At 40.4% G+C, this 62493-nt stretch overlaps 3 protein-coding genes across 3 annotated transcripts; all 3 read left to right on the top strand.

Moving 5' to 3' along the window:
• Positions 1–7069: 7069 nt before the first annotated feature.
• Positions 7070–18517, top strand: LOC113033566 (ectonucleoside triphosphate diphosphohydrolase 2-like). Its single transcript, XM_026187513.1, has 9 exons — positions 7070–7254; positions 9804–9921; positions 12029–12179; positions 12293–12452; positions 14268–14495; positions 14991–15263; positions 17460–17579; positions 17879–18013; positions 18110–18517. The coding sequence occupies exons 1-9, from the start codon at positions 7138–7140 to the stop codon at positions 18314–18316; spliced, it is 1509 nt and encodes a 502-aa protein (XP_026043298.1). The 5' UTR covers positions 7070–7137; the 3' UTR covers positions 18317–18517.
• A 1625-nt stretch (positions 18518–20142) lies between these two features.
• Positions 20143–41410, top strand: nelfb (negative elongation factor complex member B). The gene is made up of 13 exons (XM_026187875.1): positions 20143–20425; positions 23660–23820; positions 23928–24027; positions 25234–25464; positions 28980–29165; positions 29274–29386; positions 29473–29575; positions 30383–30478; positions 34722–34864; positions 36279–36385; positions 37891–38032; positions 38760–38868; positions 40993–41410. The coding sequence occupies exons 1-13, from the start codon at positions 20324–20326 to the stop codon at positions 41149–41151; spliced, it is 1752 nt and encodes a 583-aa protein (XP_026043660.1). The 5' UTR covers positions 20143–20323; the 3' UTR covers positions 41152–41410.
• A 6463-nt stretch (positions 41411–47873) lies between these two features.
• Positions 47874–52376, top strand: LOC113033983 (P2Y purinoceptor 2). The gene is made up of 2 exons (XM_026188232.1): positions 47874–47902; positions 50713–52376. The coding sequence occupies exon 2, from the start codon at positions 50730–50732 to the stop codon at positions 51723–51725; it is 996 nt and encodes a 331-aa protein (XP_026044017.1). The 5' UTR covers positions 47874–47902; positions 50713–50729; the 3' UTR covers positions 51726–52376.
• Positions 52377–62493: the final 10117 nt, after the last annotated feature.

Consider the following 62493-nt stretch of genomic DNA (forward strand, 5'->3'; position numbering starts at 1 on the left):
GGTGGCTGAGTCGACCACCGACCTTCTAACTGGTCCATCTCTACCTCACTGTGTTGGTTTCAGTTTTCAGCCTGCTGACTGCTGCTAGACACTAGCAGACAAATATTTGCAAGCATTTTTATCCTAAAACAAAGCGACAGTGTTATATGCGTGTGTTGGCTGCTGCCCCCAAGTGGCTAAAATTCTCATTAGAAATCTGAATGTATTTCCAGTTCCAATAAATACCTTTTATGGTGCTTAACATTACATGCCATAGCAGCGGCTTTTGAGTGTAGAAAACCCCAACACCTGTAAGAACAAAGCCAAAGTGAATGAAGCTGCTCTACGATTAGATCTAACAGCTACACTTTCAAAAGTAATGCATTTCATGTCCTGATAGTCGTTTTAGCCCTCACTCTCAAAAAAATTGCAGAATAGAAGAAAAATGCTGGACCCTCACACATGCTCTCTTTTAAAGACATTCCAGAAGCTACCAATAATTGATGTCCTGCAGGGTACTGTATCCATCAGACTAACCCACCCACTGCAAATTCTGACCATCTCAATGCTCAAGTGCACCTGAACCGTGAAAGGAGGGTAAAAATTAAGTCTATTTTGGGGCATTAAAAAAAGCCTGCGGCTTATCTCCCGGCTGGAGCATTGCCCTCCCCTATCTGACACACAAGGAGGCAGGGAAGCTGTCTTGAATGGGAAACAACATGACACTTTACAAAGGCATGTTAGAAACAATTAGCCCTGAGTGCCAGGGTTTTGATTTGACCGTCTAATTGCCGGTTCAGTATGTGAGGTGAGGCTGGGAAGGATGGGGAGCTGTGAGAGCCCTGGGGGAGAGCCAGTGTCACACAATAGCTGCCTTTATTTCACATCCAGCTTCTGCAAAGTGGGTATGCTCAAAAGATTTAATCCCACATTCAGTCCTGACAAGAGAAGTCATTCATATTGAAAAGGTGGGTACAACACTGTTTCAGGTGCCTCCAGTCTACCTCTTATCCCTACCCACCCTCAAAAGTCTGAGAACATGAAAAAAATCAGTATTATAGTAGGTTTTTTCATCTTTGACTTTTTTCTTCTTCAGGTGAACAAGGTAGAGATCCTGATCCTCAACAGACTCGCCTCTGAATCCTTCACTGCAGCTCTTCTCAACGCACTTGCTTTTTCACAGAGGCCAGATTGTCCAGGATACTCTTCCTGACTGTAGTATTTGTGAGTGATGACTAACACAAATAACAGTAGGCCGTGCATGTGAAAGGATGGAACTAAGCTATAGAATTACAGTGGTTTGAGCCTCATACTTTCACCTCCTAACATGGCTGAGATTTCACCCCTCCACCCCTCTTTTCCCTCTGTTTCAAGAAGTCCATCCTCACATACCACATCCCCTCCCAAACCCCCACTCTTAAATATCACCTGCTTTCTGCTCTTTAATCACCTCAATAGGCATTCCTTCATGCAGTTTACAGCAGTCTGTCATGCACAGGTAAGAAGCGAAAAAATTCTCAAAGCAAGAGTGAAGCAATCCATGCAAGCTACAACGACAACAAAGTCCTTGGAGCGCTGCACAAGAAGAAAACACACGAGGAACACGCCTGTAAAAACCACGAATATCTAAATGTGACAAAGAATTCCTACACACACAAACACAAATTCAGGGTTCATACAATTTGTGCCCAATGTTTAATAATAATAACCAGTTAGTTGAACTGGGATTAGAGGATTGTTCTGTAATTTTAGCAGCAGTTACTGTAGTTGAGAACAGATCGCAGTAGGAATATCTAAGAGAGCATCATTTTGCTTCTATCACAGCACACACTTTAACGGGTAGACCAGGATTTCTGTGGGGTTTGGTCATTTAATGTGCAATGTTAAGATTGTATTCATTGCTTTTTCACAAAATGTTGTGACACTGTAAAAACAAACAAATGTAAGAAAGTAACGGATTTAAAGAAACAGAAAGCAAGCACTATGTTTACATTTATATCGAAAAGGGTCTGAGACATCTGTCTTCTCATCTCATCTGAGAACAACACGGATCTTCACTGTTTTCAAAAGGTGATAAGCAGCAATACAGCAGCAATGGAATATGTGCTGCAGGTAACTTGGCTTTATCTTGGTGAATGTTTTTTTTGTCCATACTGTGTGCCTTGAGGTCCTGGAAATCACAACCATTTATCATATTATTTGATATGAGCTGATTTTAAAAAAAAAAATTTTATCAGTTAAATGAAGATAATTGTGTCCTATTTTTATTTTCATTTTTACTTCTGACATTTTGCCAATCGAGGTTATGCATTTCGATGTACAAGAATGTTTTGAACTCATGATAGACTGGCTTGTCTCGAAGGACAGTCTCACTAAGCCTAGTTTGTAGAGTGTTTTCCAACAAGCCATATAAACCCAAAGGTGTGTTCACACTGATTAGAGAAGACCCTAAATTTCTCCATCACCTAGGTTGACATAGAAGGTCACTTCAGGCAGACACCAAGTCATAGGGGCAATAGATCCTGGGACCAACAAATGCACAAGTTGTAAAACTTAACAAGGTGTGAATGCCCTTTGTGTGCCCTGGCCCTGCAGTATGCAGGACAGCCTACGATAGTTCTCAGGACCTTTGATACACTGCAAAAGATGTTGAGTCTGAAGCTATGTAGTCTTTAGAGCTCAGCTGAATTACTTTTGACAAGATGCACAGAAAGCGTGTTCGCCTATCTAACATAGTAATACCATAGATGCAGTCCATTTTCATCTTTAGAGTCACTTCCATCGAGCCGAGCTTCTGAAATGTATTCAATTTAAGCTTGGACGGTAAATGATCAGTTGTCAGGAACTGTCAGTGGCTTGCATTAAATGATCAATTCACAGGAATTAAACACTAGTTAAATATATTCTGAAGTGTTCTGTTGGGTTACAGGAGGGATTTGGGAAAGCTGCTAATGTAGATAATGAAAGGAAGTTGATTAAAGCTATTAAAAGCAACTCTTCATTGATAGATACTGTCAGTGTTGTCATAGTTACAGTGCTGTGAAAACATATTTCACAATAACAGGAGTAAATACAAAATGCAGATTTTACCAGACCTGTTGAATCAAGAAAGCATTTAAAGAAAACTTGTCTGAGTGAAGTATGCTAAATGATGAATAAGCAACACTTCATGCTACGATCTGAAGAAATTCACGACTAGATGAGAAACTAAGTCAGTGACATCTGGCATGATGCTGTTTCTAAGACTCCAGTGAACCATGATGAAAGACATTATCCACAAATGGAGAAAACCTACTTCAAATGTGTGTCAATAACTCCTCCAGGAGGCCACAAAAGAACAAAATTTAAAGAACTGCAGGCCACACTTACCTCAGTTAAGGTCAGTGTTCAACAGTAAGAAAAAGAGTGGGCAAAAGTAGCATCCATGGGAGGGTTCCAAGGTGAAAACCGCTGCGGACCAAAAAAAAAAAGAAAACCCACAAAGGAGGCAATTACTTTTCCACATCGGAGGACGGAGGTATAAGTAAGTATGACAAATATGCAAAAAAACATAAATCGGGAAGGGGAAAAATACTTCTTATTGGCACTGTAGACAATAAGAGTAGTCTCTGTATCAGAGAAACAAAGAAGTCAAAGGTCATCATCTGTTTGTCTAGCTTCACTTCTGTTTATTTAGTCATTTATTTAAGTTACTGTTCACAGTGTGGATGAACCAAACTGCTCATGTGGAACTTGTCAGCCTATTTCATGTGTCCTGTTTGCCTCAGGACCAAAGCAACAGAACGTATACAAACTTTGATGACTTTTAATTTACACACAGATGATGCAAACTGAACATAATGTAACATCACAGTTCTAGTGGGGTGATAAGAAAAACAGAAGAATTGCTCTTTGTAATAAATGTTTTTAAATTACATATAGATGTTAATAATTGCTGTATGTGTCGTGATGTCTGTGCAAAGATTTGATCTGGTTGACTCGCCCATTACAGAGGACATAGGGTACATATTTGTTTATGTATGCTTAAATATACTTTTAGTTACTATAGTGAACAAAAATAGTCTTTTCATTTATGTCACTAAATGGTTTAACACAGTTTAAATGACACAAAAACTGTAATTAAATTTTCTCTGAGACAGCTAAAATGTCCCTCGTAAGAACCGGCGACTTCATTCTTGAGAAGTTTGATGGATGTTTGCAATCACCACCTCTCACCTGCAGCAGTAGCGCAACAGCTGCAGCTGTAGTTACAAGTAAGAGCTGCAGGTGAGCACTACTGAAACAAAAACCATATGATTAGCACAGGTCAGGAAATATACAATTAAACCACCAATAACAACAAAAGATAACAGAGGAAGAAGCTTGCAGCAAAATTAAGGCTTGTTTGTGTGTGTGTGTGTGGGGGGGGGGGGTTATTCCTGAATACTAGAAGAATTTCTTCTTCCGCTGCTCTTGCATGTGGCAGTCATGTGTGCAGCCTTGAAGCAGTACGTTTTTTACAGTGTAGCAGCTCTGTTGGGGGAGGAGTGGGTGTTTGGAAAGGAAACATCAGGTGGCTGGTTGGACGCCGTGCCTGGACACTTCTGATTTATCTGTGCATTTCAGAATTATGTTGCTGACCTCTTCACCTCATGGCCATTTGTGTCACCCCTTGAAGTTCTGTTCATGTAATCATCCCCACCACTACCACACACACCCCTACCAACCACAGAGACAAAACAAACTGCCGTGTCATCTACAGTTCAGTACAGACACATTTGGTAGATGTGACAGTCCAGCTTTAATTTGCTTAAATCTACTTCTTGAGCAGCTGAGGAAAGGCTCCTTAAAGATGTCTTAAATTAATTCTGAAAAACATTTTACAATTATAAATGATGCCAAGGTGTTGCCAAGATATTTTCCCGGAAATGTTGACATATTATCAAGTGTATTGTATGTTGTGTGATGGTATTTTAAATGTTTATTGTTGTTGTTACTGTCAGTGAAACTAAATGTTGTCAGGTGACTCATGAAAAGGTCACCAACTATCAATAAACGCACTATTGCATATCATGCAACTACAACTCGTACTTAAGTATACATGTATGGTTTTTCTCATATTACCATGAGCCCTTGAAACTGATTAACTAACGGAAGAGTTGTAATATTCTGGAATCTGTATCTAAAGAAATTCCTGCACATAAGTCGAATCACACTAAATGCTATAAGAAGTCTCATCAAAGGTGCCTTTCAGGTATTAGACTGTGCCTCCCTCTGGTGGATGTCAAGAGTTAAGTTCTCCCTATTTATCTTCCAATGGGCCTGATCAAATCAGTTACACTTTTACATTACCTGACATTTAAGCCCATCATGATCTTGGGTCTTTGATGAAATGTTTTTGCGCTGCTTTTCCACAGAATGAACCTTTTGGGATTTCCTTACCTGCATAACTGAGCATGCATCAAGACTGTTTGAGCTTAGTTTTTCCCTCAGTTTAACTTTTCTCATGCTTTTGTGTCAATTCCTCTGTTTATGTCATTCTTTCCCCATTTAGTTATTGCTTTTCTATTTCATGAAGCTGTTGCAGAAGGAGGAACCATCAACCTGACCTGTATATATGATGGTCTTATCAACAACATCCAGTGGTACCGACAATACCAGAGATCCAGACCTGCGTTCCTGCTCTACATCATGGAGGGAGGATCAGTTCATCAAACTGTGTCGGGTTTCTCGGCTCACATTGACCAAACTAAGAAAGGTGTAGATCTGGAGAGCTCTGGTTTTAATGACTCTGCTGTGTACTGCTGTGCTGTCAAGCCCACAGTGACAGGGAACACCAGAACTGTATAAAAACCTTTGGAGCAAAGACAACACAATACTCCACAACATCCACCAGAGGGAGCTACACACCTTTGTTAGGATACAAACTAGAGTCATAACACACAGCTCTGATGAAAAAAAAGAAATCAAAAGATTAGATTCTTTAAGTTTCAAAGAGATTTAGTTTATATATTTTATATTATACAGTAAATGTATACGAGTGACCGGCAATAGTTCAGTCAAATTATCCTTGAAACTAGCTACTCTTTTGTAGTTGCTGGCTCTCTGAAGTTTCTCCAAGGGACGGGAATTTCACATCCCAGTTCATGCATCCATAAGTGTCTTGGATAGCTGCTCCCTGTTCTGTGTTTTTCTCATTTATTTATTATAGTTTAAGCCTGAAGACTCGTGCTGACAGATTTCCACCAGCTCCTTTGTTTTGGCCACATTTAGCTGCAGGTGGTTCACCTCAAACCACCTCACAAAGCAACCAATCCACACTTCCAATAATGGCTGTGTCATCAGAGAATTTCTGAAGGAGACAAATTTCTGTGATGTAAACTGAAAACAGGCTGCAGTTGCACATGGGCAGGTGACATAAGTTGACCTGCTGTCACCCGGATCTGGAGCTGTACTGTAAACAAACACTGAATATAATTAACAAACTAAAATAATTAAGTACATCAGTTCCATGGCTGGAAACTCTCGATATCCGAGCAGAGTATGGATCAGTAGGTTAAAGTTAGCTAATAATCTCTGGTGATTTAAGCTACGCTGCCTAATGTTTCTGACGACATATAGAGAACAAATAAAATAAGCACACACTATAAGTCACAGCAACATTATCAGAATAGTTTGAACATGTGCTTTATTCAAGTTAAAGTGTGTTTGAAACTGCATCACATCTCTGCATCTGTTCTCTGCTGCAGCAACAAAGTCTAATTATTAATGAGAAACCAGCCTGTGTGTGTGAGACCGTAACCTGAGGACATCAACAACACTGGACATAACACCTGTTTTCATTCTATCAACAGAAAAGTTACAGAAATATTAAATTTGAAGACAAATTCAGAAAATAATACTAAAATGGGCTATATGTAAAATTTGGGGGTGCTCGAGCGCCCGGGATAAGTCTGTAAACTCCCCTATGAAGCATTTGTCTTGTGCTTCCCATGAATGAAGCTCATATTCTATACACAGTGTTTCAACCACGTCTGAGTGCCCGTGTGGGCACAAGTTAGAGGAAGCGGGACTCCGTAACATGCGCGTAACACGCCAGGAGCTCACGCGAAAGCCATGGTTATTTAATGCGCCTTTACGCGGAACTATTGGCGGCAAACATAAGCAGCAGCGTTCAGCATGGGTCTCCGGTGCTCCCAAACCGTACCGACGGTTGTGCTAATCGTCGTGGCAGTTGTGGGGATTCTGTTGCTGGTCCTTCCAGCTAAAGAGATGGCGCTGCCTCCAGAAAACATGGTAAATATTATTGTAGACGCATATATTCATAGAGGCGCAGAACACCGTTTCAAATCTAGGTCAGGATTTTGGTAATGTGTGCATCAGAAATGCACATTAGAAGTTAAATTTGGGTACACAGCTAAGCCAGATTTTAATATTAGTTTGAAAAATGTCAGATTTTCATTTTAGAAGGCTCTGCGCAAAGGTGTGACTGAAAGTACAAGAAATCTAAACATGCACAGTTCATCCCATACTACGTTTTCTGCCATCATCATGTATCAGTCCAAGTAAGGAAATACAGAAGATCTTTATTTTAATACTTTATGTAAATTATACCACGGAGTTTACACTATGTGTAGAAAAAATTAGGATCCTAAAAGCCTGTCTCTGCTTTTGATACCTTTCAAAAATTTACTTTAGCTTGTATGTGTTGTCAACTGTAGTTCTTAGAGCAACAGCTTTGTATGATAGGCCAAACTAGGCCAAAAGGTATTGAAACTGCTAGATGTTTGTGGGATGTGTGTTGGTATACTGACAGGGAGCGAGTCTTTGCACAGTGAAAAATGAGCTCATTTAAAACTGCTCAGTGCTTGTCTACATCTGAGCTAAATGCTCTAATTTCACATCCAGCTCTGAATGCATTTCCTGACAATGGTTTGCAAGAGGAAGTGACACAGAATACCCTGAACGAGTCAAGACAAAGAGTGTGACATAAAATAAGTAGTTTGTTTTATTTGATAGTTATTCTGTGCTAATTGCTTGTGGGCTTTTCATTTTGTTCATCTCACAGACAATTTGAAATCTTTTAAAGGGCACCACAGAATAGGTATTTAGAAATAAGTCTCATGAAACAAGTCTGCTTTGATTTGGTCACTTCAAAGAGTACACATACATGAGAAGAAACCTAAGATGTATCGTTAAAAAAGAAGCAGTAAATCTGCACAAAAATAGCGACTGTTGCAAACTTGCTATGTTATAGGTTTTAACCACATCCTGTCAAGACCTCACTTAAAGTTCAGTAAGTGGAAAATAATACCACCTTCACACATTGGAGTGGTTGCAACTATCAAAATGAGTAGGTTAGTGTACAAAAAAGTTGCAATTTGCAGCAGTATCAGCTCAATATCATGCAAAGCATGCAACAGACACACCGGTCCACTGTGTAAATAAGAAATGGACTGGGTCTTACAGTGCTTTTCTACTCTGAGCTTTCAAAACACTTAACACAACTTGCCTCATTTACCCATTCACACAAGCACCTGCTCCACCTCATGAGCTACCACAATTCATGCTTTGCCTCTCCAAAGTGTGAAATGGCTATGCTTGCAGACGTTGAGAATACAGACCATACACGCATTAGGCCACTAATTCTTAAGCTACTGCACAACTGAAAAATTAGATACCTCAAGGAGAATTGCTCTTCATGAGACAACAATGTATCGTTTCAATTAGAAATGACCACAATTTTAAATGACATGTAATAAGTCATATTTATGCTGTTATATATCTACAAATAATGCTAATGAAAAATTACACACTAAAGATAAAGAAATATTTAAGAAAAGGTCAACAAAAAATCCATCCATCCATCCGACGGGCAATTTAGTGTTTCCAATTGACCCAACTCTATAAACAAAACAAAAAACAACAACAACAAAATGTTTGTAAAAAAACAAAAACAAAGATAGATATAAACTGTCTTGATGCTCGATCAATCATCCAGGTAAGTAAATGCCAAAGGTTGATTCTGTTCATCTAGGTGAAGCATCTTCAATGGGAGAAACGTTTTGTTACTCATCCCAGTGACATTGAAAACGCTACGTTTTTAAATAATAATTAAAAATATATTTAATTGTACTAATCGAGTGTAACATTAAAATGTTACATTGTTTTGTGCTTGTACTGTAATTGTTTTGTTCCTTTTTTCCTTTTCTGTTTATATTTTTCCTTGTATTTCCGTTTTTTTCCCTTAATTGATTATTTCTGAAAAAAACATTTCTTGACTGTGTAATCCACTCACTGCACCACGGTTATTGACCAATAACAAACCAAAGTTGGGCGATATGAGAGGAGACACTTGTCTTCAGGGAAGAGTGTCTGTAGTTCAATACAAATTTATTCTGGGTGATCATGTTTATTGTTTGATCAAATATTTTATCCTAATGAGATTCGTCTATTCCCAGGACACAAGGGCTTACTGAGTGATTTCATGAGGATATAAATAATGTGAATTATGCTGTTACCCACAGTCACCAGCTCTCAGCCTCGCTTAACACACATTAAGATTTAGGACGTATGCATTATGCAGTTTTCTGTGCAATATGTTCTATCCCATCAGAAGCTGTTATTGACAAACGTCATGGTCTAAAACTTTAGAGCATTATATATATATTTATGATATATGTATAATTGTGATATATCTGTGGTTCATGTGTATATTGGAAGAGCAGATGGATGATTGTTAAGTCATTAGAGGGTCACAGAGATAGCTTACAAATACCTGATGAAGTTGGGAGGCTTACCTCTGCCTGTGGTCACCTACTATACTGTATATCTGTCTCTTTTAGTATGGAATCGTTCTGGATGCAGGCTCATCCCACACCTCCATGTATATCTACAAATGGCCGGCTGACAAGCAAAACAATACCGGCATCGTTACCCAGCACGATGAGTGTAATGTAAAAGGTGAGTTCATTTGTATTGTTCAAGACAAAGTTGATCAAAAGAGAACTCAATCATTACTTTATCTCGTGGTTTGAGTGGTAAATGTGGGCAACAGCATATACTCAGAATCAGAAGCGGTTTTTGATACGGGCGGTTGCCCGGGGCAGCATCGTGGTGGGGAGCGGCATCACGGGCATCGGCAAAAAATAAAAATAAAAATAGTTGCTCGTACTCATGCTGCCCCGGCGTCATGCCAGCGCATACTGGGAATGGTACAGGCACCGATCGGTTTTCTATCGCCCATTTGCTGGGAGTAAGGGCGCCCTCCGTTTGCGAGGTGCGCCTGCTGCTTGCTGCACAGGGAGGAGAGGGCGGGGCGGCGGGGGATTCTCTGGCTGGCTGGAGCAGCGTCTAATAACCAACTCGCAAAATAAAACAAAATAAAAACAAACCAAAAAACACAAAACACCAGACATCATGATACAGACTTAAAATTTGCACCGACGTTTTTCTCAAATCTATACGCGAAAAGTGAGCGCGAGAGCCCTCGGTGCTCACTGCTGAAGTCAAAGTAAACTTTATTGTCATCTCCGCAACATGCAGTCCAGCATATATAGAGACGAGACGACGAGGCTCCAGTTACAGCAGTGCAAGTAAACAAACAATAAATATAAGAAGAGTAAGAAAATAAATATACACTTTAGGACCAGGAGTAAAGGGATCAATAACAATTTATAATTTACAGTTTGATGATTTAAAGTCTCACACACAACCCGTTGAAAGGGGAGGGGGCCGGCTGCTTCCAAATAGAGCACATGCTAGCACTAGAGGGAGTGTTCGCCCAGGGCGCCAAACAGGCTAGGACCGCCACTGCTCAGAATGAAATCTAACTTTTAGTTTCTAAAAGTATAATGTCAGCAGAGCCTTCAGCTATCAGGCCTCTCTCATACGTACGGTTACATTGTAACCTTGGTTCACTGAGTGAGAAACTATCTCTCCGTAACTCCGTTACACATTCCATATGTATGGGGTAACTCTTAAAGACAAGACAAGGAGACAGCGCAGCCGAAAACCCAGAAAGTGTACCAAAAGAACAATTTTCAAATGTACATATATACATGCCACCCCAGTCAAGGCCACGCCAGACGCAAAGGCCGAGCCATGGGCCAGAGGCTTCAGTCTGCCAGATGCAAGACTTACCTGAGCGAGTCCTGCAAGACGCAAGGATCGCAGCATGGTCAGCCCTCAAGTTGCTAGGCTAACCAAGGACCTAGGCTACTGCTGATGGGCACCCAGCACCCAAAAGACAGGCTGGCTGCCACGTTCAAGCGATAAAACTGCATAAAGGTGGTAGCTGAGGACCATGCTGCTGCCGCACATGACCTAAGAGGTGGCCACCCCATGGGCCAAGTGGGCCCACACAACCGAGGGAAGGGGAGCTTCCACCCCCTTCCCATCCGGGAATCACCTGCAACACTCACTGTGGACCGATAGTGCCTGGAGTTCACTAACTCTTTTGGCAGATTTTATGGAGGGAGGTTTTTAAGTGATAGCCAATTGATCTCAGTGTTCTCCAGAGGCTCAAAGGGAGGGCACTCAAAACTCAATCACCAGTTTCACATCTGCACACCTGTTTTATACTTAAGCTGTGGGGCATTGGCGGGTTAGCCAGAGTGTCGCCACAACATAGGGGGGGTCATACCCTTACATATGGAATATGTAACGGATCACAAATATTTCTCAAATTATTGCTAAGAAATACCAAAACTATTTATAGAAATGTTGCTGGTGTTAAGTGGAAAATGTTTGCAAGCCTCCAGAACTGACCATTTAACCCCAGAAGGTTCCACTGGTGAGGACACTCTCACTTTCACTTCCACAATTTCACCCTATAGAAAAATATCCAGTGCCGTTAAGGATATTCAAATTGTATGTGTTGTGTAAGACTTAAGTGGTCCACTTCCTCGCCAGACATTCTTTGCTAACTTAGTAAGTACCAGCTGTTCCCCTTTTATTGGCCTTGTTATCAATGTTTCCTTAGAAACACCAGTGGATGACTCCAAGACAAGAAAGTGCAGCCTTAGATCAGGTTCTTAAACAATTAGAGTTACTTTTTCTTCTTGTCCAGGTGGTGGGATATCAAGCTATGCCGACAACCCTAGTGGAGCAGCAAAGAGTCTCGAGAAGTGCTTGGAACAAGCTTTGACGCATATCCCCAAATTCAGACACCATCAAACTCCACTCTGTTTGGGAGCGACTGCAGGCATGAGGCTGCTGAGGTTAGTAGTAGTGGTTAATAATTCACCACAAACTCCATCAGTGATTAATATCTGTATTGAAATGAATTCAGAAAGTCTTTTAACCAAGCTTCATTTAACCAATGTATTGATAGCATCACCAATGCCTCAAAGTCGCAGCGTGTAATGAAGGAAGTGGAAAACAAACTCCAGTCCTACCCTTTCAAATTCAAAGAGTCAATAATTCTGAGCGGGCAGGCAGAAGGGGTATTTGGCTGGGTCACTGTTAACTACTTACTGGAAAACTTTGTCAAGGTAAGTGTTGTCTCTTTGATGAATTTCTGCTTTTTCTGTTAACATGCAAGGCAGCTGGATAGCAGAGTGCACTGCCTCACAACCTCATGAAACATGAAAGGTTTTGTTTTTTTAGGATATGACTAGAACTGAAAGGGTCAGTGTCTTTAAACATAAACTTAAATAGTAGCTTCTGATTAAAATATTAATTTATAATCACATAGATGTTTTTATTGTTACTGTTATTATTTGTTTTGGACATAGCCCATATCTGTACATACACTGAACAAAAATATAAATGCAACACTTTTGATTTTTCTCCCATTTTCCATGAGCTGAACTTAAAGATCTGAAACGTTTTCTACATACACAAATGACCCATGACTGTCAAATATTGTTCACAAATCTGTCTAAATCTGTGTTAGTGAGAACTTCTCCATCCCACCTCACAGGTGTGGCATGTCAAGGTGCTGATTAGATAGCATGAATAAATAAATGTTGGAGACTGTGTGGAGAAACAGAAGCTGATTACCCACATATATTTTGGAAGTGCATAAAAATCAAAAAGTATTGGGAAGACCTTAAAATGACCATGGATAATATTCTGGGTTATGCACTGCCAAACACCAGTCAAGTGATGTACCGTGGAAACATAAAGGAACTGGTATAAAAGGAGGACATGTATCTAGTAAAAATAATCCTAGCCGCAACAAAGAAAGCAATCACAAAGAACTGGTTACACCCAGACCCTCCCACTCAACAAGATTGGATTAGGATTGTAGAAGGTATCTCAGAAATTACTTTCAATATTAGACTGATGGGGTGTAAGTATGACAGACAATGGAGGAAGTGGAAAACATTTTTAAGTGGCACCAAAAACACGACATAAAAAGAGATTTGCATGTGATAGAAGGTGGAAAAAGAAATGTAAACTCCAGACTGGTTGTAATTTTCTTTACTGTATAACTAAAGCTAATAAAAATTAAAGTTGCAAAAAAGAAATACAAAGCCATTACAAGCCATTCTTAAAGAAGGGTAACGGGGAAAAAAGATGAGGTGTGTCACATTGCACAAGATCTGCAATGAAAAATAGGGGCAACAGGTCTGATGGAGTACGCAATCAAAATTGAAATTTCTAGAAAGGGACTAATAACAGCGATCACCTAAAGAAGAGTTTTTATATTGTCCTTTTGTCCTTTTATTGTTTTATTGTCTATTGTCCTATTCCTGAAGACTACTTACAGAAATTACAAAAAAGCTCTCCTAAGAGATTTCAGGCTGATGATTAAAGACAGTCATCCTGAGTATTCATGATCAAGCCTGTTAGAATTGTTTGTTTTAACCTGAATATGTTTCAGTAAATCGCTTCACCTATTTTCCAAGTTAGATATTTATTAGTTAAACTGACTTATTAACTAATAATTTTACTTGTACTTAGCTGAGTATCTTGTTTGTGGTTGTTAACTTACTTACAGTGAGTATTATTAACAACATAATGAAAACTGAGTTCAGGATCTAGTTAACATTTTTAATTAAGCACTGTGTTAGAAATGTGATGGACTGACTGGTGTACATGAAGATGCCAAGTGCTGGAAGCATCCCAGTTGAAAATTACATGGAGGTATTTTATGATGCATGAGTTGCATGTTTAGGTGGGGGTGTGGCCTCTTTTCCATTTACAAGTGAAGCCAAACAGCTATTTTAGATCTAAATTTCTCTTACAGTTTTAGAGCGTTCGAGTGCTTTGGTCATTTTTCCCTAAACGTTTTCATTGAATGTTATTGGTTGATTCTAAGAGATTCTAATTCCACTGTGGTGTCCTTTGTTATTACCCAGTATGGTTTTGTAGGTCACTGGATGAATCCAGGCAGAGACACAATTGGAGCTTTGGATTTAGGAGGAGCATCTACTCAGATTACTTTTGAGACCTCTGAAAAGGTGGAGAATAAAAGTAACACAATGGAGTTGAAGCTTTTTGGAAAAACCTACAGACTATACACCCAGAGCTTCCTGTGTTACGGCCAAGACCAGTATTTAAGGAAACTGCTGGCTCATCTCATTAAGGTACTGTTCAACAAGTTAAAAGACTCTAACTGTTAATGGCGACCAAATCCCTGTTTGTTATAATGATTCTGTATCTTCTCAACAACTGAGAAGTTCCGATAGCAAGACCATATAAAACAGCATGTGTAAACATTTTATTGTCTTGCTGCAGTCCTGCTAAGCTATAAGGATGTTTGAAACACATCTCCATTAAGCTTACTAAATGGATTAAGTTCACATTTGTCACATTTTGGGATCATATTGTTACATTCTTGCTAAGAGAGAGATGAAAGCTTGCCATACAGATTGGACAGGAGAACTGCTAGCTCGTTAACCAAATTAAATAACCAGTCTTTACCAGTTTTAGGAAAATCAGAGTTGTTGCTACAAGGAACCTTAGAACAATGCAGTGTCTGTGTTATGGATGGCTTTTATTGCTTCAACAGTGAAATGGTCTTTGTAAAGAAAAATAAAAAAAAATGTTTTCTAATAAAATTTTAATCTTCTAACTTTAAGGATAACTATCCAAACAGCACAGTGTTCCACCCCTGCTATCCAAAGCAGTTCAACGAATATGTCATCCTGGGGAAGGACGTCTTTGATTCTCCGTGTACTGTGGACTCCAAGCCAGACAAGATTGACCTGGAAATGAATGTAAACGTTGTGGGCACAGGGGACTACCAAAACTGCTTAAAGAATGTAAAGAAGATATTCTCCTTTGAGAATTGCAAATACTCCAAGTGCTCCTTTAATGGAGTCTTTCAGCCCAGCTTGAGAGGAAGATTCATGGTGAGAGGCTTTTAGATGTTGTCTAAAATATCCTATATTGAGGCAAAAAAGCATAGAAGCATAACGTAGACTCAATTTTGGGTATCATTTTTAATTCTTTGTTCTTGGATTGCTCATTGTAGTGATTACAGTGAGTTTTTTTAGTTCTTACGTTCTAATTCTACTGTAATTATTAGCATTCGTAATTCATAGAAAAGCTCTAGGTCAGCTGGGTTTTTGTGTGCATGTTTTCTGAGTGATCAGTTAAAACCCATGCATGGTAGGTTAATCGAGATATCTTAACCTGCTGTTAGTATGAATGTGATGCTGAATAGCTTCCTCCCTGCTCTCTGACGGAGTGGCAACCTATCCAGCATGTACCCTGCCTCTTTTCTTTTTTCATCTAGGATAAGCTCAATGATCCCCTGGAACCCTCCATCCAAACACCTTCACAAAGCACTGTTAAAACATTCAACAGGTTTATTTACAGATTGTTAAAGTAAAATTGCTATCTTTGAATCGGAGGTTAAGAGACAGAGATAATACACGCTGTTCAATGGTGAACACACTGTCAACAGAAAACATGCCCACAGACAGACACAGACAGAAAAGAAGGAGAGAGTCAGTGGTAGTGTGGTAGTAATTGCATCAAACAGCTATGCAACCAGACCCTGGAATGTTCATTAGCGAACAGCCACCAACTTTAAGGATATGGAACGAGTGAATTGCTTCCTATGTGGACACAGTTTGGACAGGTGTTTGAACAGTTTTCCAGATGTTCTACACCGAAATCGTCACGTGTATGGGAGCTCTCTGGTAGATATTTTGAATCCCTTATGCACACTTTCTGCAATTTTTGCCTAAGAGACTTACTCGCACATAAACAGTTATACAGACAAGCATACAAGACTTAAAGAGCTGGAAAGTTTCAAGAAAACATTTGGATAAAATCACAGGAATCCGGCATTCACTTTATTACATATCAGTCACTCTGTCTCTGCTATTGACTATGTTGCCTCTGTTCCATGTGCAATATTTTGGTCTTCCCCTTTTTCTGTGCAATATTTTGTTCTCTGTGCAATATCCTGGCAGATGTGCAATTACCATCCCCATCCTAAATGACCAGTGACCTCCCTTCCACCCTTATCTATATATTATATTGCTGCCCTTGTACACACACCCACAATGCTTCTGTGACTCATACCCGTGTATATATATAGAGTGAGAATATTATATACTAGTTAGATATATATTCTTATTTGTATATTGCTTTCTTTACTTTTTTAAAAATAGACTTTTGCACTTTGTGGTCTTGCTACCTAATTTCGATGTGCAAGAAACTGTACAGTGACAATAAAAAAAGTTCAGACACAACACCTCTTTTACCAGTGACATGTGGGCCCACTGGTGGACGATGAAGGTACTGCAGGTGATAACAGAAGATAAATCTGAAATTACTCACAAGCATATACAATTAAATATTTAAATAAACGTATTTATCTATATGAAATTAATTAAACTGGTAATATGAGGTGATTAGTTTGCAATATGGCTTATTACTCTGACCTAAATATGTGGCTCTTGTTTTGAAGTTTGTGCCCTGGTGGTTGGCTCGGTCCCACGTTGGCCTTAATACTGATTTATGCATATGACTGGATAGCATTAACAATTAATAGCCAACAGCCTGTATTCCTTATGTTTTTTAATGCATTTTATTCAAGAAAATACATCACTTTCTCCTGGATTAGGGGGAAGACTTGAGATTTAGTGTGCCTAGGAGATTTTTGTGGGGGTTTTTAAGTGGGCCGCAGCAATCTTGACTTTGGGAATGGCCAGGTTTTTAATCTTGACAAAGCAGTAGAAACCAGTGTTCTAGTCAGTATTTCCTCAGTTCCAGGTCAATAATAGTGCAGTATGCTCTTCACTGAATGAGCACTAATTTTTGCTTTCTGATATCCTTTCTTCTTTACACACACACACACACACACACACACACACACACACATATACATCGATTGATTGATGATTGAAAATACTCCTAAACACTAAAGATGGATGCATTACAGGCATTTGTATCAGGACCTAATGGATTGTACTGACGCTTCCTTTGTGGTTACAGGTCACATTTTTAATTCTGTCTTCAAAAACAGAAATTCAGTCAAAGCAGCAGGGGGATACTTAACCTTCATCCATTGCACTATTCTTTCTTCTCCACAGGCATTCTCTGCTTTCTACTTCACTCACAAATACATCTCTACCCTCACCAACATGGATATGACGTCTCCTAATCAAACCGCAAAGGCTGTCCGGCACGTCTGCAACATGAGCATCTCTGAGGTACTGTCCATAAAGACTTTGAGACGTGTTGATTTGTAAATCCAGCAAACAAGCCACCAATTCTTCACCATGTTACTTGAAGGTTCTAAAGTCACTGTCGACATATATCTACATATATTATCTATTATATATCTATCAATATCTCTGTTTCTACACTCGTTTTTTTATGAGTGCTTGATGTTTGTTGTATATTTCCGGCTTTGACAACTCAATTTCTCTCTGGGATTGATAAAATCTCTCTGATTATGAGCTTGAAATAACATAATACAAAACCTCACACATTGTATTTTCACTTATAGATGACGACTAAGACAAAGCAGGATGAGAAATACATGAAGAATGTCTGCGCCGTCTCCAATTTCGTCCAGGTGCTCTTAACACAGGGCTACCATTTTAACGAGGTTTCCCTTCCTTCTATTTCTTTTGAAAAAAAGGTGAGAGGTGAAACGAAATGATTTGCTGGAATTTAGAAACTGATAGAATCCACAATATGATGTGATATCACTGCACCTCTTCTTGTGTTTCTGTAGGCCGGAGGAGCATCTGTAGGCTGGGCTTTGGGTTACATGCTAAACCTGACCAATCTAGTTCCAGCCGAAAATCCTGTAGTGATGAAGGCCCTGCCCATAGGGCCCTGGAAAGGCATCCTCTTCCTCTCCATCATCCTCATCTTCTTTGCACTGGGATACCTTCTCTTTGTCTACAGAAAAGCAAAAGCTAATGAAGGAATGGTTTGAGAGCAAGGGTAGCCAAGTTGAAGTAAATTTCTCTCAGGCAAAAAGCCTTCAGTAAACACCTTTTTAATTTTGGCTTTTTATATTATGTAGCGAAAATCATTCTTAAAGTAAAGCTCGCCCTATACAAGTTTTGCTTTAGATTCACAAATTTCAGTAAATGTTCAGCTTACTCATGTCAGTGTGCACAAAATCCAAAATAAATGGGATCCTTTTTTAAATATTCCAGACTCAGTGTGCAATACAATACCACTTGTGATTAACTTGTCATTATTTAGCACTTTTCTAGTTTGAATGAGCACTGAAAGTAGCTTTTGCTACAAGCTATAGTACATAAACCCATTCACACACACATTCAGGCAGTCTATGAACGCATTTTCTATCACACACTACCTCTGAACAAATCAGGGACAACTTAAGGTTCAATATAGAACTGTGGCATACATACTCTAAGACACCACTAACAGCTAATGTGTCGTTCAAAATAGCCATGTGCCTAACAGAAGGCTTTTGAAGTAGTGATGGGATTTCCGGTTCTTTCGGCTCCGAACCGGCTCTTCAGGTTGTTTTGTTGCTTTAATTAACTTATTATTAACAATAATATAAAATTATGCACAAAAGGAATTAATTACTAATGTAAAAAAACGTGGTTTTATTTATATATGTTTATATATAAATATATGCGGTGGCCCCTACAGACAAAGCACGAACAAACTCAAAAACACATTCCTAGAGTTAACTGAACTTCCAAAACAGCTACCTAGATCACTTAAATTACACAATTGAAAGCATGTGTGTATTGTTTGTGTATTTATACACAGGCATTCATATATATTCAAATAATTAAAAAAAAAAAGTTCATTTACCTGTTACTACCACACACCAAATCTGGTCGTTGGTACTTGCTGGCTTGTGTAGCCACTAGGTAACAAAAGCTCAACACTGCGCCCAGCATCCTGGAGCACTTCTGTTGTGTTTTGTACCTGCGTCGGAGTTTGTACGTGTTTTGAAGTTTGTACATGCTTTGTCTGTAGGGGCCACCGTAAATATACTTTTATTTATTCACGCCACATAAAATGTAATAAATAAATCATATAATACAAAAAACGGCTATTTACATTTCAACTTTTAACTATTTAAATTTTCAGCTTTTTCCTTTTAAACAATTTTAAAGTGAAACAACACAAAACACTGCAAACCACAACACAATTAAATATAAATTCAAATATGAAAACAAAAAGATGCACATTCTCTCTCATATGGGCCTGCATGAATAAACTTTCTGAATCCAATAAGGAGCCGGCTCGCGTCGTTCACTTCAAAGAGCCGGCTCTAAGATCTGTTTAGTTTGCGACCGACACATCACTATTTTGAAGACTGATGTGTTATGTTTAAATTTTTAAAAAGTTGTTAGTTGTTTTGATGGAGTAAAACTTTTCAAATATGCTCAAACTTTTTTGTATGAGTCTGCAAATATGCTTTTTGATCTCTTTAGTTAAGCATTTAAAAATGATTTTATATGAGACTTTAAATAAAACTTTAAACGTATTTTCCCGAGGTAATTATACTTCTACCACGATCTTTGCCACAATAGAATCCTCCCATGTTTGTGAGTACGGCCAATTTACGGTGGAGCAAAGGGAGTTTGAAATAGAGCAGACAGCTTCAGCTGAGTTCACCGCGAACAAAAACACAGCATGAAAGGCACAGACAGTAAATGCAGCGGACACTTTTAACACTCGGTTTTACATCAGCTCTCTGTACGTTCGCGCTTCTCCGCAGCTTGCAATCGAACCCTTGATGCTCGCCCTTTTACCGCAGAGCACGCTGGAACTTTTCATCGCGGATGTTTCTGGCGGAGTGTTTACAAAGTTGCAACACAGGAAGCTCTCACTGAAAAGGCGAATGTGTTGTTTTCTGCAGAAGGAATTTACTTTTGTTGACTAAACTCCCGCCAGAAGACATCGATTTGACTCAGATAATTTAATTGATGCTTAAACTGAAAGCACGATGTTCGCGGGGCTGCCTGAGCTTGGTATATCCAACGGAGAGGATCTTAAAGAAACTCTCACTAACTGCACAGAGCCGCTGAAAGCCATCGATCAGTTTCAGGTAACACCCAACAGCTTAATGCTTCGAGTGATAGAGTGTACATTTCGACTAACGGTAAATAAGCGTTCCCGGATTGATAAACAAACGATAACGTATGTTCTTAACCACCCAAAGCTAGTCACCGTTCTTCGTTGTTTCCTACCAAGCTATTTTCATCACTGTTGTAGCGATAAACAACAACAAAACAACACAGATTGCAAAAAGAGAAAGTGGGAGAAATGGTCAATGAAAATTGCTCTCCACTTCAAGTTCATATTTTTGAGCTAATATCCTGCATTAAAAAAAAAATCAAAATGCAGGATTTTCATCGCCTTCTCGCCCTTTATTCGGATCTCTCCCGCCAGATCTGTAAAAGCAGGAGAGAGGATTGGAGATGGCAGACAATCTCACAATGCACAGAACGTATGCCGTTCTGTTGTGTTTGTTTGTGGTGTGTTTGGAGTGTTTTTACCTCCATGAGGTGAGAGTAGGTGATATAAGTCGACGACAACTTAGAGCTTTAGAGAGTTTGAACAGCTATTTATTGTCTTAAATAGGTAATACAGTTTGAGCACAAACGATAGACTGTATATGAAAAATGGGCATACTTTTGTCATGTGAAAAGTGAAACCAGTAATCGTGCTATTTGGCCTTTCGGTTTTATATCGGTGCTCAGGAGATAACCCAGACTGGGCCCCATGGAGATACAGCAAAAAACAGATTCCTGCCCCTGTCGTGATTTGTGCATTTTTAATTTTTATTTATTTATTTATTTTATTTTTTTTGCGTAGAAGAGGTTGAGAAGATTTAGTCCCATTTTTAAAAAAAAAAAGATATTTAAAAAGATTTGTACTCAAGTCAATCTTCCCTAAGTATTAGGAATGTCACAGACACTCTTTATGGCAACAGTAGGAAGGAAAAACTTGTTTTTAACAGGAAGGAACATTGTATAGTGGGATTAAGAGTAATGGCTCTACCATATCTAAACCTGCATTCTTTTACATAGACACCTTGGGGCAATACCTTTGGTTGTAGACATTTATGGGAAAGCAACCATTAAACTTCTTTGATTTGTGTCCTCAATAGACACTTTACTGGGTGATTCATAGGCTCAGTATCTAGTTTCAGTTTTATTTAATACAGCCTGATATTCATGTCCCATAACCGACTAAGATATGAGCATGCAGTGTCTCTCCATGGCACTGAACAGCGTGGTTCAGAACGTCGGATTGATAACTAGCAGGTGATGTGGCTAACTCCATCTTTTGCACATTTCTGCCCCTGCTGATTTGTAAATTCCAGCTATGTCGCTTGTCCTTAAAATTGCACAGATGTAATAGTCTTGTGCAGTCAAAAAGATGAGCACTATCCACGCAGTGTCCACGAGAGTATATAATCACTGTCTTATAAGGCCCGTTGCATGTGTAGTTTGTTTCATAGAAGAGTCTCTGTAGGTTCTCAGTCACCCAGGTCATGGTAATCTAGGAGCTTGGAAATAAAAGTTTCTTGAAGATCACCTTTCATCCAAGAAGCTTCTTCAGTTCAGGGAACTATTTCAGAAAACTGAAGAAGCTTCTTGGATGAGAGAAACATGAACAAAACATCTTCAAGAAACTTAAAGAAGTCCAGTGACTGTGAAACTCACTGAACCAGTGATTGCCTGCAGTTTAAAGCTGCAGATCTCACTGATGTCCAGGTCATGAAGAGACTGGCTGTAGTAAAATAAGAAATACATTTTAATAAATGATTGTAAAAGTAGAAAAGTTAAAGTTTATCATCTTGTCCACATCTGCGGTGAATCTTTGAAATAAGATGCGCCAACATTTTTCCCTCCTGGGTCTCTTTTTTTTTGTCCTCAGTTTTTTTTAGGAGTAAACACATTTGTCCCTCAAGTTTTTCCACTTCTTTGTACATCCCCTCATGTTCCTTCCAATAGCTTCACTAGTCTTTTCTGACATCTGTAAGTCCTTGTAATGATGCTTTGTTTATTATTTCCTATATTGAGATGATCATAGTTATTCTTTCACTGATAAATTAAAACACTGCAGCCAAAAAGTAGCTAGAAATTTGAAGGGAGAATGAACAGTGCTGAATCAACCGATCACAGTAACTGAAGTAAGTGTGATTTTTAGGGCGGAGCATGTCAAGTTACAACATAGGTAATACCTTAGGTTTTCAGAGGTGTTACAATGTAAATTAAAATCTAACATGGTTAAAATAGAAATATCCTGTGTTTGTGTTTTTGTCAGTTTGATCAGATTTGCCAACTCATAAGAGAGACTACGTTTGCATTAAACGTAGTCTCTCTTATCAGAGCTTTAACAATCTTGAACATTTTCAGCTTGGGAACATGCTGAGGCAGTTTTATTATTTTCCCAGATACCAACCATTATGACAGAGCTACAGAAAATCAGCGATTTAATCAAATTCAGATTCACTTGCAACAAATTCAGTAACTGTTTATTTGAGCTTTTCAAACACCAATCCTCAGCATTCACTGGTAATACTGAGTGTTTGTGGCTTTGTCGGGTGTTTGTTTGTTTGTTTTTTTGCATTTTTTTCATGCTAAGCTCAAAATATTTAGGTTTTTGACTGGTCATCAGGGAAAAAAGGATATTTCCAAAGGCGATGTGAAAAACAAAACGCCATCACCAAACTTACTTTGGTCAGTGATAACAATTAAATTTTGTTTAACAAAAACATGACATATTGATTGAAATTTTTTTATAAGGGATTTCCCTAAACGTTATAATTCAGATGACTAACAAATGTATGGGGGAATATGAGAATAATTCTTTTTCTGGACAACCTACAATAAGTTGCCGTTTTCTACAGACATATGTTCCTATTATGCATATAGGCTATGCCCATGTCGTGTAGCCATTATAGCACAGTTAAAGTTGATTTGTTATTCAGCTCTCAGTTCGGTTTCAAATCAAAATATTCAAAATGAAAACATGGTGTATTTCTTCTCCTGACGTGCTTAATTCTTTTTTCTGTTTACATTTTTAGGCAAAGAGTCAATAAACCTACTAAGTTTATTCATTTATGCAATTTACATTTCATATTTAACTTACATTTAATACTTTGTGGACCATTTAAAGCCCGTATTATATGAACCATATCATGGAGTATAAAATGTGGTTGGCCATGTTTTACAGGTGTGTGCCCTTATGGGTAAGCTGACTTTGAATAGAGTAGCTGCACGGCTAGAACTAATTCCTGATGAGTCCTTGACATGTTACATTATTGCAGATGGAAAATGGAATCTTGCTGCCAACGCTCCAGTCTGCTCTTCCTTTTCTCGATCTCCATGGCACGCCTCGGCTTGAGTTCCACCAGTCTGTCTTTGATGAGCTTAGAGAAAAGCTGATGGAGCGAGTTGCCGTCATAGCCGAGGGGAAGGAGGAGGACAGGTCTGTGATTGGTTGTGTTTTGGTTTTTTTAATTTATTTGTATGCTTGCTGAGGGAACCAGTGTTTTTATGACTTTTTTTTTTTTTGCTCTTTTCTTCTATCTATAGATACAGGAAGCTTGAAGAGCTGCTCGAGAAGAGCTTCCCACTTGTTAAAATGCCATCTATTCAGCCGGTGGTGATGCAGGTCCTGAAGCATCTACCTAAGGCAAGTATTTCAACCATTATCCGTTATAGGAATTGATCCTTAATTGAAAGGATTAATAATTTCATCCGTAATTAATCCTGCATTGAAAATACAAAGCAAATGTGGCTAAGGGATTTATTTTAGTTTAAACTATCACCTGGGAGTTGGATTGGTGTTACGCCCCTAGTCTAGGCGGGTAGGGACGCACATAAGGTTGGAGGAGAGAGAGACCAAATCCCCGCCCTGGTTCCCAAGCCAAACATCCAAACCAGTTGTAAGTAAAAAAAGTGATTTTATTTAAGGACAAGAAGCATAGCTCCGGGGTGAGCCCAGGCCAAAATAATAAACAAAACCAACTAAGTCCCACCAGAAAAGACTAACTAAACCCTAAGAAAGAAAAAAGAACAAACAAATGACAGAGCTATCCCTCGCTCCCTGACCAAGAAAACAGGAGAAAACGATTCCAAAAGAAAAGGCAGCTCACCCCTTCCGCTTCAGCCCACGAGTGCCTAAGCTTACAATTCACACTCCCACAAATACACAAGATAAACGCAGGCTGGGAAAACCAGGGTCAGGACTGCGACGGCTGTCAGGCTACTCGCTCGTTCCACACTCTCTCTCTCTCTCTCTCTCTGGAGCTGTCAGAGCGGCTTTTTGAATGTGGTCACCTGTTCCATGGTCCAATCAGCTCACTACTCTTCATTAGGGGAGGTACCTGTAGAGAGTCTTAAGCACAGTAAAGAGACACAGAACAAACAGCCCACACAGTGTTCTTATGGCCACAGCCGTAACAATTGGGCTCGGATCACTTTCACACCATAAACAAAGCACTCTGGAGTTCATTTGGAACCATACTCAGACCACATCCTCCAAAGAGCCTCGGTGGGAGGGAGGTGGGGGGAGTTTGATTTAAAGAGATTAAATACCGCAGGTGTGAGAATAACCTAAGACATGCTGCATTTGTTTCTTGGCCAACTCTCTTTAATTCCCACAGAACAATCACTGTGAGTGTCTACTATTGCCAGACACTGGTACAGCATAGAAATAATCAGCCATCGTGCAAACTGGAGAAGTTAACTAACTTCAGTCTCCAGCATTAGCTGATGCTCGTAGTAAGGGAGGGGAATGTTGTAAGCAGTACATGAGAAAATATAGTTTTGACAAGAAGCCAAGGATCCGTTTTAGGCGGACCTCTTTTTAACCTTTATTGCTTGCTTCTTCCTGCAGGTGCCAGAGAAGAAACTAAAGATGGTGATGGCTGACAAAGAGCTCTACAAGGTGTGTGCAGTAGAGGTAAAAAGGCAGATCTGGCAGGACAACCAGGCTCTGTTTGGGGATGAAGTCTCACCTCTCCTAAAACAGTACATTGTGGAGAAGGAAGCAGCTCTGTTCAGCAGCGACCTCTCCATCCTGCACAATTTCTTCAGCCCTTCTCCAAAAACACGACGCCAAGGCGAGGTGAGTTGCAGAGCACAATAACACTGGCTTCAGATTTATTTCAGACTAAACAATGTAACACAATTTTAATTTCCTTAAGCTCCTTTAGCAGCCATTACAATCTGGACATTTCTTGGACAGATTCCACCCATTCTCCATTTATAATAAGAGGGTAGTGGACCTGTCTGTGCCTCCTGAAGTTATGAGTTCTTTTGTTTTAAGGACATTCAACTTCAGGGTATTTTCGGAGCACTAGCGGAGCAAGTTTTCTATCTCCGCCCTCTGCGCTGTCTGATCTCCATCGGCATACTTGACGATGATGTTGGTTGGGTGGGTTGGTGTGCAGTCATAGGTGTACAGGGCGTACAGTAGGGGCTGAGAATGCAGTCCTGAGAAAACATAGTGGTGGTCCCAGCCAATGGTGGGCTTCTTTTGCACCATTCACAGACAGTAAAAGCCACTGTAGTGTTGTTTAGGTCGACAGGCTTCTATAGCTCTCGTCTCAGGCCATGTGCATTGTCTGTTTGGCCGTCCTTAGATCTGATTAGTGTCCCAGTCCCCACAGCTGTGAATCAGATTCATTTATTTAAAAGAAAAGAAGTTTGGTGCAACTTCTTTACTTGCACGGGTGTCATCCAATAAGCAAGCTCCAGTCAACCTTCTGTTACTTTCGCTTTGCATATGGCTCATGTTGACATATTGTGTGCAAGCTGTCATGGACCAAATTAGTTGAGAGACATACAGAGGACTTGCCTGTCCTGTTGTCCTGTTATGTTGTATGTGCTTTTCATAATGTGTCTTGCACAACATGCAGCTAGCTGGCACCTTGCCACGGTGTTATCAATCTGTAGAAGTCAAATGCTAGTTATGTTTGCATTGTACCATTGTAACATGAGTTACAGATGACTAAAGTCAATATGTTAGAATAAGTCAGGATTATGGATCGTGCTGTACCTGGTTGTAACTATTGGGTGCTAGCATCGTCACTCTGAAATTATTTTGTTAACAATTCTTAGCAGTTCTGACAGTGGAATTAGAAGAAAGGCATAGGCACTGAAAAGCAATGAAAGAGAAAATAACGTCACCAAAGATGCATAGGAAACTCTTAAATGTTCAATAGTGATGTGTCGGTCACGAACGAAATGGCTCTTGGAGCCGGATCTCTGAAGTGAACGACGTGAGCCGGCTCCTTATTGGGAGCTGTGGTTTTTTCTTCTTTCTCTCACCCTCTCTCTCGCACTTTTTTCCCGCTTCACTCCGCACATCAGCCTTGTGCTTTGCGCTGGGCAGAGGGGGGAGGGGCGGTAGTTACACTCACAGTAGCACAGGAACAGAGCGGGAGGGAGAGAGAGAGAAAGAGAGCCAGGGACAACAAGGTCACATTAGAAAGGTATAGTAATCATCCACAACTATTTTCAGTTGCAGATGATAAAGGATTCAGTAAGTTTATTCATGCATTTAAATAGTTAAAAGTTGAAATGTAACTAGTTGGTTTTTGTATTATATGATTTATTTATTACATTTCATGTGGTGTGAATAAATACAAGTATATTTACGGTGGCCCCTACAGACAAAGCACGTACAAACTCCAGAACACATACAAATTCTGAAGCACGTGAAACCTCCAAAATGCGCACAAACTCCAAAACACAACAGACGTGCTCCAGGATGCTAGGGGGCAGTGTTGAGCTTTTGTTACCTCGTGGCTACACAAGCCAGCAAGTACCAACGACTGCATTTGGTGTGTGGTAGTAACAGGTAAATTAACTCTTCTTCTTTTTTTAATTATTTGAATATATATGAGTGTTTGTGTATAAATACACAAACAATACACATATGCTTTCAATTGTGTAATTTAAGTGATCTAGGTAGCTCTGCTAGCGTTAATTGAACTTCCAAAACAATGTGCTCTGGAGTTTGTACGTGTTTTTTCTCTAGGGGCCACCGTATATATTTATATATAAACATATATAATAGGGGTGCAACGATATTCGTATCGATATTGAACCGTTCGATACAGTGCTTTCGGTTCGGTACGCATATGTATCGAACAATACAAAATTTGTAATTTATTTTATCAACTTTCCTTCTGACGATGCTGTCTGTGTTGAGCGCTCAGTGAATCTGCGTTCGACTACTCCGCCTAGGCTCGACAGTGCAGCCTAGGCGGAGTAGTCGAACGCAGATTCACTGAGCGCTCAACACAGACAGCATCGTCAGAAGGAAGAGCGCAGGGCAAGCTAGCGAGACAGAAGTTAAGCTCTCCTTGCAACATGGACCTCCCCCACCCTCATTCAGATCTGGCGTTTGGAATTATTTTGGTTTTCATGTGACGTATGACCCTGAAGGTAAGCGAGTCATGGACTAAAGTAAAACAGTATGTTGGATGTGCCACTCAATGCTCAATTACATTGGTGGGAACTAGTGTGTTAGCGCAGTTAGCTCGTTAACGTGTTGGCCGTCTAGCCCCATGCACGGGGCGATCGGCGGTAGCTCGTTAACGGAGATTTGCCGTGTTGTGGCGTTAAGGTCATTTCAACGAGATTAACCTGAAAGCACTAGCGGGAAAAAACAAGCAAGCATGCTACTAACTTTAGCCGAGTCATTTAGACAGCTGTTTAATATGCTGCTGAGAATATAGCCCAGAAGAAGCGGATAGTATAGCTTTTATTTTGGAAAGAGACATTTCTCTGTAATAAACTCTCTTTTCCAAAGATGAGTGATTCCTCAATCAGATACAGGGCTTGTAATATCGCTAGCCCAACGTCCCCGGGCTAGCGATTTTTTCAGTCGGGCTACCAAAATCTATCTCTTCCCTGCCCGTCGGGCTATTGTAGGAAAAATATATGTCAATGCTTTTGCATTCTTTCGGAAATGTAGCTGGGTAATTATGTCATTGGCATCGGTGAGCCACTGTCAATATGTGACATATTGAAGTCGCGTTTGAATTTGCGCTTGTTTTTTTGCTTTCACTTTGCAATCGCGCGAACTGTGTATAGAGAGCGACAGTACTGATGCGCATTCACTGTCAAAATAAAAAACGTGCACAAGGGTTAGGGTTAAATTTAAAAACTGTACTTTTGAGTTAAAATATATATTTATAATTTTAATAAATGACAAATTAAAAAGGCATAAACATTTTTTTGTATCGAAAAAATATCGAACCGTGACACCAAAGTATCGAACCGAACCGAACCGTGAATTTTGTGTATCGTTGCACCCCTATTATATAAATAAAACCAAATTTTTTTACATTAGTAATTCCTTTTGTGCATAATTTTATATTGTTGTTGATAATAAATTAAAGCAACAAAACAACCCGAAGAGCCGGTCCTCTAAAAAGAGCCGGAAATCCCATCATTAATGTTCGAAACAGCAGGTCTAAATAGTTGATGAAAGTGCTGTATTTAGGGGAGAGTAAAAATAACTTGGCATTCTTAGTCAAAGGTCTGGGGTTCTCAGGAGCATGTAAATTATATACAGCTCCTGTTTTGGAATTCCCTTTGCTGACTATTCCTGTTGTCTATGTACTGTAGGTGGTTCTAAAGCTGACTCAGATGATCGGGAAGAATGTGAAACTGTATGACATGGTGCTGCAGTTTTTACGAACTCTCTTTCTGCGAACCCGGAATGTCCACTACTGCACCCTGAGAGCAGAACTGCTCATGTCTCTTCATGACCTGGACATCAGTGAGATCTGCTCGGTGGATCCCTGCCATAAGGTGAGGGCACAGATACTGGTGGTAAATAAAGTCCCTAATCACATCTCCAGTGTATTTTACTTTGTGTGTTGAATGGGTTCTTCTCGTTTGTTTTGTGCAATTTGACAGTTCACTTGGTGTTTAGATGCCTGTATCCGTGAGAAGTTTGTGGATGGTAAGCGAGCCAGAGAGTTACAGGGTTTCCTGGATGGAGTGAAGAAAGGACAAGAGCAAGTCCTTGGGTAACAGACGAGGAGCTGGTTTATGAAAATAGTTGCTGATCATTGGTAGATGCACAAAATAATGTTTTGATCATTGTGCATTGCAGGGACCTGTCTATGATCCTGTGTGACCCGTTTGCCTGCAACACCCTAGTCTTGAGTATCATGAGGAACCTGCAAGAGCTGCTGAGTCAGGATGCTTTACCACGAGTGAGTATACTGTGCATGAGAAACAGAAGAAGTGATACACAATTGTGCTGACAATTTGTGGTATTATACTGACTGACAACTTTGGGGTGATACAGCAAAAACACGCAATGTGGCAAAGAAAAGGAAGGGAGGCACATTTAGAAGTTTAGACGATGAAACAGTGCCACTCTAAGTGCAAGTTTTAGTTGTGCAACACAGAAAGTTGAAATAAACCCAAAACACAATAATTCCCTGCAGTTATTCTGCAGTGTCATATTATGTTTAAGGTTGTGAGGTTATTTCAGTAAAAGAAGAAAATACAACAGTGTAAAAATGGTTGATTTTAAGCAAGCAGTCAGAGCGGTGCATTTAATTCATGCAGCCACTGACAGAAACAGACAACCATTCACACTCACATTTGGATTCACCAGTTATCCTTGGGGGCAGGAAGCTGGAATACCAGGAGAGAACATGCAAACTCATAAAGGCCAAAGCAGGATTTGAACACTGGACCTTCTTACTGTGAGGCAACTGTGCTAACCACGACAACACCATTACTGCCCCAGTACATGTTATGTTTTTAAAATCAGTTTCAGTTAGTGAGCTAATGTTATGTTGAATGTGGGCTTGTTTTAAACTAGTCGAAATAAGAAACAAAATTCATGCACTAATTTAGGTTAAACATAATATTTCAATGCTGTTCAGCAGTGCATCTCTAATTTTAAATGTTGTCTAATGCTAATTACTAGTTGTCTGTACCCACATACATATACTGTGATGGGGCAGCATTTTTGATAACAGTCTCATGTCGTATGTTTTTGCTCACAGGATAGTCCTGACCTGATGCTGCTGCTGAGGATGCTCTCACTGGGTCAAGGAGCCTGGGACATGATTGACAGTCAGGTCTTCAAAGAGCCTCGTTTGGTGCGTAAATGCCGACAACACAGGTTTATCTGAATCTGTGCATCAAGTTTTTGCTTTCACTGATTAGAAAACAGGGGACCTGCTGTGTACGTAAATATTGTTACTCACAGTATTGTAGTGTCTCTGGAAAAATCTGTATTTTTATTTAAACCAGCTATAAATCAAACTGAAGCAAATTCCTTTAGTTTGATTTCTATTTGATTTGAATTTCTTTCGGTTAATAAAAAAAAAAAAGTAAAATGTATTCATACCATATAGGCCTTTGAAAGGCAAGAAACCAGTCACAGTGGGCTTTACAGAGGTTTCAATAACCAGCTTGTCTAAGGACAAAATGAACATGTATGAACTTGTAAAACAACACAGAACATGAAGTATGAGCCAAACGCCAAACAGATGAGTTTTAAACAGTTTTTTAACACAGAGGCTGTGGTACGAAGAGAGGGCGGTAAGCTATTCAGTAGTTTGGGATGCACAGTCCCCCATAGATTTCAGACAGGTGTGCGGGACAACAAGAAGAATTTTATTTGTAGACATGAGAATAGGAGTGGAGTGGATCAAGGATGTAGGAGGGAGCCTCGCCTTGTAAGGGTATAGAAGTAAGAACCAAGATGTGAAACAGAAATCTCAATGTTACAGGAAGCCAGTGCAGAACCTTTGAGAACATTTTTGGACAGATTGGAGGGAATTAATAGATGCTTAAGACAGGCCAAACGGACTGATCTAAAATAAACTCATGGTTCTGCGCATTGGCTTTTACAGTGGATGAGAAGCACTTACAGTTGTGGTCAAAAGTTTACATACACTTGTAAAGCATATAATATAATGGCTCTACCGAGTGTCCCGTTATTTCTAAAACTCTGATTTTTCTCTGATAGAGTGATTGGAACAAATACTTCTTTGTCACAAAAAACATTCATGAAGTTTGGTTCTTTAATGACTTTATTATGGGTTAACAGAAAAAAGTGATCACATCTGCTGGGTCAGAAATATACATACAGCAGTGCTAATATTTGGTTACATGTCCCTTAGCCATTTTCACTTCAATTAGGCGCTTTTGGTAGCCATCCACAAGCTTCTGGCAAGCTTCTGGTTGAATCTTTGACCACTCCTCTTGACAGAATTGTTGCAGTTCAGTTAAATTTGATGGCTTTCTGACATGGACTTGTTTCTTCAGCATTGTCCACATGTTTTCAATGGGGTTTAAGTCAGGACTTTGGGAAGGCCATTCTAAAACCCTTATTCTAGCCTGATTTAGCCATTCCTTTACCACTTTTGATGTGTGTTTGGGATCATTGTCCTGTTGGAACACCCAACTGCGCCCAAGACCCAACCTGTGTGCTGATGACTTTAGGTTATGTTGAAGAATGTGAAGGTAATCCTCCTTCTTCATTATCCCATTTACTCTCTGTAAAGCACCAGTTCCATTGGCAGCAAAACAGCCCCACAGCATAATACTCCCACCACCATGCTTGATTGTAGGCATGGTGTTCTTGGGGTTAAAGGCCTCACCTTTTCTCCTCCAAACATATTGCTGGGCATTGTGGCCAAAAAGCTCGATTTTTGTTTAGTCTGACCACAGAACTTTCCTCCAGAAGGTCTTATCTTTGTCCATGTGATCAGCAGCAAACTTCAGTCGAGCCTTAAGGTGCCGCTTTTGGAGCAAGGGCTTCCTTCTTGCACGGCAGCCTCTCAGTCCATGGAGATGCAAAACACGTTTAACTGTGGACAATGACACCTGTGTTCCAGCAGCTTCTAATTCTTGGCAGATCTGCCTTTTGGTGATTCTTGGTTGACTCTTCATCCTCCTGACCAATTTTCTCTCAGCAGCAGGTGATAGCTTGCATTCTCTTCCTGATCTTGGCAGTGATGAAACAGTGCCATGCACTTTATACTTACAAACAATTGTTTGCACTGTTGCTCTTGGGACATGCAGCTGCTTTGAAATGGCCCCAAGTGACTTTCCTGACTTGTTCAAGTCAATAATTCGCTTTTTCAGATCCATGCTGAGCTCCTTTGACTTTCCCATTGTAGCATTTGTGGGCGTTTGTATCCAATGAGCCCTATTTAACCTGTCTAAGAGAAGTCACCAGCTGTAGTCACTCATAATCACTCACAAGAAGTTAAGAGGCCATGCTATGAAGCTCAGTTCACTGACAACTTTCTAAGTCACCAAAATTGCTAATTCATGTTGCTGTATGTATAATTTTGACCCAGCAGATGTGATCACTTTTTTCTGTTAACCCATAATAAAGTCATTAAAGAACCAAACTTCATGAATGTTTTTTGTGACAAAGAAGTATTTGTTCCAATCACTCTATCAGAGAAAAATCAGAGTTTTAGAAATAACGGGACACTCAGTAGATCCATTATGTTATATTCTTTACAAGTGTATGTAAACTTTTGACCACAACTGTATTTGGCCAGCAGTACTCAGAAATGATCATTAGAATTATAAAATAATTTGCTGTCTAACCTTTGATTGCATTATGAAAATGTATTAAATTGAGTAATTTATCCAATTCATGGTATTTAATGTCAACTGTCGACAGATAATAAGAAATGGTTTTTAAAATACTGATAATCTTACAATAATAGTCGTATGTAATATATATTTCAATACTTGTTTTCTCAACAAGTACTGAAAGCTATGACAACAAATTCTCTTTTAGTCTACAATAAACTAGCTGCCTCAATCCCATAGAAGTGTAGGGGCGAAGACAGTTTAGACGCATGTCTCCATCGCAGTGCTGATGTGGTCACTACACCTGTAACTCATATTTTCAATTCCAAAATTTTAGAAGGTCATGGCCCTAGTGACTCAATAATTACTTCCCTCATGCCGTCCTTGCATTGTGTTATAGGCAGAGCTACACAGCTCATGAACTTGAATATCTCAATAAACCTTGATTTCTTGACACAGAACTAAATACACTTACCACAAAAAGTAAGATCATTCGTGTTTAGTCAGTTATTTCTTTCTTGTAAGAATGCTTCTTCGCCCTAAATCTTATGCTGTTGGAAAGCCTATTTATGTCCCATTACATTGTGCCACATTTGTAAGGCCAATCCATTAATAGGTTGAGCAGCAAAGTTGACTGTGGGTTGCACCTAAAATGTGGCAAATCTTCTCTACCAGTGCCATACAGCTAATTCTTCTATTGACTCTTGTCTTGAGCTTCTGGTACCCCAGGTGCTGATAGTCAGATGCCTGGTTTGTACCTGTGAGCATGGACCCTGCATGCCAATCTGGTTATGCCCTGTGCCATATGGCAACTTCAAGCTGGTGTTCCCCAAAACCAATTTGCAGCATTATTTGAAGTGAACCCTAGTACCATCTCCAAATTGAAGGCCCAGCTCCAGTGTAACGTGAGATGTCAGAAATAGGCTGCAAAGTGGGTGTCCAAGGAGACAACGCAACGACTGTATCCTTACCCTCTCAGCACTTAGGAACCATAGACAGTCTTCTACAGATATGCTGAGATTAGCCCTCTACCCAGACTATCCAGAACAGACTGCACACATCCAATCGCCATTCACTGCCTTTCACTGTCAGGTCCATTTGTACCGGTGATGGTAATATATGCTGGGAACTTGTGGAGGAACATTATGTTCAGCAGTGAGTCCAGATTCTGCCTATGGCACTTGTGATGGCACTTGTGATGGCACGGGGCAGCATCTCTGTCACTGGAAATTTAGCTTGTCATCACTGGAGGCAATCTCAAAGACTACATCCACTATTTGGGAGTGGAGAGAATGAAGTGGCCTGCATGCAGGTTCAACCCCATTGAATATTTCTGGGATCAGCTTGGGTCTGCTGTTCTTGTCAGAGTGACCAATGCAGCCACTTTGGCTGACTTAGGTGTCTCAATTCATCAGAGATGGGAGCCCTACCCCGTAATAAAAACATTTTAGAAGCACCAAGAGCACTCTAATGCAACCTGAGTTTATATTTGGCATTTTCTGCACCCTGTTTGTACTGTAACAGCAACAGGGAAAGCTGCTTCTCCACCTCCTCTTTACCTCTGCACGTGCCTCGTTCCTTCCTCGTTTTGCTTTTAAAAAGTGATGATGCGCATTGTTGAAGTCTTTTATATTGTCCGGTTACAGTAATCCAAATCAGCAAATGATAAATCTCCATTGTAATAATTTCAAACATTACTTTGAAAGATATCACTGCAAGTATCAGGAAAGCAGTCCAGCAGAAGTCACCGTGACATTATTGGTATTTTTATGTCACCCTCAGGATTTGGAAGTGGTTACTCGCTTTTTGCCTGCAATGATGTCAGTGGTTGTGGATGATCACACCTTTACTGTGGAACAGAAGCTCCCAAGTGAAGAAAAGAGCTCGCTGTCATACCCCACCACCCTGCCTGAATCCTTCAACAGGTAAAAACACAGCAGCAAAAGAGGAGAGGCAGATGTTATATTGCATCAAACGCAGGTTGTCATCAGTACTTTCATCTCATAGCTTCCTTTCTCGGGAGGTAAGAAGCACTGTTACCACGGTAACCCTCACATCTGACTCTAATGTAGGTCACTTCTAAATTTAACTATAAAATGTCAATTCTTCACATGTTTGTACAAAACAAATCACCAAACACAAGTGAGAAATCATAAACCACAAGTCTTTAGTACTGCTCCTTTATTTTTCTTCTCAGAGACAGTAGTTTTAAATGATAAACTATAGAGATGTTGATGTAACATGATGTATGTAACCACGTATGAGGTGTAAGAGATCAGTTGCATTGACTTCATTACGTGAAACCTTGGGCATGTTTGTCTTTATGACAATGACTTCTATGCTTCTAGCAACTTCTCCTTGGGTCAGTTTATTATCCCAGCAGGCCAGGCATCAGTAGCATCCGATGATTGGCAGGGCATACGTGTTGGTTCCACAGATCTCGTGCTTCCTCTGCAGCTGTTTGGTAGTTGCATCTTTCCCAGTGGCCTCTTTGTGGTTAAAATTTGCCTGTCAGATTTCAAGGTATTTATAACGATCCTCAGTGTCTGCAGCGTTGCCTTCTATCAGAGCAGTCCCTACAGCTCCGTCTATCTAAGTGTTGTGGATCAGTGAATTGATGTCTTACTTATTTCTGGCATAACGTTGGAGTCAACCATCTGTAGAGGAGGTGGCCTGTCTGTAGCCTGTCATATTTAAGGACCTGAGTGAGGAGCTATGCAGCACAGCAGTGGGGACAGAGAATCTCTTTGGCAAATCCTGCACTTGATGGAGGCTTTGGCTTGAAGTTGGCCTTTAGTCTCATTTTCCATATGCCCGCTGAATTACTGTTGAAGGCTCTTGGGGTTTTGTTAATCTTTGCAGTTGTAGGCATTCCTGGGTTGAATCATAGGCTTTCCTACACAAGTACACGGGTTGGTCATTCTGGTCTGCTCTGTCTACCAGTAGCTGGCCTGTTCACTTTGCCCTAATGATGCAAGGGCATCCAGACTATCGATGACACACATAGACTAATATACTACCGACACTTTATTCACTTTTAGTCACTTTGATTTTTAAACTGTATATTCTGTGTATTTATTATCTCACTCTTATTGTCCTTATCTTCAACGTTATGCTGCTCTGTTGTATGTTAATTGCCCCTTGGGGATAAATAACGTCTTTCTGATTCTGATTCTGTCCTGGGTGGAATTTGAAATGGGATGTAGTGAATTAGTGGGTGGATCCGTTTGTGGAGGCAATTCATTAAGTCGGTTCACTAAGCTGAACAAATGGTGACAGTGGTTGTCTCCAGGACCACACACAGAGGTGTAGCAGGTTATTGTTTCCCTACCCCCTCAGATACCTGCAGGAGAACAGAGTGGCCTGTGAAATGGGTCTCTACTATGTCCTCCACATCGCCAAACTGAGGAACAAGAATGCCTTACAACGGTTGCTGCCTGCACTTGGTGAGTGTCTGAATTATAACTATAACAACAATTTCATCCTGTAACTTGAGTCAAAATGCAGTATCACTGCCTTTTTTTCACGTGACTGAGTCTTATACCTGATCTCTCAGTTACGTTGCTTGTTTTTTGGTTTTGTTAATAAATCACAATATTAACAAAGATGTGCGCGATTAGTCGACTACTCTACAATATTTTCAGCAGTCTGCAACAGACGCACCAGTCATGTAATATGATCGTTAATATTTTGATTGCTGTCCAGTGCCAGTACATAGTTGTTATGTAGCCCTCTGCCCCCAGATGGAGCTGCACCCCTCCTAACGTGGTTTGCTCCAGAAAATGAAAACAGAGTTGTATCTAGGCTTTGTCAGAATAAACTGGCTGTCAACACTCAACATGAGCAATACACATATTTAGCACAGGCATGGGGACGTTCATTTTCATGTAAAGAAAGCTTTTGCTAACGTTAGCCACACCAGTATGACATTGTTTACCTGAATATGCTACAGTCCGTAGCTCATCACAGCAGAAGATTTCACTCAGTGTTGTTGAATGCAGAGGCTTTCAAAAGTTCATTAAATATAATGAGCCTGAATACACGGTGCCTGGCAGACTGTAGCACAACCAAAACTGACAGAGGAAATGAAGCTAAGTATGCAACAGCAGGCTGTTCAAATTCCACGACAAATGAGTCGTGTGTCAAAAATCTGTCCTTTTATTACTGAAGGAAATTAGCAATGCTTTTAATTTGTGGATTAGAGGAAAACTTGGCAGCATATCTGCGAGGTGCTGTTAGCAAGTTGGGACTGGAAGACGAGGTTGTTATGTATCCAGACAACAGAAGCAATAAGGTAGTGGCAAACAACATCATGTTGGAGTAGGAAGCAGTTTCTTGTTTTGATGATGAAACTTGATGAAAACTGCCGGTTCTGATCTAAACAGGACAGTCACAAAGCTGATGGACGCACATGCTGTGTGTCCCTACCTTAGAGCTGTCAGATGACAATTAAGGGCGTGGTCCCTGTGCTCCCTCAAAAGTGCCACCACTGGTCTGTGTTGAACTTTTACCATGAGTTTGTTGAACAATACCCTCCTAACATAATTAAAACACACGAGGAAGAAATGAATAATTTTCAATTATAAAATAGTTCCCAACCCCAAAGTCAGCCATGTATTAGTCGTTTCCCATGACTACATCAACTTGCAAGTCGCTGTCTATGTTCCCACTACATCTGCTGTTGTCAAAGAGTTTTTCTGCTGCTGGACTTATTGCCAGTGAACTGAAATCACGTGTTTCACCCCTATGTTAATTTCGCTGAACAGAAATGTTTCTTCAGTAGAGTAAGGACACTTTCGATGTTTAGGCTTTTCTAGTTTAGTCAACTAAGAAATTAGTCACCAGGAACATATATTCAGAAACTTCACATTCAGTGTGTTAATGACTGACCATCCCACTTTATAGGAACAGTTTGAGTCTTACAAGTGTTTCCTTTTTTGTCCCCCCGTAGTGGAGACCTACAATGATATGGCTTTTGGTGATATCTTCCTTCACCTGCTGACTGGACACCTCACACTTCTCTCTGATGAGTTTGGATCAGAAGAGTTTTGTTCAGTTGTCTTTGATGGATTCCTCCTTACATCTTTCTCCAGGTAGGTTGACTCAGTGTTACAGTATAAGACTACATCACCATTCTCATCCCACACCACCAAAGTTGACTAAAAATACACAAAGCTCTTATTACCACCCAGCTTCTGACAATAGCAGAAAGCTTAGTGGTTCAGTAGTTTCAGATCCCCAACTGCTGACCGTCCCCTTTCAACGCCACCAGCCTAAATTTGCTGAGCAGTTAGGAAGGTTAATGGATGACAATATTAACAATAAAGATTTAATTTCTGTAGCATCTTATAAACACGTTTTACAGAAGTTTAAAAGTGATTTTAAAGATGTAAGCAGGTGCTGAAAGGGGCCATCCCAAAACTGCCAGTCCATGTCCTTAAGCATGAAAACATGGAAAGATCATTTATTCTGTGTGTATCAGGACATAATTTAACTGTGGAACATAATACTGCATGTAAACGTGAGTTCCTGTTAGCATAATACAGGAAGCTAACAAGGCAATCACACAAGTCACCTTCAAGTGTGGCATAAACTGTGCTGCATAGGTCTCACCCCCTACAGTCCCTTTTACGTAGGTCACAGCACAGTGAACAGCTCTCCAGTTGGTCATTCAGTGTTAGAGAATAGAGGATTGTCATTGGCTAAAGACTCATGATTGACACGTCTTTGCCCAAAGAGCAAACACCCTTCTCTCATCACATGATTTGTTGTTGTTGTTGTTTTAACCAAGATTGTCTCGACTGTCTGAATTCGTTACAGTAAAGAAAATGTCCACAGACACACCCTGAGGATGTTACTGCATCTACACCACAAAGTGTTACCATCATGTATGGAAACTTTAATGAAAACGCTGGACCCTCCAAAACAGGTAGGTTTCAGGTGGAGAGCTCCATTTAAACCCTCGTGTTGAACCACTTTTTGGCACAAGGGAGCAAAACGATTGCATGAGTGCTGCTGTTTGGAAGAATAAAGTAGTCGTGGCAAAACAATCACATGACCACTTCACGATGACAAAGCAACAAGGTGATATATACCAGTTTTTAAATTGTGCTGATAGTCCACGTAAAACCAGAGTCATGATAAACAAGATATACGCAGAATAGTTTCGTCACGTTTAATATCTAAGGACAGCGCAGCGAGACCTCTCTGCTTATGACCTTATGTCAGACCTGCAGGTATCAGGCTGTGATGTTCTCTTAAAGTGGACAGAAATTATTTTTTGGAGTGGCACAAATAATTTGTGTGGCGTCTTATTTAATGCAGAACAGCTGATTGTTCTGTAAATAGGTTGAAATGTTTATTTAAAAAAGGGTAAAAGTTTGCAAATAACTTTGTTGTTTGCAAAACTTGTGCGTAGGATTTTAAAATTTGCAATTTTATTTGCATTTAAAGTTCTGAAATATGATCATTAAACATGTTTGTGGTTGTTACAGTAAATAATCTAACTTTTTTCTACTCAGAGTTTATGTTTTTTGTCTGATTTCAGATCAGTTGTGTTAATACAGTATATCAAAATGAAAACATAACTGTAAATTCAGACACGTGAGGTTGTGTGAGGATGACACCAAACAAGGCAAATAAACAGTTTTTAAAGGTGAAATGTGGAGGAAACATCAAAAGTGGTCAAAAACAGCCTCTGGACCCCAGAGGGTTAAATATTTTTCTAAAGTAATGCAATAGTTACTTTTCCTAGTAATTAATTTTAACTCCGTCACTAACTCAGGTACTTTTTTGAATAAGTAATTAGTAACTATAATTAATTACCCTTTCAAAGTAACTTGCACAACACTGGTCATTATCACCAGAGGTTTCGGGAAGAACTATTGTGAGACATTACCCCACCCTGTCATGCGAACACTTAAAGTCACCTGACAAAAGGTGTGAGTGGGGGTTGAAGGGCCTGGGATGGACTCTCAAGAGTACATTTGCTACATTGCAGGTGGCAGGCAGCTGGTGTTGGAGCCTCTCCCTCTGTTCAATGATGGTTGATCACATCATTCATTTTTTACTCCGCCTTCAAAATATGCATCTTAACTGGCCCGAATACCTGTGTGTAAGGATGAACTTGAATATTTAGATGACAGTTATATCTAATTCAAAAATGTGACTTATCAATAATTGCTGGTAGCTGACCAGTGATTAAGCATTTAGAACATTGTAGAACTTCCTCGACCACAGTGGCGTGTACTTCCTCCCCCTCGCTGTCATTTCTCGTAATAGTCTTTCTGTTTTTGAAATTTGCACTTCGCACTGTGCCGCTGCACACAGACACACAGCTCCTCTACTCACTAAGAGCAGAATTAATTAACATTCATAACCCTAAACAACACTTGGAGGGATTTCAGAGGTAGAAAAAAGTTTCATTTTCAACAGCACTGTAGTGTTGAACAGTTATTAGGTTGACAGGTTATAAATGTTAACCTGGTCGGCACACAAACTGACATTAGATGTTTAACTCTTAGCAGTTATCCACCACATTGGCATCTGTTGTCTTTAATGTAGCATCTAGCAGCCTGTGCTTGGATAGAAGATAAATAATCATTCCAGGCTGAAAGGATCATGGATGGGATATTGAGCCCTGACCGAGCAGATTACAGGCAGAGGTGAACTGGGCGAGTCGGTGCTGTCTGTGCAGAGCAGCCAGATAAACTGAGAAGAAGGTTCAGAGTCTGGAGAACTAATCTGAGTACATAAAGATTGACGTCTGGAGCAGAGCAGTCTAATCAGATGTCAGGCCTGAGGAGCAGAGCTGCAGACTGAGATGCAGCAGTACGAGCAGGGGATCAGAGAGGCTGACAGATGAGATTCACGATTCTTTGCTGTCATATTCAGAATGAAATTAAGGGCATAGAGTGTGGACAGGATGATGCACTTTAACTCATTTTTAAAATGCGGACAGTGATCATTGTAGTCTTACACGCACACACACGTGTGAACGCGAGTTGAATGTCAGTATACTGTATGTGCTGACACGTGTGCTGTGTGTTCACAGTGCAGTGAGCCACTGAAGGAGCTCTACACCCAGCTGACAGAGAAGATGGAGGCGCAGAAAAAGAGCCCGCCTCCAACAGATGAAACTCCATCCCTGGACTTGGGGCTGCACCCAGTGACTGTTCCCACTACGGCCTCCACACCAACCACACCTCTCTGAAGATCTTAATCGCTGATAGACTTTACATGCAGGCTGCAGCTGATTCATGAAAGGCTGGAAATTTTACAGTTGTAGGATTTTTTTTCTTTTTCATCAAGGTTTCATTGCTGTAGACGTGTCTTCCAGCTCTGACAGTGTACTGCTGTTTTTTTTGCATTATTGTTCAGATATACAATATTTTCATGTGTATCTGGGCTGTGTGTGTTTATGAAGTGTGTCAGTAGTGCAAGAAACCTGTAAATAAAGAACTGTTTGCAAATATAGTTTGATTTACTATGAGCCAGGCAAAATGCACCACCTGGATAGTAACACAATCACTCGATGAGACACACTCGACTGCAACAGGAAATAAGAGACTGATGTGTGTAAACCCCATTGGTTAACTTACCAACAGCCAAACATAGAGTTCGACATGCTGAAGACTTGTTTGACTCTGGTAAGCTCTCACACAAGCATGAACATGTCAGTTAGATGTCCCTGCGCGTTTATTACACTTTGAGAAAACAAAGCAGAAAAACAGGGATTACAGTGAGAATTACAAGTACGGATCTGCTCCGAGGCCACTGGAAGCTGCATGAGTGAGTGGGACACACACACACACACAGTGAAACAAAAATGATCAGTGATGCCTCTGACATTATTGCACGAGTCTTGTTTTCTTCATCCGTGGGTCTTTTTTACTCAAATATGATAAATTATCCTCACCACACACACATGCATACACAGTGATGTTCTCGCTCTCAGGTATCCCTCTGCACACAGACCAGCTGAAAAAAAGGATTTTTTAAAATCCAAATGGCAGTTTTGATGAAGTATTTCTTTTCAGTTGTACACGCAACAAGAACAACATCTGAAGTTTGGGAATTGTTGCCTTGGCTTCAGTAAATCTCATTAACATAGTTAAAACGTAAATCCTATTTTAAGATCATCCAAATACTTTAGTAGGCATTGTAATCCTACTGCAGCGTATTTAAATCTTTTAGCCTACTTCACTTTGTCAGACAGAGAATGTTATGTGATTTATTGGCTGGTGAAACTCAGCTTTACAAACAGTGTGCTTAATTACAGTTAACAAGGAAGGCAATTACTTTTTCACACCAGGTAGGTTTGGACAGCTTTTATAATTTAAAACCTGCATTTTGTCTGCATTTTACTTGTGTTGATATTAAAATGTTCTCAGTGATGAGGAGGAGGAGGAAATATACAGGAAACTAAGAAAAATCGAAGGGAGTCTGTTTACTGTCCACATGGGTCACACTTATTGCTTATCTGGGGAGCTGAGCTGAGAGATCAGAGTCACAGTATCTGTAAATACACATTATACTACAAGTGTTTCCAGGATTGTTTTTAAGGGCTTGTACATCACAAACATGAGACATGAGGGCACAGGAAATAAGAATATTTGTTTAAATACACTGAGGACAGTTTTGAGGCATGAAGAAGGTTCGGCCCTGTGCTCTCATATCAGTGTATGTCATTAAAATAAGCTGCACAAGAGTTTAAACATTGTTTAGTATTGAATAACCATTTTGCAAAGAGAAAACATTTAAGCATCAAAATACACTTTAGGAGTGAAAGTACTCATCATTGATGGAGATTATTTTAATCATTTGTATGCTGCTTGGTACTTTTATCTACAAGTACAAAATGCAACATTTGCAAACAGCATGAAATAGCCAAATAAAGTATACTGCAAGTGCAGAGTACATTCAAATATCAAAGTATATGTACGAAGTTACATTGCTACCCATGATGTCAGTGGCACTTGGCACTGTGAGATTACAGTACTGCAGTGCAGGGGCACTGGGAGAGACCGATCAATGCATTACAGTCAAAGCACAAAACAAATACCCTACAAAAGTCAGTGAAGTATTGATTTTTTAAATTGCAATCACATCATGATCTAAAGAAACAAATCTGAAACAAAATAACTGACTTCTATCATTCTGGAAAGGGTCGCATTGAAGGTGTTCATGAATCAACAATAAGAAAGAGACTTGACAAAAATGGCATCCATAGAGCCACAGAGAGCTCCAAGGGAAAACCACTGCTCACCAAAAAGAACAACAAGGCTCATCTTATGTCTGTGAAGGTTCTCAGTCATCCAGGTCATCGTAGTCAAAGGAGCTTGCAAAGAAAAACGTCTGGACTTCTTTTGGCACAGAAAAGAAGATCAGACACCAGCGAGGGAGGATAAGAAGGACAGACGCAACAACATTGTCTTGTATCAGAGAAACTCAGGAGAGTTTTCTCCAAGCATGACATCCCAGTGTATTTCAGACCCAGCAACACACTCAGACACAAACTGGTTCACCCGAAAGACAAAACGGCAAAACACAGACTTAACAATGTGGTGTATGCTGTACAGTGCAGCGAGGAATGCCCAGACCTCTACATCGGAGAGACCAAACAGCCACTTCACAAGCGCATGGCACAACACAGAAGAGCCACCTCCACAGGACAAGACTCAGCAGTCCATCTGCATCTAAAGGTCAAAGGTCACTCTTTCAAGGATGCCAATGTTCACATTTTGGACAGAGAGGACAGATGGTTTGAAAGAGGAGTGAAAGAAGCATCTATGTCCACTGTGAGCGACCATCTTTGAACAGAGGCGGGGCTTACGACACCAACTCTCTGCCATCTATAATCCAGTTTTGAGATCCCTCCCAGACGCCTTAACGCCCACTCACATCCTGGGCCATCTGACCTCAGGAATTCGCATGATAAGGTGGGGCCAGGTTTCACAATGAACACACCCGAAACTCTGGCTGATTGGGACCCACACCCAGTTTCCCACCTTGGCTCAGGCGATTAGAGGATCATCAGGGGTCCTTTTGTCCCTCTGTGGGGGGAAACTCCCACTAGGTTTATATCTGGGACTCTCCACCATTTGACCTTAGAACTGAAGAAGCTTCTCGGATGAGAGGTGAAACGTCTTGAAGCAACTTAAAGAAGTCCAGACGCTTTTCTCTGCAAGCTCCTTTGACAAGGCTCATCTTACATTTGCCAAAAATATCTTGCTGATCTCCAAGATTTGGGGAAAATATCATGTAGACTGATGAGGCAAAAGTTATAAAAAGAACCGTCAGCAGTTCATCCATGCACGGTGCTGACACTGTCATAGTCTGGAGCTGCTTCACTGTTTCAGGATGACTTGCCATCATTTATGGAACCATGAAATTTGCTCTCAATCCGAAAATCCTGAAGGAAAATGTCCAGCTATCAGTTCACGTCCTTAAACTCAGGGCGCACTCGAGTTATTCAGCAGGGCAGTGATTCAAAACACACCAGCAAGTGCACTCCTGAATCACTCAAAAAGGACGAAGAAGAAGGGTTTAGAGTAGCCTAGTCCTAAAAGAAATGGCTTGTATTTGTATAGCGCTGTACTTAGTCCCTAAGGACCCCAAAGCGCTTTACATACTCTTATATTATAACATTATAACACAAATAACACAGAATAATCGGAAGCAGTCCAAACAAATATCAGACTTCTGAAAGCTGCAAATAAATGGTTTAATCAGTTTAAGAAAAGACTGCAGAACACATTCTGTATAAAGCAGTGTTCATGTCTGTCTGCCCTCAGACAGAGCACACAGTGTTATTCTGTCTGTACTGTCCAGGATTCTACATTTTACCACGATGTTGACAATATTTCCCCAGCTGGAAATATGCACCGTTTTTGTTCCCCTCATTGTTTTTTCATTAGGTTACCTGGCAATTCCCTACTGACTCTCACATCCTCTACACACTATCATGTGTCCCTGACATGTGTTACTAATAAAAGCAGGTCCGTTGTCAACAGAAGATGCAAAGCATACTTTTTCACACTAAGACTAGAAATTGGAACAAGTTTCTCCATGTGTTTACAGCTGACGCAGTTCAGAGTAGACTACTTCTCTCCAACATTATTTTAATATAAATGAATCCATCGGACAGAAAGATGATTTTGGCCCCTCACAGCATTTTAAAATGTTACTAGCTATGCTGGATTATGTCTTGAGTACTGGACCAAATAGTGGCATAACAGGACAAAACAGGAACTCTTTGAATTCACAAGTAATATCTGCTAATACACACACACTGCATCTCCTTCTTTGTGTAGTTTGTCATCTGCAAAAGGACATGTCTCTTCTTTCATAGTGAAAGAGCAAATGTTTTTCAGGCCACACGGGTTTCATTAAGTCACCATTGAAGCTCCTGCTCACTAAACATAGCATGTATATAAAAAAATCTAGCTTTCAGGTCTGAAACGCGACGCCAAACATGATGGCTTCTTTGGTTACAGTGTTGCCTGAGACCTTAGTGCACTTTTCTGATAAATTTAAGGTTGTTTTATGTCACGTAAAACACCATGAAATTAATTTAGTACATTTTGGTCCTTTTAGAATCAGAAAGAAGGCTAAGATGACATACTGTCAGGTGGCCCTGTGTTACGGCTGAAAATTTAGCACCATATGTGTCTGCAGTATTTCTTGGTTTCATTCTCTGCATATCAGTGTGGTGGCAGTAAAAATGTCCAGCTCCATGCTCAATGCAACTTTCCAGCATTCATCCATTACACAGGTCAGCAGGCAATAATCATCACAGGTACTTCTCTGTTAGTTATTTTCACAATGATTTCAAACCTGTACTTAGTTTTTCTCCAGGACATCTAGTTCTTCTGATGAACTTTTTTATACATTTTGTGTTTGTTGACCACTATTTTTGGACCAGAAGTCAAAGCGTACAGCACAAAAGGAAACGAAGACTTATTGGTAAAAGCGGTCTGCTGTTTGCATGGGTATGTAAGGACGATGGTTTTCGACTATGCATGTAAGCAACCAAGCTTTAAGCTTGAAAAGCATTCAAGTGGCTCTGTGAAAACTTAATCAGCTGCATACTGGGAAGTAAACAGAAAATGTGCTGCTGCATGTCACTGAAAACCCATTTCCTACATTCACATTTGAAAAGTCTGTGAATGGTGAGTAACAAAGGAGAGCGTTTCCAACATGATATTCAGCTAACAGAGGGTTGCTACCGGGGTTTCTGGAATGAAACTATGCTGAATGCTTTACTGTGACAATCCAGATCTAATATGGTACAAAATAAAATCATGCTCCATGCCTTTCTTGACATGACTGGAAAATAATAAAGGCACATGTAGAATCTGCACCAAAAAAATGTAGGAAAGTGTGTTTAGGTCACTTGCAAAAACTTTTTATGTTGCTTTGTGTTATGTGCTGTGCTTTGAAAAGCACCAACAAGGCACTGCATTCTGTTGCTTTTCAGAGCTTACAAGACATATGCCTGTATTTTATTTAGCAGACTTCAGTCACTTGGCTACAGCGTCAAATGTACATGGAAGAAGCAAGTAGTAAGGCTAAATCAGAATCAGAATACTTTATTAATCCCGAGGGAAATTGAAGCCATCAGGAGTTGCTACAAATTGCAGTTCCTCTAACGAACACTTGAAGCTAATTCCAAAAGAATGTTAATGTCAATAGAATCTTACATAGTAACTTTACTGCATTAAATGGTGTGTGTCCAGCTTGGTGCAGAAAATAGATTCAAACCCTAGAGATAGTTTTCCCCTTCCTTGCTACTATATGGTGGATGAAAGTATATTTTAACATTCATCCACACATCCACGTCCACATCTGGCTGCTTGACTGACAACATCCCAACAGGCAGCCGTAGCAAATCAATGTGTACTAGGCCTCACTTTCTCTACCAGAAGAGAAAAAAAAGAGTCAAAATTTTGATATTAAAGTTGAAAATCTATTTTGAGAAAAAAAAAAGTGTGTAAAAAATGAAAAATGTGTAAAAATGTGGAGATTACAGTTGTTGTTTCAAGACAAACTGCTACAGTTGCTACACTTTCTGAGCTGTTGAAATCCTTCTTCAGAATCAGTTTTAGCAACAAGAAAGTATTTAAACATATTGTGGTGATGAGTATAGGAGTATATAAATGGTTACATCCTCGTGCAGTAAAGTGGATTTATGATGTATCACAAGACAGATCCGAGACGACAATCTACACAATCAACACAAGGCTTTTGTAGAGAACAGCGGAGGCAGTTTGTCTTGGTTAAATTCTCAAAATCCTTTTTTTAAGAGTCACAAAACAGACAGAAACACAAGACAATAAATATACTTTGTATATGAAGCACCCCTCATAAAATCAGCAATAAGAAATTCATCCTCTGTGTGTGGAAACGGAGGTCTCGGGCTCATGTGGTCTGATGAAACTGCAGATTGCAAAAAAGTAAAAGAGTTCACAATTCACATTAGTTTCTGTTACAACTGCTTTTTCATTGCATGTGAAAAGCTGCATACTGCAGAGGCATAAGCATTACTGTGCACTCCTGACACTTTTTCTTTGGTCGAGTTTCTAAATGTGTTTTAATGAAGAACTCTATTAGAACGTAAACAGAAGGAAGATTTGATTAACTATTTATCAGTTATATGGCAGCAGTCTTATCGTTGTATAGATCCATTCACTGAAAAATCTAAAGAGAGCTGAAACAGAAAAAAAGGCTGCTTTGACTGACGGGCATCCCAACAGGCAGCTGGCAGTTTCACGTCATCTACACAAGGCACATTTAAGGAAATTGTTACTTTGAGTCCTGACATAGCTGGCAGGAAAAAAAAGCTGCTGTCAGTAGTTGTCACTGTAGAGCTCCGCCCCTAACAACTCTACATGCTGACACGCCTCAAGAGAGGCAGTCATTGTGTTACTGGATACAAATTACTGAGGATAACTTCAGCTCTGGTAAGATCTTTAAAACAATTGCAATTACAAGAAAGTACAAGACTTACATATTTTACTTTGCTTTTGCTTTAAAGCATGTGGTTCATTCATATATATGCGTCACATATGTATGATTGTAGCCAATGAAATCTTTCACATTTTCATGTAAGCTTAGAAATAACAAGAAACTGTGAGAAATTACACAAGTACAGTTCTAACTGTAAAAGTAAAAGAACATTAATATTTCAGACTGTGGACTAATGAGCAAGAAGATGTACTTCAGTGCTCCTCCGAACCAAAGGTCAAATTTCCTTGAGTTAAGGAGATGAAACTGATTTTATCAACTCATTGTTCCAAAAAACACTCTTAAATGTAAACAGTTATCGTGGACAGTATGGCATCTAAAAGTGTCAGAAGAGCTGTTAGTTTGATCTTAGACACAAGGTTGGTAAGAGTTAAGCACGTGAAGCTGTAAAACTCTTTGTGGAAACTGAATCAGTTGCATCAAATGCAGGAACAGGCAGGCCAAAGGTGAGCTCACTATTGGAAGATCAGTTCAGAGAGAGATAGAAAAGATACAGATACAGGATTTGATTCCACAAAAAAGCACAGGTCCTATCAACAGGTGGTGTTCTTAGAGGAAAGTCTTCAAAACACTGTTCAGAAAGATAAAGCAGGACAAATGGCTCATGCAGACAAAGACATCCAAACATTTTACAAGAAGAAGCAGCAGCTCAAGATTCAAAACTGCATATAGGTTAATAGAATTCTTCCAAAAATTCTTGGATCCAGATCTCTAAAATCTCTGAAATCACAGGCATCATGAATTCTACTAACAGACATGATTTTTACATTACCTCTACCAGGGAGGTTAAAGTCTGAAGACAGAAGAAGACAAACATAACTGCATGTCACCTGACCTTAGCTCCACTGAACACTGACGCTGTTAGGAAAGCTGCCACATCACGCTGGGATGATGTCTGAGTCACCAGAATCTGGAATCCATGCAGCTCTTCACTCATTACTACAGCACATAGGATAGTGCAATTCAAAATGTTCAGACAGGATCATAGAAAGCCTGACAGTAAGAAAGTACCAAGCAGTTAATAAGCCTATTTAAGCCTGATGCATACAGGAGACATTTATTTATTTGTGAATAACAAATAAGAAAAAACGCAGACTGTTGTACTCAGACAGGCAGTTTCAAAGCTGAGCCTGAAGTCATATCAGCATGGGCAACAAGGGAAACTGCTTCAATCTCAAACTGTGCTGAGATTGAAGCAGATTGAAGAGAATGTGGCCGGATTTCTTAAAAGTTGTTCATTATTCATTCAGCATTATGAATAAATAATGAAAAAGAGTGCAAGGGCAATAATATAGAAAAGATTCAGTAAGAATAAACAGATCAAAGGAAAAAAGAATGAATAAAGTGAGATTAACATGAGGCACTGAAACTGAATCTGTTGAGTACTTTACTCTTACTTTACTGAAGTGGATTGTTTGAATGGTTTCAAGGTGAACCATGCTGCTGTGCAGTTTTACCACAGTAAAATGTCAGGAAGCCTTGTTTTGGGGAAGCAAGATGATGGACACGGATGTGTAGGTGTGTTTATAAAGGAAAAACAAACACACACTTCTCAGTTGCAGAACAGCATCAACAAAATGAAAGGATTTCTCTCCACGAGCTTTCTCTTTTTGGGAGGAATTGGCTAAACATACTGCCAATTCAGAGTTCAAACAAAGGCTTTGGGAGCCTGAAGTGACTGTCACTCACAGTCCTCAATAAACAGGAGCAGATGGCATTAAATGGTTAAAATAATAATCCAGAAGCAGGACAATAATACTAATATATTTGCATGCTGATTGGTCAGTTAAGGATTCCTAACAGCACACAACACTTCAATGGCATTTGATTACCCAGTTTATCTCAACTCTATTAAACAGATGGTAAAAATTGCCAGTAAAATGTTACCCCGTGTAATTTAAGGCCTCATTTATTTTCAGCAATCTCTTGATCAATCCCAAGGAGGGTTAGGGTTGCTTGCGTGAAAGGGTGAATGAGGCAAGTTGTGTAAAGTGCTCTGAGTGCTGGGTTAGAGTAGAAAAGAGGCACCGGTTCATTTACATTCAAATCAAATCAGCCAAATCCTCAACAAAATCTCAACTAATAAGCTTTTAAAAAAACAAGCAAACAAAAATCACCTAGAGAAGTGTGGTGGTTATGTAAGCCCCAATAAACCCCAAGCAAACACACAAGGTTACAAAAACTGAGATGTGCACAACTGGCCAAAACCATACCAAAATGTGACTTGCACCAGTATGTGTGTCATTTTGGGGCAAGAACAGTGAGTACAAAGGGCCCATTTATATTCACTGCTGCAACCTTGTGTCACAGTCACTTGTATTTAAAACCGCCATTGAGGTACAGGAGCCGCTGCAGTATTATCCTGAACAACAGGTGTCGACACTCAGACAATATTGTCACACAAACGCTGATGTAAAAGAGGAAGAAGTCAAAACCAGAAGCCAAGAATTTGTCATGTGTTTGTTTTTCACAAGGTCCAGAATTTTCAAACTGTTCCAACGTCTCCCTCTGTATGTCTGTATGTCTCTGCGCGGGAACATTAAACCGACACAACCATACACTTGCGTCTTGCCTTGGTCGCCACAGCTGAACAGCTTACAAAAAGATACACATGGTGTGACACCCACGACACAGGCAACGCAGTGAGCATAACTACCCATTACTCTCTTTGGAGCCAGCCTCAAGCGGTCAAACTACAGCTTTTGCCACATGACTGTGTTGTGATGATTGCTTTGTTTTCTCACAGGTGTAAGGAACTCAAAGATGCCTGGTGAAGTTCTCTCTCAGCTTGGGAATAACAGCAATGCTTCTGACCTTTGCCTGGCGGAGAGTCAGCATGTGTCCATCACCATCCTGCTCTGCCTGGTCTTCTTCATTGGCTTCCTCCTGAACACCTTCAGCCTGTGGGTGTTCTGCTGCCGGTTGCCCTGCTGGACGTCTGGAACCACGCTGCAGTTCCACCTGGCCCTCAGCGATGCCATCGCCACACCAGTCACTCCCATGATGGCAGTTTACTTTGCTATGGGTAACAACTGGCCATTCGGTCAGTTCCTGTGTCAACTCAAGATTGCCCTGCTGAGTTCACATTTCTATGGCAGTACCATTTTCCTCACTCTCATCAGCATTCATCGGTATGTGGCTGTTGTTCACTTCAACAGGAGCTCTTGTATAAAACGGAAGGAGTTTGTCAGGAAGCTCTGCGCTGGAGTTTGGTCTCTGCTACTGATCCAGGCTCTGATCTTTGCTTTTACTCTTCCTACCACCACAGAAGGGAAAAACAAACAATGTCTCTCCATTCATCAGACCAAACTGACAGAATCCTACTTTGTCATTAACTTTATCCTGTTTATCTTCGGGTTTTTACTCCCTTTCTTTGTGTCTGCTGCATGCTATAGCCGTCTAGCAAACACCTTAACTCGTTTAAACATTAGCACAGCTAAAGGTCTGAAAGTGAAGGTGAAATCTCAGAGGATGATAGGTGTGTGTCTGGTTATATTCGCTTTGTGCTTCCTGCCTCTGAATGTGGTACGGACTGTAGGAGTCATATTAAAAAAATACTACCCGCAACAATGCCATCTTCTCCTTCAGTTTGAGACAGCATATTACGCAACCTGGATTTTTGCGGGAGTAAACAGCTGCCTGGATCCACTGTTGTACTACTTCGGTTCGCAAAACTTTCGAGATACCTTCCAGTCTTTCAGGAAGGGGCAGGTAGACATTCAGAACAGAAGTGATTCAGAAATGACTGGAAATTTCTAACATGTGGATATGACATGGATATGACTGGTATCTGAGTCCCAAGATCCAGTGTTGGCGGAAGACTATGTTTGAAATTCCCATTCAGAAACAACACAGATGTTATATAGTTAGCTGGTTTACGGTGAAGATCTCTCTACGTACCCAAAATATTAACAGATATCACACAGTACCCATCTTTTATCTATTATTTCACAACTATCTTATACACAAAACTATTTTCTGTATTTTTTCCTTTTCTATATATATTACTAAATGGTGGTGGTAGTAATCACCATATTTATGAACTGCACTGGGGACCAGCGAGTGGGTGGGATTGTTAATAAACTTACAAACCATACAGCAGACATTCATGATTGCATCCCACCAAACCATGACAGTCTGTATTATAAGGGATTCTGGAATGATCTCATGTATTCTAACATTTTCAGTATCACCTGTGCGTTTCCTGTTGTCACATGCCAAACTGCCAGCAAGAAAACCATGTCATGTGTTGCCACACCACACTCCAAGTTTCACATCCAGACTCCAGCCTGTGGTTAGACAATAAAAGCACCTAGGTTAAGGTAAAGGAAAGACCATGGTGTGAAACTAAATGTTGGCTCTGAAGTCACTGTGTTCTCTGTGTATTAAAGTAACTGTCTTATAATAAAAAACAACTCCATATCTTGGTTGTGCAAGTTTTATATTATAGAAGACACAGAAATAATGTCTTTAAAATGGGTTTTCTTTATTTTAACCCTCAAAAAAGTTCAAAGAGACAGAATTCAAAAATATAATTAGTGGGCCCATAAAAGAGGTCAACTAAATATAACTCTAATCAAAACACAACTTCCAGAAACTGAAACAAAGTTGACACAATTTAACTCACAAACTGGCCTAATCGCAAAGACACAGGAGGGTAGATTTTATAGTGGTCGGCATTCAAAGCCCTCAGCCCTCGGCCACGCCTTTTGCCCAGACAGGAAACAGCCACCGCCCCAAACCAGGTAACTCAAAGAAAGAAAAACATAATTAATATAACAAAAAACATCTTTAGAAAAACCACACAATGCCATTATGTGCAAGCTTCATTAAATTAGTGTCAGGTTTAAGTAAAAACATTAATGAATTATATTAGTGAAGCAACTGCAAATCAAACTAATAAAGTGAATGAATGGACTTGTTTTATCTATGTGTGGCTGACGCCATCACACAATCACTCACACTGTAACCCATACAGCAATGCTTTTATTGTGCTAAGAATTTGATATAATAATTCCCAGTGCACCACTAATTTCCCATGCCCATTGATTCTTTGACTAAAATGCTCCAAAAACTAACAGACTTTGCCTTTGCAGATCTTAAGATCTTTGCAAATTTAAATTAGTCCTTCCCCAATTTAGAAAAAGGTCAGTTTCCTCTCCTTCCATAGCACAGATGTGATACACAGAAGCAGTTTCAATATTAGTAACACAGTAACTGTGGGTTTGTGAAATATTGCCTTAGCTCAAGTCCCAAGAGTCCAAGACTCTGTAACACTGTTCAAGTGACATTAACAGGCACTGCTGCACAGACCACTGTTGTGTCAGGTGGCCTCAACAAAAAAGATATTGAGTGTGCCAGCAGAAGTCAAATAACCACAAACTAAATGCTGGTGTGTTTCGAACTGACAAAAATATGGAGAATTGGAAAATGCAATGGCCATTTAATGACCCAGCACTCCAAACCACAAACTCCATATTATATTCTAACTTGGGGTGCATTCATCGGAGTGTGAATGTTGATTAGTTTGCACTTGTGTTTAGAAGTGCTTGTGAGACTGGGGGTGAATGAGGCATGTTGTATAGAGCGCTTTGTGAGTAGAAAAGAATCTATACCATATAAGAATCATTCCATTTACCATAACTTACTTCGATTATCCTCTTAATACATTCTTGTAGTGACGCAATAATCAGTGCCCAACACATGCACTGTCCTGAATAATAATGTTCAACTTCAAGAAAACTATTTTTTATTGTGACAAACACAGAAAGCATTACAGAGGAACAGACTTACATACTTCGCACATAATAATTTGCCAAAAATAAAAACATCTGTAAGGCAGAATGAGCCTATTGTTATGTGAAAGTTAGTGACTCATTTAGCTTCTTAGTGGTCGAAAGTGAGAGGCTGGCAGAACCGCTTCCTTTTCAGTGTTACTTTACACAGCTAATCGACACTTGCACTTTAATAACAAATTACATGGATGCATCAATAGTAATAAGTCATTTAAAGGCGGCAACTAGCATTTACAGACAGGTATTCCTAGAATAATCATTGCGTTCCATTAAGAAATACTTCTATCACCTAAAGCCTGTTTACGAGCTGAGCTCAGGAACCTGTAACTTAGAGGAGCCACAAATATAATGGGTCATTAGTGCAAACTACTTTTTGCAATCTGATTGGATCCTGTGGTGTCTAGGTTACTTAATCTGATTGGATCCTTTTATAAATTATTTGTCAAGCACATCAAAGTAACAGAGACCAATATTATTTCTGCATAGCTGATCTAGTTGCAAGTCCATTCAGACATGGGCTGTGTGACATTGCTGGCTTTAGGAAGGCTATCCTAGCTGCTATATGGTCAAAGGCAGGTTCCAAATTAAGTTAGACGTTCAAATTTCCAGTGAGAATGACCCCAAACTCCAAGTTAATGATCAAAGATGGCAGAAGTGCAGATGTGTCCTTGGGGATCAGGACAAGTCTTCATGCTGGAGACTGTTTCCTGGATATCTGTGATGGTTACTGGATCCTGTTCAGGGAGGTTCCTGCGGTCTGCTCTTAGCTCCACTAGCCTCTAAGCACTGTGGTTATGTCTTGAATCTTTCTCCCATATTCAGCACACACACAAATATATACTGTTACTGTTCTTATTGTGTTGAAGTGTATACACACTTGTGCTGCAGGGACATTTATTTTTAAAGAACAGAATTCCCACCATGTGCCACATGTCCAATACACTTATAGTGAAGTTAAAGCACGTGAACAAAGGGGCAAAACATACCTGTTAGCAGAAGTATGAAGGTGCGCAGGAAAATCTGATGTACATGGTAAACTGCACCGACGATAATTAGGGAGGAACAAACACATCAGCCTTCTGCCATTTTGGATGAACGCTCACGCCCCCGAGAGAACGCCAACTTTATTAACAGCCACACACATGTAAATCACACCTCAAACATAAATAAACCCTCTGGCTGTTTCCATAATTGAGAGCATTTTCTTTCTTCATGTCAACACCCCCACTTGCTCTCATATTATGACTCTCTTAAGTAACAAAAACACATATAGGGTTTCTCAGCCGGTGCTGTATATATGTCTGTATACCTGGTTAATGTCCAAACATAAACTTTTCAAACTTGAACAACTTAACTTTTGTTGCAGGTTTTGTCATTACATCTGCTACCATCTCTTCTGTTGAACAATAATCCAGAGTTACTTTTCCTTCACTCGCAGTTGACCTTACAAAGTGGTACTTTATGTTAACATGTTTACATCTCTGTCTCGTTACAGGATTCTTAGCCAATCTTCATAAACCTTTGGCGGTGCATATTCTTGTCCATCGATACCTCGTAACAGTTACATTAGGTACAAACACTCCTGTAGGTAGGGTTGCAGCTACAGCCATGTACTCAGCTTCACAGGTAGATGATGCAACAGTAGGTTGACTTTTGGTTTTCCATGAAATCAAAGGACCATTTAGAGCCAGACTTATACAATAACCAGTCGTACTACATCTGTCTGTTACATCAGCTGCCCAATCATCACTGTATGCCCACAACCTCAGTTCTTCATTGTCACGTTTTCTGTAACACAGTTCTTTCTCGGATGTTCCCTTCAGATATCTCAGTACATGTGTTACTGTGGTGCATTGGTCTTCAGTTGGCTCAGTGAAATACTGTGACAGTTTACTGACTATAAAACTCAAGTCTGGTCTTGTGCATGTAGCCAAATAGATCAGACTACCACCTGCCTCTCTGTACCTCTAGATTAGATTAGATTAGATTAGATGAAACTTTATTAATCCCCTGGGTGGGTTCCTCCGGGAAATTCCTCACTCATCTTTTCTGCACCATCAGTGTAGTTCAGTGTTTTCTCACAAGGTGTCAGTCTTCCTGCATGTTGAACCTTTCAAGTATTTTTTTCCACATACTGTTTCTGTGACATTTTTACACAGTTATCGCTCTGGTCAAAATCTATTCCAATGAAATGTCTCAGTTTACCCAAATCCTTCGTTTTGAATTTTGCTGCACAACAGTTAGTTCACTTTCATCACTAGTAGTGATGATCAGGTCATCTACCCATATTATCAAAATCCCACAATGGTCAGTGGGATTTTGCACAAAGTTGTTCTCACTCAGATATTCATGCAACACCTTGTTTTAGCCCATAGCTCTGTAACCATATGGCGACTTTTTCAACTTATACACCCATTTTTCATTTGTGTCAGGTTTCACCTCATAGCCCTCAGGTTGTTCCATGAATACCTCCATGTTCCATGCGTGTAGATAGGCAGCTTTAACATCCACCTGATGTAAAAGCATGTTTTCTTGTGCATCAACACTCTGATAGTAGTCAGGTTAGCAGAAGGGGAAAATCTTTCTTCATAATCCACACTTATCTTCTGACTGTATCCTTTAGCAACATAACGTGCCTTGTACTTCTCAGAACCATCAACATTGTTTTTGACTGTGTACACCCATCTATCATCATGTCAGTTTGTATTTGTCTCTACTCTTGTTTTGGTCTCAAACTTCACCAGTCTATGCTTCTGTACTTTTCTAGGTAGTAGCCCATATAAGCTGGACTGTTCCTGTCATTTGTGGCACTGCCCCCTGCTGTCTATTAAACAAAACTCTGCCTCCCCTCTTTGCTCTGCAACTCTGGTGCACTTAGTGCCGTCAGCCAACTCCACGTAGTGTGTCTTGGTCTGGAAACTGTCGTCAAATTTTCCGAACTTCGTTATATCTGTAATAATATGCGAAGTTGCCCCTGTGTCCATCATCAGACCCTTTTTGTTGATGCCACGTTCTGACTGGAACTCTGTATCCTTGCTGCTTATCCAGAATGCGTAGTCTTTGCTGCCCAACTCCTCGGAAACTTTTTGTGCATTGTTCTGTTGCTGTCTCCGTCTGCAGGTTGAGTCCCAGTAAGTGGTTTTACACTATTTACACCACTGCTTGCACTGACACATCTTGGCTTTGTGTCTGTTACACCCCGGCCTAGGCAACCGGCGTGCAACGTATGAAAATAAAAATAAGAAAAAGACACACGAGAAAAAAACTAAAGCTCTCCACCAAAATCCCAAAACGAAGGTGTCTCAAACGAAAATATTAACAAACCCATTCACAGCTATTTACAACAGACTATTTATTTACAACAAAACACTAGTGATGGGACGTTCTGTATCGAGGCTTCGGAGCGTGTGTCGAGTAATGAGGGGGCGTTTCCGCGAAGCGCGTATCGAGGCTTGCTTCATTTATGGGAGGAGCTGAAAATGATGACGTCCGAAGCCTCGCTGCCCGGCTGTACCACGTGACTGGTTCATGAAGCGGTTCGAATTTTTTCCGCGAGCTATGAGAGCGATATAAACCCCTCAGACTTCATCCAAAATGTGGGTGTTTGATGGAGAGTTGCGGTTAGTGAGAGTTTGGAGACAGTTTGGAGGTTTATGAGAGTGAGGAGAGAAAGTCAGGAGAGAATGGAGCCAGCTAAGAAGAGGAGGATGTCCTCCCCTTTGTGGGAACATTTTGATCTTATTCCTCCCAACAAGGTATGTGAATTTCCACAGAAGATGGATTTTCATAATACTGATGGTGCAATAAAACCTATGTTAGGCTGTCTGTACTTTTGTACAAGGTGAGGTGTTTGCTATGTGCCAGGGAGCTGGGATATAACAACAACACCTCATCCATGCTTAGGCACTACAGAGCTATGCATGAGAATAAGGGGAACACCGATTGTGGAGCAAGACCAGGTGAGCCATTAAATGCCATGATACTATAGCATGCTGTAATGTTACTAAATGATATAACAATATCATACAATGCAATAAGTGACGTGTGTGATATTTAAATTTGTGCTTTGTTTTTATTGTCTTTCCATACTGCCAGCATAAATATACACAGTATACTGCATCACTACAATATAGATGTTTTACACACTCCTTTTGTTGTTGACATTTACAGGCTGTGTGCAAAATGCCACACTCTTCAAATTCATACCAGCTATTATTTTTACGTCCAGTAGGTGTCCTACTAGAGCAAATGAAGCTTCATGAAGCTTCGCGTTGGGGTGAACCAATTGGATGAAAAGCTTCAGTGCTTCATGGGGCTTCATCTGCCCATCACTACAAAACACCAAACTATTTACAACACGGGGGAGATCGCGACCATGACATACTGAAACACAAGGCTTAAATACATAGAAGGAGCAATCAGGGAATGGACCACAGGAGGGAAACACAGCTGGGGCAAATTAGAACTGACGAGACAGGGAAAACGTAAACTGAACACACTAAGATAACACAGACTTTCAAAGTAAAGCAGGAAATACATAACAGTCACGCAAAAACAAAACACTGACACACCGAAACGTAACAGTGTCCCTTTAGTTCGCATCTGAAACACACCATGTCTCTGTTGCCAGCTCCCCGGTCATTCGAATGTTCAAACATGGGTTTGTTACTCGGTCGTGCACGTCCTTTCATGACGTTGTCATCTGATGCTGCAGCGTGCATTTTCTCTGTGTCTCCGTAGCTTCGCAGTTTGGTTTTGAATTCAGCAAAAGTCAATTCAACTTCACTTGGATAGCAAAAGGTTTGAATGATTCTGGCAGTCCCTTCAAAACCATTGCAACCAATCACTCAATGTTTCTCCAGCATTTCTCAGGGCTGTGATAGCTGTCTCTGATCGTATCACATACTCAGTCACAATCTCACTGCTGGACTTTTGGGGCGATCGTGGCTCAAGAGTTGGGAGTTCGTCTTGTAATCGGAAGGTTGCCGGTTCGAGCCCTGGCTTGGACAGTCTCGGTCGTTGTGTCCTTGGGCAAGACACTTCACCCGTTGCCTACTGGTGGTGGTCAGAGGGCCCGGTGGCGCCAGTGTCCGGCAGCCTCGCCTCTGTCAGTGCGCCCCAGGGTGGCTGTGGCTACAATGTAGCTTGCCATCACATGTGTGTGGATGACTGGATATGTAAAGCGCTTTGGGGTCCTTAGGGACTAGTAAGGCACTATATAAATACAGGCCATTTACTTGCATAATAGGTTTTTAAAATGCCCAGCGCCTTCCAACATCCATGCATCATCCGCAGCTTCTCGCATAACAAGAGACAAACTTTTATCACCCAGAAACTGGATCAGCTCCGCGTAGGCCTCTGCATTCCTTGCTCCGTCTTCTTCTCCCTCCACGTCGGTAGGCTGCTTCAAAATAGTGTCTTTTAGTCCTTGCAAATGAAGGTGGCCCAAAACTTTGTCTGCCGTAGTTACTCCATCAAAAACTAGCCCAGACCAACGGCTATTTGACTCAGCGGCTCGTCGGCTCATGGCGCTATGGTATGCTGATCCTCACCGAGCACGCTGTACGTTGCGACATTTCTCTCTATGTGGCAAAAAAACTCTTTTAGAAAGGTTCTTAGCTCTCTGGGTCCATAACCTGTTAGCAGAAGTATGAAGATGCGCAGGAAAATCTGATGTACATGGTAAACTGCACCGACGAGATAAACACATCAGCCTTCTGCCATTTTGGATGAACGCTCACGCCCCTGAGAGAGCGCCAACTTTATTAACAGCCACACACGTAAATCACACAAATAAACCCTCTGGCTGTTTCCATAATTGAGAGCATTTTCTTTCTTCATGTCAAAAATACCTATGAAACATCTGCAGTGCTCACCACAGCAGTACATGCTAAAGCAGTGAGAAAAATCACTAGTTTGAAAGCACCGTCTGCATGCTGCCATGTAGCATCATAACTGCAGCTTAGTGCAGTCATTTGACTGGAATTTACTGGCATTCTGCATTCACTGTTTCAATGTCAGCAAAACAGGAAGAGACTTCAAACTTGTTGGCTTTTTATTTTCTGCTAGAATAAATTGTGTTTTCAGGCGCTCAAGAGCAAAACAAAGTTAGCCTTTGGTTATAAAACAAAGCTCAATATATTTAGTAAAAGTAAATCTATCACTAGTCTGTGTTGCAACTACACTACTACTACGAGTATTGCTTTCATTCATTCATATGCAAAACAATTTTCCCCATATAGTGTACTTAACACAAAAATGTAAACTGAAAAATGAAAATATAGAAGTGCTAAAAACTGAGTTTCTAATGGGCACTTAAGGCTCATTACAAGTTGTGCTTGTTTTAGATAGTTCTCAACAGTTTCATTAGGGTGGATTTCATCTGTCAAGGCTTAGGGGCATTGCTGCTTTGATCTACAGATATCCTTACACTGGCAACTGCACTTTCACTCCAAGTAACTGAACTGGAACTCTCCACTGTGTTTGTGGTGTCAGTGTGTTGTGTTAACATTTTAATATAAAACTAGCTGACAAACAATTTGTCAGGGTTTACAAGGAAATTGGTAGCAGGTTTATCCAGTTAAAGATAATTCACAGGTGGCATCGAACACTGCAATAATTGCAAAAATGGAACTTGATACCGATGGACAATTGCTGGAGATGTGATGGCCAGGGTGCCTCGATTCTACATATTCTATGGAGCTGTTGAGGATGTCAGTTACCCACCAGCTCGATAGCTGACCGGGAGGTCGAGGCTCACTAGAACCGGCGAGAACACCCGACTCCTGACACATCGTTTTCTACACACCCCTGCCCCCTTGCCCACCCATTTAAAGTTCAGCTTCACAATTGGATTTTATTTAATATTTAAGTGTTACTTGGAGAGCTTTTTTTTTTTGTCTGTTTTGGGTAAAAACCTCTCTCGAGCCTCCACCTCATGAAAGAATGTCTGGAGATTGTCTTTTGCCTCCGCCAAACACACTGCACCACCCCTCCTCTTCAGCAGAGCCACACCTTTGCCACAGGAATGTGAAGTAATTGAAGAAATATTTGCAGCTAAAATTCGATTCATAATAAAACAGTATCCTACATAAATAAAGTTGGGCTTTAAAATAAAATTTAAAAAAAACCTCCAAGCCATTCTCTTTTTCTTTTTTTTTTAAGGTGCCCAATGAGGCATTCTCATTGCATAGTTCAACTTAAACTAAAACTCCAATGCATTTCAGCATACAGGCCTGCATCAAAGATTTAACCAACACACTAGATACTAGATTTTTTCTAGTGGTGTTCCACCAACAGGTGTCATGGTCTCCCAGTCCTCCTGTTCCAGTTCACCCATTTCTCTCTTTTGCTCTCTCTCTCTCTCTTATATCAGTATGTGTGTTTTTCAAACTTGTCTGGCACTTTATGCAATGAGACCTGATGCGATGTTGTGCCAAAGACATTTTTGCTTTTTGCAAGATGAGCTCTATAAATTCTCTAAGGGCTCCTTGAGTTTGTATGTTACTTTTATCTGTTTATTCATTCATTTCTACACAAAATGTGTAGTATGACAATGTCTAAGCTGACAGGCAAGAAAATAAAAAAATTGAAGATAGGAGAAAATAGTAGAAAATATTTAAAAAAAAGGAAAGAGCACTAATACAAAAGCATGATGTATCGCTAACTGCTGTACCTGTAAGAAAAAAACAGAGAAAGAAAGAAAGAAAGAAAGAAAGAAAGAAAGAAAGAAAGAAAGAAAGAAAGAAAGAAAGAAAGAAAAAACATACTGCACCTTCAACAGAAAAATATGAGCACAGGAATACAGATCAACAATCAATTGATAATAAAGGTGGCAAGCCAAGGAAGGATACAGGAGATTCAAGGCATCCACAGTCCCCAAGGGTACCTGAAGACCTGAGCCCACACATCTCAGAGGCAAGAGAAGAAGGGAGGCTCCACATGGCCCACGGCCAAAAGGGCAAGCGTCCCAGTGAGCCAGACGCAATAGGCAATCCCACCAGAGGCTACCCAACCTGACGAGGGCCAAGGGCAGGGGCCCAAGGCCCAAACTGGGAGCTGATTCAACAGAAGAGGGCCTGAAAGCTGAAGGCTCTGCCTCCCACACTACTTTTAAATACAATAGGAACCACAAGCAAGCCAGCAGCCTGAGAGTGAAGTGCTCTCATGACAGACACTAGGACAATGCTTCGTGGGCTGCCTCTGTTGATCGACATGCCGAGCCTCCGACAGCGTGCAGTGATGCCTTGGTGTTCAGGTCCCCCACCCGAGCCGGAGATTGATGGTGAGCCAGAGGTGGACTACTACAGGAGGCTGAGGGAGCGGCTGCGGGTGGTTCATAACTACACCTGCCAGGCCTAGGCCGGCGCCGGAGTACGACAGAAGAGGGCCTACGACATCAGGTGCCAGTGGGGGAGCTTTTGTGCTTGGTGACAAGGTTTGGGTGTACTGCCCTGTCCTTAAGAGAGGAGTGTCCTCCAAGCTCTGCAGTCACTGGCAGGGGCCGGCGGAGGTCGTGGAGCGACCTCCAGAAGTGGTGTACAGGATCCACATGCTGGGCCCGAGGGGTATGGTGGTGTGGCATCAGGACAGACTCTCACCGTACCGACCGCTCGCTCAACAGTCGCCAGGGCAGGGGATGCTAGTGGCACCCCATGTTCTGATCTGAGTGACTCTTCCCCTGCCGGTTGAGATCGGCCGGTGCGCCGAAAGATGACACCGGGACATTTGCA

Source organism: Astatotilapia calliptera, chromosome 12 (genome assembly GCF_900246225.1).
Source record: "Astatotilapia calliptera chromosome 12, fAstCal1.2, whole genome shotgun sequence".
Taxonomy (NCBI): domain Eukaryota; kingdom Metazoa; phylum Chordata; class Actinopteri; order Cichliformes; family Cichlidae; genus Astatotilapia; species Astatotilapia calliptera.

Excerpts from the sequence above, each read along its gene's own strand:
- LOC113033566 (XM_026187513.1), top strand. The coding sequence starts at position 7,138 with ATGGGTCTCCGGTGCTCCCAAACCGTACCGACGGTTGTGCTAATCGTC. Across the intron at positions 12,180-12,292 it reads GCAGGCATGAGGCTGCTGAG|CATCACCAATGCCTCAAAGT; the intron begins GTTAGTAGTAGT and ends ATGTATTGATAG. Across the intron at positions 14,496-14,990 it reads TGCTGGCTCATCTCATTAAG|GATAACTATCCAAACAGCAC; the intron begins GTACTGTTCAAC and ends TCTAACTTTAAG.
- nelfb (XM_026187875.1), top strand. The coding sequence starts at position 20,324 with ATGTTCGCGGGGCTGCCTGAGCTTGGTATATCCAACGGAGAGGATCTT. Across the intron at positions 29,576-30,382 it reads GTCAGGATGCTTTACCACGA|GATAGTCCTGACCTGATGCT; the intron begins GTGAGTATACTG and ends TTTTGCTCACAG. Across the intron at positions 36,386-37,890 it reads ACGGTTGCTGCCTGCACTTG|TGGAGACCTACAATGATATG; the intron begins GTGAGTGTCTGA and ends GTCCCCCCGTAG.
- LOC113033983 (XM_026188232.1), top strand. The coding sequence starts at position 50,730 with ATGCCTGGTGAAGTTCTCTCTCAGCTTGGGAATAACAGCAATGCTTCT.